The 57,256-nt window shown below is 33.8% G+C and overlaps 5 protein-coding genes and 1 pseudogene across 6 annotated transcripts; 4 read left to right on the forward strand and 2 right to left on the reverse strand.

Annotated features, from left to right (window-relative positions):
* Positions 1–2,409: 2,409 nt before the first annotated feature.
* LOC133292219 (NAC domain-containing protein 100) lies at positions 2,410–4,174 on the forward strand. The gene is made up of 3 exons (XM_061490602.1): positions 2,410–2,702; positions 2,832–3,109; positions 3,242–4,174. The coding sequence occupies exons 1-3, from the start codon at positions 2,513–2,515 to the stop codon at positions 3,854–3,856; spliced, it is 1,083 nt and encodes a 360-aa protein (XP_061346586.1). The 5' UTR covers positions 2,410–2,512; the 3' UTR covers positions 3,857–4,174.
* Positions 4,175–17,930: 13,756 nt separating this feature from the next.
* LOC133292284 (galactoside 2-alpha-L-fucosyltransferase-like) lies at positions 17,931–20,030 on the reverse strand (annotated as a pseudogene).
* A 5,919-nt stretch (positions 20,031–25,949) lies between these two features.
* LOC133292214 (ribulose-phosphate 3-epimerase, chloroplastic) lies at positions 25,950–31,233 on the forward strand. Its single transcript, XM_061490593.1, has 10 exons — positions 25,950–26,150; positions 27,014–27,128; positions 27,365–27,505; positions 27,586–27,699; positions 28,582–28,660; positions 29,581–29,690; positions 29,814–29,870; positions 30,244–30,313; positions 30,426–30,513; positions 30,831–31,233. Exons 1-9 carry the CDS (start codon positions 26,047–26,049, stop codon positions 30,473–30,475), a joined length of 840 nt encoding a protein of 279 aa, XP_061346577.1. The 5' UTR covers positions 25,950–26,046; the 3' UTR covers positions 30,476–30,513; positions 30,831–31,233.
* A 297-nt stretch (positions 31,234–31,530) lies between these two features.
* On the reverse strand, positions 31,531–35,937 carry LOC133292240 (NEP1-interacting protein-like 2). Of its 2 annotated transcripts, none has more exons than XM_061490632.1 (5): positions 35,523–35,937; positions 34,813–34,991; positions 34,483–34,566; positions 32,254–32,409; positions 31,531–31,917 (listed from the first exon to the last, which is right to left on the reverse strand). In XM_061490632.1, exons 1-5 carry the CDS (start codon positions 35,626–35,628, stop codon positions 31,795–31,797), a joined length of 648 nt encoding a protein of 215 aa, XP_061346616.1. In that variant the 5' UTR covers positions 35,629–35,937; the 3' UTR covers positions 31,531–31,794. The 2 variants fall into 2 exon arrangements, with proteins under 2 accessions (XP_061346616.1, XP_061346615.1); XM_061490631.1 differs by having other exon boundaries at positions 31,532–31,917; positions 32,254–32,418; positions 35,523–35,934.
* Positions 35,938–43,227: 7,290 nt separating this feature from the next.
* Positions 43,228–45,185, forward strand: LOC133292292 (pentatricopeptide repeat-containing protein At5g66520-like). The gene has a single exon (XM_061490693.1). The coding sequence runs from the start codon at positions 43,256–43,258 to the stop codon at positions 44,921–44,923; it is 1,668 nt and encodes a 555-aa protein (XP_061346677.1). The 5' UTR covers positions 43,228–43,255; the 3' UTR covers positions 44,924–45,185.
* Positions 45,186–51,859: 6,674 nt separating this feature from the next.
* LOC133292234 (protein NEN1-like) lies at positions 51,860–55,791 on the forward strand. Its single transcript, XM_061490625.1, has 6 exons — positions 51,860–52,277; positions 53,086–53,243; positions 53,402–53,448; positions 53,546–53,609; positions 54,342–55,063; positions 55,459–55,791. The coding sequence occupies exons 1-6, from the start codon at positions 51,995–51,997 to the stop codon at positions 55,694–55,696; spliced, it is 1,512 nt and encodes a 503-aa protein (XP_061346609.1). The 5' UTR covers positions 51,860–51,994; the 3' UTR covers positions 55,697–55,791.
* Positions 55,792–57,256: the final 1,465 nt, after the last annotated feature.

Consider the following 57,256-nt stretch of genomic DNA (forward strand, 5'->3'; position numbering starts at 1 on the left):
AACAAAAACCCCAAGATTTTCAAGATCAATTGCAAAAAATTCCAAACAAAATTTTATTATGAACTTTAGGTTCTATATGCAAATTTAGAATTATTTTTATAATTAAAAAAAATTGGGTCTTATAATCATATATGCATAACTTTGTTATCAAATGAAAAAGATAATTTTCTACCCATTAGATATGTGAAAAGATGTTGTTTAGTAATTTTGAATGTTTGTTAAAAATTATATTATGTTTTACTGATTGAAAAAATTATATTAGGTTTTACTTTTTTTTTTATTAATTTCATTGCATTTCTTTGTTATTTTTTTACGGGGAAGATTATACTTACAACCTATTTTTGTTTACAACTTTTTACAATCATATCTTAACCGTTGATTTCCGTCAATAAACAGTTATTATTTTCGCAAATCAAACTCATTAATTAATATTTAATTTGCAATGAATGATAACCGTTGATTGACGGAAATCAACGGTTAAGATATGATTGTAAAATGTTGTAAACAAAAATAAGTTGTAAGTATAATCTTTCCCTTTTTTATTGACTCTTGTAATTTTGAATGTTTGTTAAAAATTCATATGATTTTTTAAAATTTTATAAATCCATATTGTCTTTTCAAATCTTATAAATTCTATTAAAATCCAATTTTATGAAATCTTGATGGTAAAAAAAATCTTTTAAAAAAGTCTTTAAAGTCTCTCCAATTCTAAATAATCTTTTAAAATCTATAAGATTTTTTAGCTCAAAAAAGTCTTTTAAAATCTTAATCCAATACACCCCCCTTAGAAAATAGGTCATGGATTTTCTTTTACATGCCGGGCGTATAAGCCTACAGGCCAGCCTATATCATATTATTTATTTTAAATAAAATTAATAAATTTTTTATTTTTATAATTTTGAATAATAAAATAATATTATTTTAATTATTTTTTTAATTATTGAATGTTTAATAGGTTTAAATAGGTTAATAGGTTAAGACTTTTATTTTTTAAATATAAATCAGGCCAGACTTATAATTTAATCCTATATAAGACTAATAGATCAGGTTAAGCTTAAAATATGTACACAAAGTTAGACTATTTAAATCGAAAGCTAACCTAGCCTATTTAGATATAGAAGTTTCAATTCAATTGATCCAGGTATCCCAGTTAGAGCCCGTTTGGATGAGCTTTTTTTCTTCAAAAGCTGCTTTTTTAAAGAAAAAAAAGCACTTCTCGAAAAAAGTCTGTTTGGATGCCTGCTTTTAAAAAAAGCATAAGTCATAAAAAAAAGCCAAAAACTTACTTTTTTCGGAAACTAAAAATTTTAGCTTCTCAAAAAAGCAGAAGTCAAAAGTCAAATATTTTTTTAAAAATCTAAATAGCTGTAACTTTTATAAAAAATACTTTTAAAATAAAGAAGTGATAAAAAGGACTTTTAAAAAAAGTGAATACAAACGGGCCTTAATCAGTTCTATACTGGTTTAAGTGCTGAACCAATCAAATATTTGAATCAAATCGATTGAAGATTCGGTTTCAGGTCCGATCGAAAAGTCCGATTTATTTTTCATAACATTGGTTGATATGGCCTATATTAATCATTGAATAATTTACATGGAAAAAAAATTTAAGCTTCTCGAAACGATGTCCTTTTTTTTTCTAAATAAAAAAGAGTAGAAATTCTTTATTTTTTTGTGGAAGTTATAATTTCTTGGTTAAAAAAATATACATTATCAACGCCTATTGATGATTCTATTTTATTTTTGTTCTCTACTTATAAAATATTGCATGTTGAGTTGAGATGCACCAATTTGCATCACAAGTCTTGTTGGCCCCCGTACCACTTAAAAGATTCATATTGATAAATTTTTTTAAAAAAAAAACCCAGAACGCTTAAATTGGAATATGTATTGAATCAATTAAAAATAAAAATAAAACATTTGTTGGAGTTGAAATAGATATACAGGGTAGCAACAAGTGGGACCCACGTCTATAAAATTAACTACTTGGTGAGCGTATGCGGTGTAAGATAAACTGAATGGTAAGTTTAGAAAGTAATCATCATAATTACATGCATGGAATTTGGGCATGGTGTGTTGAGTGAGAACAAAATTAGCCTATGATCATAAAAAAAAGTTGAAGAAGTGGGCTTAGGCTATAAACAACCAACGAGGTTGCCTTACATTCCACGTTTCTTCCTCTCCCAAACACCAGTATTTAGAGCCTTCTTTTCCTCTCTCCCTTTTCTTCTCATATTCATTTCTCCCTATCCTCCTTAATTACTCACTTCCTTTCTCTTCATTCATTTTTATCCTTCTCTCGCTCACTCTCTATGGAATCTTTATTCTCTTTTAAACCTCAGTAACAGTTTCTGGATTCAGTTTCTGTGAGAGCCTTGAAGTGAGTCAAAGCTCTTTCATTAAGAAAAACACTTCCGAGGTTTTAAGGTTTTAGATATTGAAAACTGAGGTTGACCCTTGATCGAAGCTCCACCCCTCTGAATTCAGATAATTAATTTTAAGGTACCTTGAAATGGAAAACAACGTTTCAGTCCTATGTAAGCAAGAGAATCAGATGGATTTGCCACCTGGATTTCGGTTTCACCCAACTGATGAAGAGCTTATAAGCCATTACCTTTACAAGAAGGTCATTGATACCAACTTCTCTGCCAGGGCCATTGGAGAGGTAGACCTCAACAAGTCTGAGCCTTGGGATTTGCCATGTAAGTGAAATCAATCTGGTTTTTTTAGACCCACTTTTTTTTTGGATTTTCTGTTTTGATATATGTTTATTCGTTTTCCTTTTTGCTATTGATAAATTAGAACTTTGTGTGTGCAATTTTTGGGTGTAGGGAAAGCGAAAATGGGAGAAAAAGAGTGGTACTTTTTCTGCGTGAGAGACAGAAAATACCCAACTGGGTTGAGGACTAATAGAGCCACAGAAGCAGGATACTGGAAGGCCACAGGGAAAGACAAGGAGATTTTCAGAGGAAAATCGCTGGTTGGAATGAAGAAAACTCTGGTTTTTTATAAAGGAAGAGCACCCAAAGGTGAAAAAAGCAACTGGGTCATGCACGAATACAGACTCGATGGTAAATTCTCTGTTCAAAACCTCCCTAAAACTGCAAAGGTATCATCCTCCTGACCCTGCTTCCTTTGTTTTCAAGTTGGACTCTTTCTTCTTTTCTCTTCTCTTGTGCTTGTTATTCTGTTCTACAATACTTAATGCATACGGATTATGGATTTTGATCCTGTGTTGCAGAACGAGTGGGTTATTTGTAGGGTGTTTCAAAAGAGTTCAGCCGGTAAGAAAACTCATATTTCTGGGATAATGAAGTTGGACTCTTTTGGAAATGAATTGGGTTCTTCTGGTCTACCACCCCTCACAGATTCCTCACCTTCCATTGACAAGACCAAATCACTTTCGGGTTCAGTTTGCGTGCCCTGCTTCTCCAATCCAATTGATGTTCAAAGAAACCAAGGAGGGATCTTTGATTCATTCACAAACTCCATCTATGGGGTTTCTTCAAATCCATTAGACATTCTTCCAAGAATGCCACCTTCTGGCTCATTCTACTCTGCTCAAGGTGTTCAAGTCCCAGCTAATTTGCCATTCCCCGGATCTGTTTACAGTATGCAGGACCAGACAGTTTTGAGAGCCTTACATGAAAACAATGGATCAAACTTGATCAATGGTTTCAAGACAGATAGGGAAATTGTCAGTGTTTCACAGGAAACAGGTCTCACTACTGACATGAATGCCGAAACCTCTTCGGTGATATCGAATTTTGATATGGGCAGGAGGTCCTTTGACAATCAGCATCATCCATCAACTTCTGTTGCAGCAGTGGACCTTCATAGTTTATGGAATTACTGAATACAAATAAAGGAACATCTAGAAAGAAAAACAAACTTTTGAGCTGAAAAGAAGAGGAGTAAGAAGAGCCTCGGTAATAAGTTGTTGTCTGGGATTTGATGGTGTTATTTCTCTGTATAGATTTTATCTAAAAAAATGTACTGAAGTATATGTTATGTTGTGTAAGTGTAAGAAATCTTGTGAAATTAAGCTGTTTTTGTCCTTTGATATATTATAGGCTTGGGGGGTGGTATGAGCATGATTATTTGGTTTCAGCTTGGATTAAAAATCCTACAAGAATGGGACTTCATTAGGTACCTTAGCTTGTTGATCTTGCTTTTCTGGATTGTATCAGTATGGTCCAGCTAATACTAAGACCATGACCTTGATTCTGGTAATATTTGAATTGCATATATAATTTAAGAATGTGGGGATTGTACAGTTACCATTGAAAATCCCTCAATTCTCGCTCTCTCTCTCTCTCTCACTTTCTTGTATGTACACACGTGCACGCGCATACTTTGACATAGACAAATATTAACAAACTTATCTGCATTTACCTACTATGGAGCTCAGTGTCATGACTTGAAGTTCTTCTCTCCCCTTTCCCTTTCTGTATGCATGCGCGTGTGTAAATGATAAGACAGTATGGTTTATTGTCAAACATAAAAATTCAAACGTTTTCACCTAAAACATCTGACGACATCGCTCCTGTAGTGTTTGAGAATTCCATTCCATTCTCTGATCATTTATATCTTTCAAAGTGTTTTTGCGTTATTAATATGAAGGATGGGAACAACTTATATTCATCCTAATCTACTATCAAGCAGCTTCTCAAAATTATTATTATTATTATTTTACCAAGAAGAAAGAGTTTTAGAATAGTAAATGTGATGTATTTACCATTTAGCTTGTATTCAAGATACAAGTCAAGTGAGAACAAAGAATTTGTGCTAGTTCAATCCCCAACATATTGGTATTGAATATGACATTTAATAATTAAGATCCATGTAGGACCAGTTGCAAGATGACTCCAACAGCAAATCAGAGCATAAAGAAGTTGGGGGTCTTTTATGACCCTAGTGGATACCGGTGTCTAACCTCACTTAAACTTTTTGTTATCCAAAAAAAAAGAAAAAAAAAAGCATAAAGATAATAATAATATAAAAAAGGAGAGGGAGAACAAGAATATGGTCTAATTTATTACCCTTGGCCCTGATATACTTTGTTTACTTGATATACTTTGTTTATTTGATATACTTAAGATTTTTTTTAAGGCGAGCCTTCCGGCAGTGATAAGATTTTTTTTTTTATGATGGAAAGGTTAGAAATTTGAGTCTTGGAAATAGTTTTTTTTTTGTTTTTTGTTTTTTTTGCAAAATATAAATGGGTAAGGCTGTACAAAAGACTCTCACTCCTACCTTTTCAAGTAGGGGAATTTTATGCACTGTAATTTGTCATTTCTTAATATTTTTAATCTAATTTCTTCCCATAGAACCATATTCAAATAGCATTTTTGGACTGAATCTTTTATGAGATATATATGAGAAAAAAATAATGAAAATATCCCTTTTGTTTTGTGGGATTTCTTTTACTGAATCAGGAAATGCAGAGTGGTTTTGTTTGTCTGTACCTGTGATAATTTATTGTTTCATTCATTCATTCATTTGAATTTGTCAAATCATCCGTTTCCCATTTCTTGATGCATGCATTCCGTTTTGAAGCTGTAATGGCATGACATGAGAACATTGGTCTTCTTTTTCCTATGTTGTCCAAAAATACAATATACGTATCTCCTTTGTATCATGTGGTGTTTACATTTATGGCACATGATAAATCCTCTCAAAAGTCTACCAATTTGAGTCCTGCACGTCTTGATCCTTAACTACATGAAAAACACTGACAATTTGTCTTTTTACATTTTTTGGCTCAACCCATCTGGTTTGATGGCGAATAAATACATTAAAAAAACCCTCGCTGTTTATATTTCATTTTCTTCATGATATAACGGTACCAATCCAACGCCACCATCCTTTCTGAAAATTTTCAGGTCCCCTTCTACATGGGCCTATTGGGTGTTTAATTTTATTTAGGATATTTTACTGTGAGAATGAGATTGAAATGAAAAAAATTAACTTTCATGGATGTATTATAAGTTTTGTGACTCTATCCTTTGATTGGTGCAATTATGGTATAAGTTTAGAAACGCCAACTACCTTATTATCATCACATTAGCGAGCTAGGGGCATTCTGGATTTTTAAAATTGAAGTATAAAAATATAAAAAATTTCTCTAATGTAATAGAAACAAAATTACAAGTGAGACCCATATACAAGAGGAAGGAGAAAAAATAGAAATGAGACACATCTCTTTTTTGTGTGTGTAAAAAATTGACTTCTCTTATATAACATGGAATAAATAAAACCCATAAAAATATGTAGGTTGTTAACGGTAAAATCTTTCGCTTTCAACCAGAGTAATTTGATTAACATGAAAACTAAACAATTAGAGAAAAGTAATCGAGCCCGTAGTGCTTTTGTGTGCATGCGAGGCTCTTTGAAAGGGATACAGTGTCTTGAATGCAATATATATATATATATATAAAAGGTAAAATAAGCATATATATAAATATAAAAGGTAAGATATGCTTATTATCAAATATTTTTATTATTTATTTATTATCATTTTAATATAATTACGTATTTTGAGGAGTATATTAAAAATTATTTTTTTGCTCTCTTCAAAAATTATCGGCTAAAAAAATGAAATTTAACGTTAACAATGATTAGAGTAGCAGTAGAAATATTTGATAATAAAAATATTCTACCCCCATTAAAATATAGTAAAGAAAGAGTACATGTGAAATTCAACATTTTCTTTCGCCCTTTGTTTTTTTGGTGTGGTTCTTTCACCTTCTATAATGTTACTATTCATTGATTTCTAGTTGACCTTTATCATCTCCGTCACTTGCTAATCCACTTTATCATGAATATCAAAATTTTAAAAAATACAAAAAAAAAAAAAAAAAATTCTTCATTATTCAAACTCACACTATGATAGTATGTTAGAGGGAGAGAACCATGTAATCAACCAAGGAGGGCATAGAGTAATGAAGAAATTATCCAAACAAAAAAAACCAAGGAGGGCATAGAAATGCCAAATTCTTACAGAAAATCAGTCTAATAGTTATCCTCAATTGTTGCTTAAATAGGAAAGAAAATTTTCTAAAAAAAAGTATTGAATAATGCATTTGTCCATTTGACAGCCAAAAATATTACAAAAAGAATTTTAGTTCGAATACTGTTGCGTAAAAAAAACAAAAACAAATATATGTTGTGTTTTTGTTTTTCTCTTTAAGTAATGAAAGGGCTATTAAATTATTTTTTTCAGAAGAATTTAAAATTTTCTCATTTTAGTTAAATGAATTATTTGAGAGATTCATCCCTTTCAATGGTGTAAATAATAATACATATTAAAATAAAATAAAAAACTTTGCACTCATTAAAAAAAAATCCGTTTACCAAAAAAAAAAATTCCTTATGTATAGAAAAGAAATCTAAACTTCTGTTTTTCTTTTACTTTAACGTGATTTAATTTTACCTTTAGGATTTTATAATAAATGATTTAAGATTACTTGTTAAAGACTAACTTAAAGTATTAGATAAAACAAAATACTAATATATTGAAAATTTTACTTTATATTTAAATTTTTTTTATTTTTTCTTAATAAGTGCAACTAAGACATATATTAGAAAGTCTTACATTGATTACAAGCTGTCACTAAGATTAAAGTGCTAGAAATTTGAAGGGTGTCATTTGATGACATGAAATACACGTGTATTGGCTTCCCAGTTTCCATTGGTACCTGACCTTATAACAGCATTGGCAGAGTGTCCCACACTGTGTGATGTCAGTTTCAGGAGAAAGTTAGGCCCTCTTAACGGTCGACACCTAAATAGTCCGATCTGAGGACCCCACCGCTGATTCCACTGGCGCTTGTGCTTTTGCTGCTCTTCTCCATCACATATTCTTATATCATTTATATTAATTTAAGGGTCGGTTTTTCCTAAAGTCACTTATAAAATAGGAGGGAAAAAAATTTTTACCCAGGAGAGTGGAATGATAAAAATAGTTTAGCTATGTTTGGTAGGAGTAAAATAAAGAATTGAGTAGCAAAATTTTTTGGCTGAGAAACATGTTTTACACATGATCATCTCATTATATAATATTACCATCTAATGTATGGTAAAAAAATTTGCCTACGGCAAACACACATTTTCTTATCTTACCCGCAATAAATTTTGGCATACCAAACATTTTTTCTCATCTTACCCAACAATAAATTTTTCTACCATGTTCGCAACAAAAAATTTTTTCGGATGAAAAAAATATCTTTTCTACCAAACGCTCCCTATGGTGTTTAAAAACTTGACACGGTCATTGATTCAACTGAGGTTAGAGATCACGAGGTCACAGGTTCAACTGAAGGTTATAGGATCACTTTGTTGACTCGATTTTACATATTAAAAATATATAAATATATATCATATAGGAAAAATTCTAAAAAATCAAACTATCTATCTTCAAAGATTTAAAATATACTTAACATAATTCAATTAATTATATCCACAAGTCAATACTACACAAGCTAATCAAAGTATCAAACTATCAAAGTATAAAACATATATTCTACTGGAGTTAATGAAAAGTTATATCAGCAAACTCAGGCCCTCGTAGTCCTTCTTACGCACCTAAAACAACATGTGAAAGTAGATCTTTTACCCCAAGAAAGAATGGCGGAGAAGAGGTGGTGGTGCGACAAATCAACGATGAGGAAAGAAGAACCAACATGACAGAAGAGACAGAAAAAGAAGATCGAAGAGGATAGGAGGAACCACCACATCGGCGGAAGAGATCACCACATCAAGGAGACTGAGTCTGGGTCTAGGAGAAAAGATCGGAAGAGAAGAAGAAGAACAATTCAGATTTCATATCTAGTTTTAGATCTAGGCAGCATTGAGTTTTTTTTTTTTACACATCAAACGATGTCTTTTTGTGTGTAAGTTAAAAAAAAAGTGCAGTGATCCCATTTGACGCCTCTGACCCAGGGTTCAAGGTTGACCCAGGAGATTTCGGGGGTCAGAAGAGTCAATGTGCTTGCGGGGTCTAACTGCTGACTCCAACCCTCAGAGAGAGAGAGACAGTGACTCAAGGGGTCGACCTCAAGGCAGGGCGAAATTTTAAAACACTAGTCATTACAAATGATTTTTTTTTGCAGTGGACACAGAAAAAGTCAGGATCTATTCATGTATCATGCCTTTCCTATGTGTTGCTGCAGAAGTTTTTTTTTTTGCAGCAACAGCAGAGCTATATTTTTCTTAATTTAATGTAGTGAATAATTATTAATTATTAATAACAAGTATTTAAATGATAACTAAGTTGATCAGAAAGCATTTGTTGAGGGAGATATATAAAGTGGGAACTAGTCTTATACATATCAAAAGAATATAAAAGAAATATTTATATGATCCAAAACAAAACATGAGTTAAATTAAAAATTGCTAATATTGTACCCAAAAAAAATAAATTGTTAATAAAATTCAGATTGAATTTTAATCTTAAGGTAGTCAAGGATTTTCTTTTCTTTTAACGTACGGAGCGCTCAATGAATGCAAGTGTGACTTTCTGGTGCCCCACTTCTTGCCAAATGTCCCTAGTAATATTTTTTATGGTTCATACTTCAGATTTTATTTTATAATAATTTTAAATTCAATTGGACTTAATATATAAGTGAGTTTATTATTTGTCATGTACCATAAAGTTATATCATGTCACTATAAAATTATGTTATTTTGAGACTTAGAGGAATTAATAAAGAATGCTTTGATATTTTTGTTTGCTAATTTATTATATAAATTTTATCAAAATACTCTTCATTAATTTTCATAATTCCCAAAACGATATAGTTCTGGGATGACATAACTTTATGTTACGTGACAAAAGATAAAGCCTATATAGTTATGCTATGCACTAATATTTTAATGGGTAGTATTTGTCCCAAGTTACATGAGGGATATTTGATAGAGGATAAATTTTTTATGTACGAAAATCATGATTCCCAATAATATAGTGTGGAAGTCACTTTTTTGAGAATGTTACAAAAAAGCTGTTTAAAAAGTCAAAATATTACCGAAATTTTGTTCCATAAAAGTGTTAAAAAATTTTCAATACTTGGGATTCTAAGAATACTATCAAAGGAGTAGTATTCTTGAATGAGCATTTTGGAAGAAAAATTGTACACAAAATAAAATTCTGAAAAATCAGATTTTCGGATAAATTTTCAGAATTTTTATACCAAATGTGATTAAACATGATTACCACTATCACTTTCTCAAAAATCTCAAATTTTTCTCTCTATCAAACACCACTAGAAGAAAAAAAAAAATTCAGCACGCTCAGGGCCGTCGGAGAAAAGGAAAACAAATCAATTATCAATGTGAGTGCGAGAATTTTTTGTTCTCTTACTAGAAAAATATTACCCTATTTTAATAAATTGAATATAATTTCTTGCGTGTGCCAGCCCTCCCATTCCCAACGTCCAAAAAGGCCAAAATGCATTTCCATCATTGTGTTTCTGGCCTTCATGGCCCACTCCGCTCCCAATCATTGTTCTCTCCCTTGAGAACTCTTTTATTCTTCTAAGTCCCAACTCACAAACAAATATTCATTAGCCACATTTAATTAATATTTAGGCATTTTTCAGTTGAAAAAATGGTGCACCTAATAATAATATTTTTATATTTTAATTTTGCGCATATTCTTAATTGTGAAAAAAATACTCTTTATTATAATAATCAAATTCATGTTTGGATAGATGAATAAATAAAATAAGTAATTAAAAGAAGAAGGGAAAAAGTACAAGAATAAAAGGCCGTAGGAAACGACGTCTGTGACATATTTTTGCCACGTGTCCTTATCATGCTTGGCTAACCCCAATATTGAATTCTACTATGATCAGGCAAGGTCAATTATTTCACACTATTGAGACAGCTTAATCGGGTCTGTTATACGTGTACTTCCAAAATGGTATCCGTAAAAGGCAAGTGGAAAATAATAAATAAGAGAAAGATACAAACAATTTTACAGAAACTTGAGATATTGAAGGAGATTTTTTTGTGTAAAGTATAATCAAGCTTAATCCAAACCAAGAGTAGGAAAGGTCCATCTTATCCTCGTTTCTTTGTCCCATTGAGAGTGACCCCGCAAAATGATTGTGGCGTGGTGTAAGGGAGAGAGAGAGAGACATTTCGAAACAAATGTCCATTTTCCTACAATAAGCAATTGAATAGTTAGTTAATACATTCCTTTTAAAGCATAAATAAATTAAGGGTTTATCTTCTATTATTTAACATGATCATAAAAAGTTTCCTACACACACAATATCATTTTGTGGGACTCGCAGCAAAAACAAAAACAAAAATTTCGGCACGCAAAACAAATTTTTATAACATAACACAATCACTTTTCCTATAACATAACTCTTATAAAACCCATAAACTAATTGTATAATAGATCGTATTCAACAGAGTGATACGCATTCATCTTAGCCTAAGCACCTCATCATGTCGATGGCAATATGGAGGCATATCACTGGCTCTGAGGAAAAGTGAGGTTACCCTTATGTGAAAACTGAAACGGGTGAAGACAAATGTCTTGGAGAATGGCGTTTTGGTTTAGAAAAAGATGATGTAAGTTACAACCACACTCTTTTGTCCAATTAGGCTACTACGTTAATGTTGGATCTGGTGTCCTCTTCAAGGTATTTATGAGGGAGATACCCTTGAGTCAAGGGAGATCACTGTGCACAGAATACTATAACGGCGTTAGCCAATGGGGTGTGTGTGCACAGTAACAGCATAATAATAAGAGAGAGAATGTGTGTACCTTTAGGGTTTGCATTTGTATTTATAGAGGTTACCTGTAGGTAGTGTGGATGGGCCTTTGATTCCTACGGTGAGGATCCAGCCCTGATAGCTATGCTGTCACATTAAGATTAGTATCCTTGATTAGCATCAATCCATATCTTAGATTGCCCCTTGTTGGGCTTGCTACTTAATGGACCCATTATACGGGCCCATAACACACATCTTGGGCAAATCCAATTGGGGTTTGAATTGAACCACATTCGTTGTTGTTTTTTTTTTTTTTTTGTTTCGGAAGGGAATATGTCTATATGTGAACCATTTGGTTGTGATTATTCATCACAAAACTTCTAAACGCATCGGTGACAATTCTTTGATGGTCACTATTTCATGTGGTTAGATTTGTCCGCAGTTTGGTAAATTAATGTCCAACATAAATGAATTTCATATGTTGTGTCTATTTTTCCTTTTACAAATATTACAAATTTATCAAAAAAAAAGATATTTACAAATTTAAATATAAATAAAAAAATGGGAAAAGTATTTCTCCAGTGACTGAAGATAAAGTTATTTTCAATGAGCTCAAAATGATGTCGCTTTGGCATTATAAGATTAAAAAATTATAACGATAAAGACTAATATAACCTGTAATATATTAGAATTACAAAAATAAATTAATTTCCGTCCCAAAACAATATCGTTTTGAGCTCACCGAATATAACTTATCTCTTTACCCAAAAAAAAAAAAAAAATACATGACAAAATCATATAAAAGTTCAACACCCCGAAAGTTTTGTATGCCAATAGATGGTCGCATACAGGTGGGGTGGGGTGGTGGTGTTACTTTCAAAGCTAAAGTTTTGTTTTTTTGTTTTAGTAGGTCAAAGCTAAAGTTTTTATAATATGAAGTATGTAATTTTATTTTTTAAATAAACATTCTCATAAGGATAAAATAAACAGTCCCCTTTTAAATGTTTAACACCTAACTTAAATTTTTGTAAGGATAAATTACAATTTATCTCTTGTAGTTTAGTTCAAGGTTACTTTACTCTCCTTCAGTTTAACTGACACTTTGTTCTCTATAGTTTCTTTAGTTATTCTCCTTTCAATTTTAATTCAGCGAAAAATGTGTTAGATGTAGCACCTCAATTGCAGTCAGTGAGAAAGAATTAAATTTGTAAAAATAACTTCCTAGATAATTTATAAATATGTAAAGAGAACATCAAATATTCAATTAAAAAAAAAACAGAAAAATCCAACGTAAAAAAGAAATGAATAAATAAATTGAACATAATTTTCTCGGCAAAAAAATTAATTTAATGCTTTTTAATAAAAAAATTACGCATTTATTAAATTTTTTTCAAAAAATTACATATTTATTGCACAATGTCACGCTCCAACTGGGCGTCACATATGATGCCAAAAGCGGCGTCACGTCTTGGTGGGTCACGCCCAAACCAGGTGTGACATGTGACGCCCAAAAGGGGCGTCACCCACCAGCCCTGTAAAAGCCCCCATTTTTTCATTTTTACCATTTCACTCTCACTCTAATCTCTCTCTAACCAAATTGTGCTCTCAAGGCGACGGTGAAATTTTCGTAGCGAAGCTCTTGCAACTTAGGTAAGTTCCTAATACTTGCTATGTATATGTTTAAATGACAGTGCTACGTTACGAATATGTTAGTTTATCGTATATAAGAGACTTAGAAAATAATGATAGTGACTTAGGAATTTTTTACCATGCTATGAATGTTGTAATGACTTAGTAATTTTTTTGTTACGTAGCTATTCTTATTATTATTTCATTATGCATTAAGGTTTAGCGTATATTAGTGATTTACAAAATAGTGATAATGACTTCGTAATTTTTGTATGATGTTATGAATGCGGTAGTGTATTGAGAACTTTTTAGAGACTTAAGTGTTATTATTAGTATACAATTAATAAATTTTGAATGCTTCACAACACTGTCTAAACGTCCAAAATATGCGATGAAACACTTTTTTCCCAGGAATTAAGCCTTATTCCACATAAAAATCATTTGTTTGAATATGATAAAATGAACCTAGAGAAAAGCGAAGCATGTATTCACACCACCTTGGCAAAAAAGCATACGATTCCTCCCAATAACCGTACATAATTGTCATCGCTTTCTGCTTCGCATACTATGCCTTTCTGTACGATACTTTAAAGCCACATTTAGCGGTTATCCTTTCCTGAATCAAAGAAATTGAGACAGATGGTTCTTCCCTTATCATCCCTGCCAATGAAGAGGTTACAGTCACATTATGTAGAACGAATTTAATTACACATACAACTCTAACAGTTGATATCTCATCAAAACAAAATACGTACCTAGAACGAGGTCCGCAATGACATCAGCATCAAGCTGCCTATGACCCTGAGAAATGTGGTCATTCAAACAATTATGATCACCACCCCATCTCGTAATCTTCCAATTTTCACCAAACACTGGTTTAATCGCCCTAACGCGCCACGGGCAACCTTTATCGTACGCGCAACATTTCATGCTTAACTTTGTAGGCGTGCTCTCAATTACAATTGCTTCTTGATGCTCCCTAATGAGGTTGTGCTCCAGTGCCATTTGGACCTCTTTTTTTGTTGCAAATTCTTGGTTCACAAATAACTTGTCACCCAGTTGCCACGGACCTTGTATTGATCCCGATCCTGAAATCGTACCATCAGTGCATGATTCTTGTTCGCTCCGATAACTCCAATCAATATACGAATAATGCAGAATTCCTTCCCAAATGGAGCAATAGCATTGTCGCCTGCATATGTACCTTTAAAACATCTTAATACAAACCATCATCATCACATATATACAAATTATATAAATTACCAAGGTCATGATTACCTAATTGTGGGGATGCAACGTCATGCAGTTGCGGGATTTGCACGACCACTGGTTGATGGTATACTAGGATTTGTGACGCGCCCATATCACATGCTTCATCTCCTTCTGAAGCACTAGCATCCTCCGCCAGAAGACGTTCTTCCATTGCGATATTTTCATCATCATCGTCGTCGTCTTCATCATGCATTTCCCAAGTCGGATCATTTTCATCTCCCTCAGAAATGTTACCAACTGGAGAAGCATGAGCGGCAGACGTTGATGGAAGACGAGGAGAATTTAAAGCAACTGACCTCACCGGTACTTGAACATCCTCCGATGCGGCGATGTCGACATACAACTCCAGAAAATCTTTCCTTGACTGGTTGAAAAATTCTTCCATTATCATCTCCACGTCTTCATCGTCAACCGCTTGCAAACTAATGTATTGTTCGGATTGCCATAACCTTGTCGTGATCTGAGTTATACATTGGTTGCCTTGAAGACTTAACTTTTGTCGAATTCTCTGATGCAGTTCGTCAATGGTTGCGTTGCGTAGGATACATATCGGCCTTTTTTCACCTTCAAACATGACACCTCGTCGACCTTCTACCTTCCTTCCATTGTAATATAACACAACACAAACAGAATTAGAATGTGAACTCATTCTTAAATAAAATAAAAATACTAATTTTAAGATAACAATTGTGTTTGTAAGATGTAAGAATTGATGGTAGAGAAGAGATGTGAAGAATGCATAGAGTGGTAGGGAATTATATAGAATTTTTTAACACATTCACGCCCAAAAGGGGCATCAAGGCCGCATGTGTCACGCCCAAAGTGTGCATCACATGTGACGTCCCATTTAGACGTCACCCATTAGGGTGTCACGCCTAAATGGGGCGTCACATTTGACACCTACTTTGGACATGACATTGTGAAGCATATGTGTAATTTTTTAGAAAAGTATAATAAATGCGTAATTTTTTTTATTAAAAAGCATTAAATTAATTTTTTGGGCTAATTTTCTCATGATGTAAAATAACATTCCTTCACTTTTTTCACAAAACATACAGGATCGCAGTTGAGATTTATTTGGTAATAAGTTTATAAACTTTAATATGTGTCTTTAAAACTTTGATAGAAAAAACTACAAAGTGATTGTGTAACAAGGAGAAGGTAAAATAATTTCAAGTCGAACTACTTATATAATAAATTGTAATCTACATTTGGGCCTAGGGCCCTCTCAATTACCGAAAAATAATAATTGTAATCTACATCTTTTGAAGATGAATTAATTTTTTTTTAGAGAGGCTTATATTATTCTGTCATGTCATCCTCTGTATTTTAAAAATTTAGCTTCTCTCTTATTAGAGATTAATATGTACCGTTATCCAAAAAAGAGAGATTAATATGTACCACACTTTAATTCGTTTTAATGTGAACAAATCTTTTAATAGGATAGTTTTTCTTCATCTGTAACTTAGTGTTTTGAATTTTTACTATTGACTTTAAGACTCAGATAAGAAACTTAAATAAGAAGATCTTGGGTTAAGCCCTAATTCCTAAAGCCGGTAATATGGGTGTTCAAAACTTCATTTCATCATTTAAAGTCCCAAAATGGATAATAAGGTGTTCAAAATTAGTTTCAAGAGAGAGAAAAATTGCTTCTATGAACCTCATTTATAATTATTGATCACCGTTAAGAGGTTCGTTTACATTAAAACAGATTAATGTGTTCCACATTTTTATTTCTAAAGGAAAAGAAATGTAATTTATCAAAATAGATAGGGAGATAGTGTAATTTGATTATCTCATAGGAGAAGAGAGTGCAATTTATTATTTATTATTATTATTTATTTATTTCTCTACTGTACTAATGCAAATGCATTTGATTAAAAGTGTATTTGTATAAACTACATTAAGAATTTTTCATAAAGGCTCGTTGATTATGTAAGTTTTCTTTTTGCGTTACACAACTTTCTTTAGGAATGTATGAGATTTAAGTTTTTTACCGCATGCTTTTGTAAATTGTAACTAATAATAGTAGGGATATAATCAAAATCTTTATCACAAAACTAAACACTCATTGTCGAATAAAAATTGAACATAACCTCAACATTTTGTTAAAGGACACTTATGCAAATATTTATACTTACAAGGAAATATGCATTTTATTAATTTTAGCCGATCAAATTTTAATTCAATGAATCTATACAACAAAACCTACTTTTGAATACAAATGAAGAATTAAAACAACATTTACCAAAATATCTAAATATAACCAAAGAGTATAGAACCATTCATGTTATTTTCATAATTGATACACGTTTAAATAATCGTCAGTTGGAGATTAGTTTTAATGTGTGATTAGATTTTCTGTACAAGTACAGAAATATTCTCCAATATGTGGATGGTATGATATTTTCGTGCTTAAATGCGTTGATTAATTGGAATACAATACGAAAACACGCGTGAAAATATATACAATTGCTTACTTTCTTGGCAATTTCCAAAAGCTCCCCTTTAATCTCTTTGACTTGGATTGGAAATGATTCGAATTGGATGCGATTGAGATGTGCCTCCCAACTTTGTGTTTTCTCAACTTTTTGCAAACACGAGATTAAGATGTATTCCTTAGTGATGATGACCTTTTATGTTGAGTTTGATTCTCCATTACTCTCCCATTGTTGTATGTGGCAAGAATATGATGATCCTCTTCCAAATGATGGAAAAAGCTTTTTCTGCTCAAGTCCAGTGAAATGGGCAGTTTCCGGCCCATTCAATAGAATAATGGCCCATTTGGAAAGATCATCCTTATCAGGTCAAAGGTTGGGCTTAAACTGAAGCCCACAAAATAAACACTATCCTCTAGCATAGTACAAGACAAATCTTTAAGCAATTATGTGATGGGTTCATTTTTTGTCATATCACATGACAAGACCATTTTCCTGCACACACAAATCAAGTGTGGGTCCCACGCTTAAAAAAGAAAGTCAAATCAAAATTAGAATACGGCGCCGTATTCTCAAGATACGTTGCCGGATTCTTGTTGCAGAAATGAACAGTGTCATTCCTGCAACATGATTATTTCCCTTATGTGATATTCTCACTTTAGTTTTGTTGTTAAATAGAATAATCGAAATCGTTCCCAAAGATGCTAACTAACATATAAATATTCAACTAATACTATAGTTCTTTAGGAGAAAAAATATATATATAAAAGGAATTACTCATTCTACTTTACAACAAAATTTGCAACACTTAGCCAGAGTTTTGACAGTCATAATAATAGCATACATGGCATGGTTCATAGCTAGCTAACTATAACTGTCTACAAGCTTAAGGCCCCAACTCATATCCTCACAATGCCTTACATGTGGAACAAGTGCACCTGTGTCAGTTCCTCTCTTAGCCTTGCAGTCATAAAAGGGAGGAGCATGAAAACATGGTTCCATTGACATGGCACGTTGACAAGGAGTATCTGGGGCTGTTCGATTCTCAGGTTTATAGAGTATCCATGGTTTTAAACCTCCAAGACCCTGAGCCACGTATCCAAAAGTAGACCATGAACTAGTAACCAACACGTCAGTTAAGCTTAAGAGATACATTTCTGCCAAAGCTTTTTGGTTGTGCATCTGCTTCTGTGTTTGTTGATATTCTTCATGGCTTGGCTGGTAAATGCCAACTACTTCTCCTGTTACAGTAGGATATTCCCAATACATGTCTCTTACCTTCTCAAAATAACCAGAGCTTAAGGATGTCATTAATACCGCTTTGGACTTTGGCATTCTTGATGAACTAATAATATCCTGCTGGCGGTTAATGTCAGGTAAAAGATTCTCCCTCAAAGTACAAGCTAAGATCTGATCCAATACATGTTGAAATGGACCAGTTTCAGTGTCAAATACTCTGATTTGTATGCCTACTCTTTCATCAAATTTAGCTAAATAAGCATTATAGTATCTGACAACAAGTCCCCACACATTGTTTGTGGGGTGGAACAGATATCTACCCAAGAAATGGAAAACTGTATCCTTCTTTGGGAAGAGATCATTCAGTTCCTGCTTAAAAGATGGCATTAAGAATAGAGATGGGATAAAATAATTATCTGTTTTCATCATTAACCAAGGTACTTTCCGGAGAAATTGCTGTTCTTCATCACAGAAGAAAAGCTTATCATGATCATCATAATCATGTACTAGATGAAGGTAGACAAAAGATGGCACAGTTGAATTTGTAATCGATTTATTTTTCAGCATTTTCCCATGACACTGAGGAGATTTCTGACTGAAATCATGTAATTGACTGTCAAGAGGAAAATCCGGAGGGAGAAACCAGGAAGCATCTGGAAATGGTTCACAAAAGAGATCAATCATATCCACCCCAGGATCAACCAGTAGAACACGGTTTGTGAGGAGAGCATAAAGAAATGCAGAAGCTAGTGTTAATATCCTATTCCCTAACCCACTAAATGAAATCCATATTACATATTTACAAGCCGAGGAATCAGTAATATGACCAGACCTGAGTTCTTTCACTGTTTTGTTATAGGATTCAGTATAAGGTCCGCATTCTTTGTGTTGAGCTTCATATTTTTTTAATCTAGAAATGAGGTAAGAAGAAGGTTTTCCCGATAGTCCTTTGTGATACTTGACTGACTCGTACCTGCTGAGACAAGATCTCTCATCAAATCCAGCAGATAGAAGGCCACCAAGCAGGTTATCTTTTAGCAACTCAACAGAATTAGAGGCATCTTGGTCCAAACCTACAAGTTAGAGAAAATGAAATTCCATAACTTCACAATGGAGTTGCCAGGAAAAGCTAATATATCAAGAAAGGTCATTTTTTGGAAGAAAGTTTCCAAATTGGAAAATAGAAATCCCCGCCGAGGCAATTGTTACAGGGAAAAGTGTTTGTCATTTTAAATGACAGAAAGTTATGTCATTTTAAGATAGATACAGACACATAAAATAACTTATATCATTTAAAATGGCAAACACCAAACTCTTTTGTTATATGTATTTGCTCTCAGTTTTCACTTTTGTGTATAGTCGTTTAGTTACCTAACTTAAAAGCAACTAGCTTATGTGCATGATGCACTGCAAATATTCCATCAAGCAAGAGTAAGATAACCAACAAAAGCATAAATCAGAGCAACATACCTTGTAGGGTTTGTTTGACTTGAAAAACGGTGGTTGTTGTTGCTGGTGATGGGTCGCGCACGGCGGCATTTGAGGGAGGATCTCGAAGAACCACGGAGAGTGAGAAGAGTACAGAGAAGAGCATGAAAGAAACGACAAAGAACCCCATCAAACGCATCAAAGTGACAGTGATGGCACATTTCCTGTTAACGGTGTCTAAATCTGAGGGTGAGAGTGAGAGCTTCTTCTGAACATCACCACCACCTTCCCCATTCCTAATTGCGATGATCCTTTTCATCGTCACCACACACAACAATTGCCAGTGAGTGCAGTAGAGAGAGTGGTTCAACCATAAACAGTGAAAATGGTGTATGGCCACACTAAGATGCGGTTAGCATCTGATCTGATATACAGTCATACGGTCATTGTTTGATTATAATAACGTTGTACTCATATTAAAAATGTCATCTTAATGCTTTTCGAAAATGAACATTAATTGTTATCAAAAAAAAAAAAATGAACATTAATTTTAGTGCTTTTAACTCTGTCGGCGGCACTATTTTACTCCTTTACGTTACTTTCTTTCCACTTGCAAACGGCAATATGGCAAAGTCAACCTAATTTTCTTGAAAATTTGTATGATGTCACATATTTATATATTAGGATTCAGGGTAATTAAGTCTTGGAAATAAAATTACTAAAATGACCAAATCATAAGTTTGAAATATATAGATAGATTGAGAACCACTTATGATTGTTTTTTTTTTGTTTTTTTCTTTTTCTGTGTGTTAAATTGATATTCAAAATACATTCGTTGTTAGCTAGATTGAGGCAAGAGCATAGAAACCAGAACATTGAGAAATTTAACACGGCGGTGATGCCGGTAAGACGGTAGCTGCGGTGGATTAATTGAGATTGCAATTGTAATAAATTTAAATTTTGAGAAAAAAAAAAATTTAACTTTTAACTTTTATTTATTATAGAAACCAAAAAATTTAGCTTAAAAAAAACATTTTAACTCTTGTTTTTTTAAGATGTAAATCAAAGTGACAAATATTTTCTTTTAAATAATTTCTTGAGGGACAAAAATGCCATCCAAACGGTCCAAGTTGTTGTTTTCAACACATAAGCGGTTTCTGCAATAAAGTTTATGATTTCTGTAACTTTTTTCAACCTAATAGATAATTCTCCTGTTTCTCTAACCAGAAATAAACTTTTACTTTATCTTGTTTTATAGACTAAAATTACATGAAAAATCAAGTTAAATGAGTGAAAATTAGGGTTTATTGAAAAACATGAACTTTGTGAATTAGGAATTAAATAATTGATATTTGTTTATTTTAAAGGTAATTGATGATAAACGGAAGCAAATGTGACATTTGGAAGGATTGAGATCAAGAACCAACGATAAGAAGATCTCAACTGAAGAAAAATGAAGAAAACCAAGTTCTTGAAGAGGAGGCTTAAGCCCTCAAAAATTCCATTTATGAGCAAATAGCCATTGTCTGAGAGCGGTTAATCCCCCAAATTCAGGCTTAAGCGCGAACTAAGGAAAAAATCCTGATTCGAAGTGGCGCTTAAGCGCCCATCAACGCGCCACATAAAGTTTCATGCATAATCTTCAAGGCTTAAGCACCCAAATGGGGGCTTAAGCGCCCAAATGGGGGCTTAAGCGCCCCGAATGAACCAACTTAGGCCCACTTGAATTATCCATTTAGGGCACGAATTCTTTGCCCATAAAACATAATTTGGGGCAGAATTACACTTTTTCATATTCTTTGACAATTCTTGGCACTTGGAGGCAGAGGAAAAGTGGAGAAAACACCAGTTCATGTTCGTGAGAGGTGGAGACAGATCGGAATCAAGCTTGCACTGGAGATATTGAAGATTCACCATTCAACTATGGAGTTTGGATAAGCTTTTCTATTTTCTTTCTTTCTTGATTTCACCATGTCCGGCTAAGTTTTCATAGTAGTTAGGGTTAGATGGAACTCAATTATTCTGTTATGTTTTGAATAATTCTTAATGTTGATTTTCCTTTTTATCATGGATGAAATTGTCTTCTCTTAATGCTTTCTATGAGCTTGAATCTTGTAGATTGATTCTAGGTAATTGTATGACAATAGGAATGTTGGTGCATGTTTGCGCAATCTTATGATTCTTGAACTTAATGCTTATTTTCTTGGAGAATAACCGGGGAACTAGGGTTCTTACAAGATTATAAGGTTTAGGGTAACAAGAAATTGAACATTAATTAACTTAGAAAGAATCGATTGAATTGATATTAAGGACAATTAACTTAAAGAAGGAACTCAAACATAATAGAGAGGTTGAGGAAAATCGAAATCCTAGTACATTTATTTTCTATCAAGTAATCAAATCTTTAAATTTTTGTTTTGATTCTTGCTGTTAATTAGTTTTAATGTTTTAAATTTCAAATCAAATCTAGTTACAAATTCAAATTCGATTGTCCAACTTAACTTGAAATAGTGAATTAGTGATTGAATTATAATTCTCGTGGGAACGATTTCTTACTTAAACATTATATTACTTGTACGACTGGTGCACTTGTCGTGAGCGCAACAACCAGCAAAGCCAAATTAGTAGCACAATTGATGGTGACTTTCTGAAGTGTATATAAACTTTTTTGTTCGCAATATGTGCATAGTAAGAAAAAGATACTAAGTGCGTTTGGATGTTTTTATTCCTTCAATTTTTTTTTTTTCAAAGACAATATTATTCTCGTTACATATGAGTATTTATACATTTATTTTTTTTCAAAAAATAGAAGTCACAAAAAAGTTAAGAAAAAAATTTAAGTTAAAATTTTTTTCTTTTAAAAAATAAAAGTCAAAAGCTTTTTTTTTCTTCAAAATTTAAATTTACCGTAGGATATATGCTTGTTTTTTGTTATGTCAATTAGTGTAGGTATTAAACCTAGGATAGATGCCTTTTTTTTGTTATGTTTGTTAGTGTAGAGATTAAACCTTAAGATAGTTGACATATTAATTTTTTAATTAAATTAAAAATTATAAATAGCCTTATTATATAATTTAATTTTTCTTTTAAATAGGTTCATGGATTATCCTACCAGTTCACCAGATCATGAGGATAATGACTTCTCACCTTCTAGCTCCCTAGGGTTTCCACGGAGCATAATTAATCGGGTCCCATTGATCGCTCTTTCCTGACATTATAGGAGAAACACATATCCACATGCATGTGGAATGGCGTGGATGATCGCCTGATTAATGTCAGGCGCACAGTCACACATGATCATCTCAATATACTTGAGCAAATCCATCTTTATCTGAGGCAGACTGGTTTCTATCACGTTGCGCGAGGTCAGTGTACACATATTGTTTGTTTAGGATTATAGGGTTTAATTGTTATTATTTGATAACATCACTCACTTTATTGTTTCAGATTGACCATGTGCTTGCTTCCACGCTTGTGGAGCGTTGGCGCCTAGAGACACAGACCTTTCACATGCCGATGGGTGAGGTTACAATCACTATGGAAGATGTACTCTATCTGTAGGATTTGCCTACGGATGGTGAAGTTGTCTTCGGTCGGGCTGGATAACATGATTTGCATGCCCTGATTTTGCACATACTAGGACTTGTGCCATATACCCGTCAAGATTTTGTTGGGGGTGGGTTGAGGCTGAGGTTTTTGGGTTAAGCGTACAACGACTATGAGGTCATATAACAAATGAAATTAGAGTCCAGCTGCTTGTGATTTTCGAAAAGAGTTTGGTTAACACATGTATGTTTGTTAACCCATTTGCCGTTAACCCTTTTAGTGCCCCTTTTTTACTTGTGCCCTCACCCTCCACAGACAATCATCATGTGATTTTCACATACCATGATCAATCTTATGGTATCACTTTTTGCTACAATGATTGTGTGATAATTCTCCATACAAAATTGTTTTATTGTCATCTGCACATTTCTCTTGCACTTAAAGAACTGGTCCTTATACAACTATTTACCCATCAGCCAATTAGGTATTTGTGCCCCCTCTATTGCAGGCAACTCCTGATCAAGGTGTGCCCAATTAATATGCGAATAATAACTTGTCTGAGACCAAAATGAAACACTCTCATATCCTATATATGAAGGCATGTGCAGGAATAAATCAACTGAGTAGCCAACAATTATGATAATCTAGGGGGTCATGCATTCCAACAATGCTCGATGAAGGAATGAAATGACATTCTCGGTAGACGGAAATAAATCAAAATCACCCTCATCGTTGGTGTCCGATTAGTCACTATCCTGAACAACACCTTCATCCACCTCTTCCTCAGAGCCGTCCGTACGCCACATCGGATCATACTTATCTTAGGCAGGAACCATTTCAATTGACATTGGTGGGGGTGGGGGTGACATATACCTATCTTCAAGATTAAAATGCGGCTCCCTATTAATCTCAATAAGTGAATTGAAGCGAGGGAATGCTGACTGCTAGATTATCCACTAGAGTCTACTTTCACATACAATTTAATAAATGTGAAGTCTCAATCATTTTGAAATGCATCTACTACTAACGCGACATCTTCATCCTCAACAATCTAAACGGGAACCCAACACTCTTTACTCGAGGCACATCTAGCAGTCAACTAAGATAGAGATTGACCCGTTGAAATCTCAACTTCTTGTATATTATCTTCTTTAAATCATTATAAGTATACTGGGGGCTCATGCTGAACTTTTTTGTATCTCCTTAAAAAACCTGACCATTACGACCAAAATATTTCCTCCCATTTTAGTACACAATGACAAACATCTATCACTCATTTTGTAAAAATTAAAACCAAAAAATAATAGGAAGAAATAGTACTGACAAAAATATAGGGTTGTTACGAATTGGGAGAAATGAGAAGATTTTTTTTTTTACTGAATGCAGGGATGTATGATGGGGGGAAGTAGGGAGGGGGTTTATATAGCACTAAACTTGTTATGCCTACTACTGAGTTTCTTACACGTGGCACACAGACATAAACTCACTATCAATGCCAAGGAGTTCTTTTCTGACACGTCAAAATGTAGTCGCTTCCACTAACAGCGAGTTTATGTTTGTCTGCCACTTGTCCCTGTTGGTGGCCTAAGGAAATGTGCCGCGTGCAAACCATACTCGCTATAACTGTCAGCGAGTTTAGAGCCATGGCAATTTGATAAAAAATTTCAACCCCGTGATGTTCGGGTAAATAGTATTGGGAATCATGGCATAGTAGTCAAAGTCCCAATCTTATTATTGTAATATTGCTAGATACATTTAACTAATAATTGTTCGAGCTTTTACAAGTTATTTCATTGATATCGAATTTTACATAACTTCATTAAATTGTATGATTTCTAGTGTAAGTAACTACTTATATATTTTGTTTTGTAATACTTTGAACGTCTCCTGAAAAACCATAGAGCCATCAATCAGTAATCAAAGAGCTTTATCCCTTTCCTTTTATGAAATTCCATTTTTTATTACTCTAAAGGAAGATGTCAATACACACATTGTTAAGTGATAATACGAAGGATTATATAAATTTTATGTTGCAGAACACAATTCAACTTTCCTATAGAGACAATGGAGAGGAGACAGAAAATAAGATGAGAAAAGAGAAAAAAAACATGTTAGCCTCGTGTCTTTATTGTGTCTGCAGGAAAATCATTATTTTTCTTGCAACATAAGATTTCTATAGCTCTAATGTGAATTATGCAATGCACACAAAATATTTATTTTATAGTTTGTTTTGTTTGACTTAGAATGGCATTTCTCTTCTATATATAATGTTTAGACTAAGAAACTTTGACTATTAAAATCAAATTGAGAACCAATTAAGTGGCATGTAATTTTAGTCTTTATTATATGTCTGTCATGGTAAGAAAGAATTTATTTAAAAAATTGGTAGGTTCACGATCAAAAGGGAGTGGCAAAGCACTTGCAAAATAAAAAGGGTGGCGTGTGTAGTAGAGTCATTAGATTGGACAATTCTTAGAATTCAACTCCGACGTAGGACGTAGGCAAGAAACCCAAAATGCCCCTGGTTCTGTCTCTTGTCCTATGAGTTGTGTTCACAGGTCAGCAACAAATAACATGGTGCGGGAGAGGCAGAGCGCCAACCATTGCTGATAAGCACATACCCACCAAACAAAACACGTGTCATCCTATCTACATTTTGTTTCCCCTTTTTCATTATTCACAGTTCGCACCACACCATACACTTCTCAAGGAAGGATTGCACAGAGAGAGAGAGAGAGAGAAAAGGTCGAAACTTTGAAGCCAAAAGATGGCTGCAACTTCCTTGTGTTCATCAACCCTCCAATTCCAGATCAATGGACTCTACCTTCACAAAACGTCTCTTTTCCATCCCCGTTCCCTCACTTTCTCCAGGTATTCCTTCCTTCTGCGATTCATAGTTTGTAGAATTCTGTTTACTTTGGAAGCATATACTTTGTTTGGAAAATAGGCCCAAAACAGAAAATTTTAATGAATTTCACTCTAGAAGTCTTGTGTTTTGGATTGAAATTCAAATCCACACAATTCTGGAAGACTGGAACCCCTTAATGTTGATGGTGGAGATGACTTGTTCTGGGTAAGGACATTACCATTTATTCAAATTAAAAGGAAATGAATTTTTTTGGGTATATATACAAGAACAATTAAGTCTACCATTCATAATTCTAGGATTGTTCAACTTCCACCTATGGCTCTTTATTTATGTTCCGCAGGACAGAGGGGTGATGAGCTTGTTGTCAGCTAATTCAAAAGTTAAATGATTTACTTCATATCACCATGCATGCATTGTCACCTTCTTATCCTGGGGTTTGAGTACATGTTATCTTCATTTGAGAGGACAGTAGCGACTCTTTATACTGTTTTATGACCTCGATTGTTCTGTTTCTCTGCTTCTTTGCTGCCAGATTTGACATTGGCCATTGCCAAATGTTCATGAGTTTTGGGAATCTCATTCATAGGCGAAAAAATGTTAGGTTTAGATCTTCATTCTATTAGCCAACATTTCCATCTATTTGTTTGTGCCTTTATATTTATGTGGAATTCTGAAACTACGTCTCATAAGATCAATACATATTTATGCAGAATGAAGTGCATGTATAGGCTATAAAAGGCACTATCCAAATAATATTTCTTTCATTATTTCATATTTTTTTGTATTTAGATATGGCTTGTGGTATTTGAAAGATAATGTACTCTGCTTCAAATATCTTTTTGTGACTTGCTATTTGTGAATTCAGGAGGAAAATTTCAACCATGGTGAAGGCTTCATCCCGTGTTGACAAGTTTTCAAAAAGCGATATCATTGTTTCTCCATCTATTCTTTCTGCTAACTTTGCGAAATTGGGAGAACAGGTTCTATAATATTCTATACATTCTCTGATCAGTAACTCAGTATCCAATTTTTTGTTTTGCTACAACACAGGAAGGACACAGGTCCAAATTGTTTATAATGTATAATATATTCATTACTATTTTATCAAGTTTGCTAATTGCTAGTAAATCTGTCTTTTTGTTTTCAAAATGCTATTAGCATGTTTTCTGATTGTCAGCAATCATGATTGTTGGAGTTCATGTGTTATCTTGTCTAGGTGAAAGCAGTGGAGTTGGCTGGTTGTGATTGGATTCATGTTGATGTGATGGATGGTCGCTTTGTTCCAAATATTACAATTGGACCTCTTGTGGTTGATGCATTGCGCCCTGTGACAGATCTTCCTTTGGATGTACACCTGGTATTCATCTTTATACATATATTCAATTAAGCTGATATTGGATCATAATACTTTTATTGACTCTTGTTAAAGCACTGTAGATGATTGTAGAACCTGAAGAACGGGTGCCAGATTTTATCAAGGCAGGGGCTGACATAGTCAGCATTCATTGTGAACAATCTTCCACCATCCATTTACATCGTACAATTAATCAAGTAAGGTTTCCTCCTGAATTATCTAACTCCTGACCAATATCACTGCAACGGAAAGTTGATACCTGAAAACTAACTTGATCAAAACTTTTTGTAAATTTACAAGGGCCAAATATATATTTAAGCCATTGTATAATTATCACATACTATTGCAGAGTCTAGTTGTCAAGGACACAGTAATCATCATTGATGAGTGTGTTAACAAAAACAGTCTGAGGACTGGCTAAAGAAATAGGACACAGTAATCATCATAGTCTGAGCGTTAACTTGCCTGACTAAATTATTATATTAAAACTGGCAATCTTGAAGCGCTCTTTTTCATGAAGCTTTTGAGCTTGGAAAGTGTTTATAATCCATTGAAGAAGCATAAAGCCTTATGTCACATCTGGAAATTCTTAAACCAGGATTGACCCTAGAATGATATTGGCATTTTGTAAAACTTTTTACAAAGGAGGAGAAAATCTTTTGCTTTTACATGGTCTCACAATTTTATTCTCGAAATGAAATTATTTCACATCCATCTTTTTTATTCTTTACTTGGTTGGTTTGGGTTAGTAATATACTATTATTTAGGTTATGGTAAAATGAAGTAGAAGGCATTGGTCTCTTTATGTAGATGGCCAGATCTATGTGAAGTTGCCTACTTCTTATTCCTAATGAGGTATGCTTGCCTCTTCACCTTAGCATGGAATTTGAGGCCTTACTATTGAGTGTATCTGTTGCAGAGTTGGTTTCTTTCCTTCAGAACTATGGATTATTATATGCTGTGGGAAAAAATGTTCATCTAGGACCACTAGACACTAGAAATTATTCCTTGGAAACAAGTTTTTCATTTCAATTTTAGTTTTTCAATTTAATATATCTGTCTATGTTCTCTTGATTTAGGTGAAAAGCCTGGGAGCTAAAGCTGGAGTTGTCTTAAACCCTGGTACCCCACTCAGTGCAATAGAATATGTCCTTGATGGTGAGCCTTTGCTTTTTTTATTCCCTTTTTTCCATCTCCATTTCTTTACATTATGTGATGAGAACAGTAATGATGCTATTTATGACTTTGGTTACTAAGCTTTAGCCATGAACCAATACCAGCGTTCTATGGGCTTGGTTTAGAACAAAAAAGTTACCAATTTTTTTTTTTCTTTTTTTTTGTGTGGATAGAAGAGTATATTTTGAGCTATGGTAGGGACATAATAAGAAACTCTGTTTGTGTTCTGACAACATTTGTAAAAGGAAATGTTGTACTTTATAAACAGAAGTAAAAGGTTGTTAGCGATAATGGACATGTCAGTTCAATGATTAAGGTTGTTACAGACTTACAGTTTACTTTCAAATCTAGAACTCACACAAACCATTTTATTTTTCAGGTGATTTACACTTGACTTTTTGTGGTTGTTTAAAGCATGACACTTTGTTTTCATATTTTCAGATATGACTCCACTGTATATTCAATGAAAGTCAACAAAATTTGAAAGATTAGCATCTGATTATTCGTTAAATATTTTAAGTAGTTTAAACTTTTATTCTACTAGTAATGATATATTTCTACACTGTTTTCTAATTAGCTTACTACCAAATTTTGTGTATGTGATTTGAGGAATTTTTTTTACAAGGGGAAAGTTGATGAAAGTCATGGGGCTAATTTGTTGTTTTTAAACTTTGGTGCTAAAAATAATCAACAAAGTAGACGAGTGTAAAATTTAATTTTTTTTGCTCTTTATTTATTTTAACTACTCATGAAAAACACATGGACATGATTTTTTCCTCATTAAGGAAGTAAAAGAGAGCAAAAAACTTCTTTCACAATGTAATGAAGTCTATTGAATTACATGTTTTAAGTTGTTTTGGTAGTTAGAAAATAAAAGCTTATACTCTTTATGGTGTTGGCAGTGGTTGATTTGGTCTTAATTATGTCCGTAAATCCCGGCTTTGGTGGCCAAAGTTTTATTGAGAGTCAAGTAAAGAAAATTTCTGATTTGAGAAGATTATGTGTGGAGAAGGTATGTTGCAATTATTTGTGTGGATGTGTCTATTATTTTTTCCCCAACTTTTGTGTCTTGGTTAATCTCTAAACGTACTCTCTCTCTCTCTCTCTCTCTCACTTCCTCTCTCTCTCTCTTCAGGGAGTGAATCCATGGATTGAAGTGGATGGTGGAGTTGGTCCCAAAAATGCTTTCAAGGTGCCGTATACACAGCTATTTATAATTTAGAATGATCTGTAGCAAGTCTTCTGCATGCTGAACATAATCTGATTGTGCTCAATAATTGCCGTTTTTGAGAGGATGACTGCAACATAAAACGTTGGGAAACTAACTATTTGGCATGCGTATCTGGTCATGTCACTTCAACTTTATATCAAAGAGTTCTAATATACTACTGTATTTGGCTGAGTGCTCCATTTTTTTGGTTAGAACAAGGAATTACAAATAAATAATGAGGAGGAAGTACATACTTGTTTATTTACTGGATTAGAATGCTTTCTTCAAGGCATAGAAAGCCATAGGATCCATTTGAGTTGTAAGATCCAATTTTTAGTATAATCTTGTTTGGCAGGTGATTGAGGCTGGAGCCAACGCATTGGTTGCTGGTTCCGCTGTGTTTGGAGCTAAAGATTATGCTGAAGGTACTGAAAAAAAAAAAAATCCTTTGATTGTGTGATTTGTTATATATATGCTGAAGGAAATTCAAATTTCAATGTGATTTTGATAAGTGTCATGGCTTCAACTCCCTTGTAGCTATAAAAGGAATCAAAACCAGCAAAAGACCTGAACCAGTTGCTGTTTGAAATGCCTCCATGGTGTCCTATACATTTTACGCTCCAATGTAAGCTCTATTCTTTCCCCATAAAGGTTTCTCCATTAAATTTTGACATATCATCTTTCTGATTGGGTGGTTAATTCTTGAACATCAAATTGACTGCCAGTAATCCAGTATATGAATAATCAAGTAAAATAATGTTATACTCATCAGGACTCAATTATCGCATGTATCTGACTGATAAATACTCAATACTATTAGAAATTTCACTTTTGGTCATGTGAAAAATGCTTAGTTGGATACGCACAAAATATAAGGTATTGTCCTTAGCATGATCTCAATCTAATTCTAACTGCTGGTTTTATTGTGTTCGAACCTGGCAGACAATAGTCATGAATAAGCAGGCCTATTAGGCATTATTATGTTGCCTGGCTTGCTGTCACCACCGGTAATTGCTCCTCTCTGGAATTAACTTCAAGAGATCCGTCCAAGCCTCTGCTGCTGTGATCCGTAGTTTGTGTATAATCTTTTGGTGTATCAGAACAAGTTTAGTTCAGGATAAGCCATCTACTCTGTATCAGCTTGTAACTTCTCATTTGTGATCTCCCATATTGTAAAGCAATTATGCTTTCTACCAATACCAAGGTTTGAAGAAAACCAGCTAAAATCATTGTATGTTTTTTTTTCTCAAGGTTGATGCCATTTTGTTTCATCCTTTTTCAAACACTGTCAATAGGACATTCCTTGTCCTCTGCACTTCTATATGCTAATCGGGATTCAAATGTGTCTGTAAATGCATCGAGGAGGAAAGATGAAAAATGACCAATTTGCTTTAAAGTATTAGATAGTGCGTATATGTCTTTCACACCAAAACCAACTAGGCTTCTTGCAATAGTAGTTATCGCCGTGGAAACTGAAGGTCATTTGCTTCTCTCTCTCTCTCTCTCTCTCTTTTTAACAGTGGACGGGATATAAATGAACACAAAACTAAGAAAGAATAAGGTTTACCGAATGAGGAAGAATATACAGAGTTCCATCATGAACTCATTTAATGGACACACGGCAAACAGTGACACCATGTTAAGAGAAAATGATGGCTAACAATATGAGATATATAAAAATACAATAACCTAATACACCTATTATACTATTAATTAGGTCAAAGCACTAGCATTACTAACACAAGCTCATAACTAAAATCCTCTAACAAATTATATTACAGAATGACGTAACTGTACAAAGTGCCCCTCCCCACTTTATGGTAATCAGAGTTTGCAGATAAAGAAACAAATAATACAACATATACATCTGCCCATAAATATAATCTCAAAATGCCCAAGGAACAAACTACACATGCTGTCTGCAGACAGGACACGAATCATTCTTGACAAGCCATTTGTCCACACATATCAAGTGAAATGTATGGTGACACCGAGGTAAGCTTCTTGCAATTTCGCCCACTTCAATGTCCTGTAAATTTCACTTCTCAATGTTACCATCATTACAAGAACAGTCCCATCCAAACGGGGATAATGAAGAATTTCATGCCAAGTATTAGTGCAAGCAAATGCATCTTTGTGGTCAATAAATCTAATGAGTATCACAAGCAAAACAAGCAAAGGCTCCTTTAGTGAATTCGGCATATAATGTTGATAAGCACTGGGATTCAACATGTAATGGTTTGATCTTAGTATATCCAGTGCCTCCTCATTAATATTCTTTGTTCTTTGTAATTATTTCCGCACAGCAGTAAAAAAATAAATAAATGGATTAGGACATTCACGTATCCTCAAAAAGAATAATCACCTGCAAACATACTACACAGCAAGTATTCTCGGTCTTCATGTCCTTCAAGATCATATGGTAGGGTAACTTCTTCAATGAATCCCCTGACAATCCTCTGGATACTACTAAGCTATGAGCATCATGAATCTCATCATAGCCTGTATTAGCCGTGCCAACCTGCTCAAACTAAAACAAACGTTCATACGTTAAAAACCAGATATTCTCCTACAGACTATGAAGTAACGAAATCCCAGTACAGAATCTACAGATGACTTCTAAACGGTAAAAATCGGTAAGTAGTATACCATATATGAAAACAAAACAATCAACACAGCAAAGATTTATAAAAGTTCACTATAGTTACATATAAATAAATCTTACAAACCATGGCTCGATAAAAATCAAAATCAAAATGGTCTGCTTATGGGGTTACAAAAATCAACAATAGTGAAACAGAATAATCAGGATAGAAATACAAAAAGTCCAGAAAAGAGGCACACTAATCATTAACATACAAACGCAATTGTTAGTGGACATAAAATATATTGTTAAAAAAATTAAAAAGATTAAATATAATCCTGTGCACAAGAAACATAAGTGGCAGTGGTATTACCATAGTTTGGTTAGTGGGCTGAGCCATCTGACTAGTTAGTTACAGTCTTACAGATGCACCTGATAATAGTTAGTGAAGAGACAGTTCTATACCGCTATATAAGCCACATATGGCCTTTGTGTTAACAACTTTCACATATAAGTATTTATTTATTTATTTTTACATTACATTTCAGTAAATTTGACTTTCGTCTCTCATCATATGTAGTTGGCAAACACAACTCTGGTGCACTAGTACAACCTCAGATAGCAACGCATTAAAACAACATGTGTGTGTCCCTTATAAATTATCACTTGCATTTCGAGGTTGGCTTCCATTTTGTGACAATTATCAAGCCTTGATAAAAATATTGACCTGGAAAAAATAACCCAGCCTCACTCACTCAGGGGAACATTTCTATGGTCAAGGGATTCTGATAAGAGAAACTCACATGGTGAGGACAGCTTATGTATGAATGGAAAATTGTGAAGGAAGAGAGCAGAGAGAAAATCCGCAGTGATCTCTAGGTTGCCAAAGACAAACACCAGCCACTAGCCAAATTGATTCGATCTCCCACATAACAAAGGACTTACCTTGAACTCCTTCATTAGTTCTTTGCACTAAAACTTCTTAAATAATTAGGATCACATACCCAACCCTTATCTTCTGTAATAATAATAATCCTAAAAGCTTTCAAGTTTTCTAGGCTGCTTCAATCTCTAAAATTTCCTAAAACCAAGGGTTGGTCTTGACATTCAGTAGTTTCATTTTCTTATTCAAGAGTCTTCAAGAACTTGGATTGGTAATCATAGGATTTGTATTGACTAGCCAAGTAGACGTTGTCCAACTAATGACCAATAATCAAACAAGAACACAAATAATAAATTGATTGCAAATTTGGAATAAACAAATTTAATATCTCATAAAAAAATTGTTGATTGAGAAATTCCTAGCCCTAGTCTCCTCTCCCTCCTAACTTGAAGAAATTGAAACAAAATCTCTCAAAGGATGATACAATCAACTGTGGTACCATATCCTGATTTGATTAATATACCTTTACAAATTATTTCCTTACCCAAAACAAGCTCTGGGCTGTCAGATCTGTATGGTTGTTGCCTTACTATGTGCTATATTTGTTTGGATAAATACTCAATGCATTCTAAATATTTTTTGTTTTGTTTTACAAATTAAATAGTTAAAACTTCCCTTTCTTTAATTTCTGATTTCAAATATGATATAGGTTACATGAAAGTGTTGTTCAACCACCACAAGCTGATCAAGCTGAGAAAAATCAATTTGAGGTGAATTGAAATAAGAGGAGGCTAATTTCCAATTCAAACCACAGAAGATGGTCATAAAACTAGCCAAGAGGAAGAGAAACAGAAAGCTGACATTTTGCCGGTTTTCATAGTGAAAAGGAAAAATATATAAAACAAAGGCCTTACAAGCAAAGTTGGTAACGAGTTATAAGTCTGTGAGTTGCCCATCTCAAATTGGCCATACCCAACAGCTCTTGATATTGCCAACTCAGAGACTGCAACGGTGCACCTAGACTATTATATGCATCCCCGGACACATAGAGCCATTGCTTTTAAAAGGAAAATGAGTGTGTGGGGGAGAGAGAGAGAGAGAGAGAGAGAGAGAGAGGGGAAAATTACCTGCAAATTGTAGGCAGTTAAAATAGCAGGTGTAAGTGATTCCTCCACAAGCCTTCCGCGAAAAAGCTCCTCTATGAAATCTGCCTGGATTTAAATGTCAGAAAATCAGTTTAAAACTACGAATTAAGAATATCACTCAGAAAACACACTATTAAGATGCTACTTAATGAAAAGGCAAGCACAAACAAGTACAAGGCATAAATATCACCCATATAGAGCCATTTCAAACTAAAAGGTAACCAACCATGTTGTGCCTCATAACTTTGCAAGTTAAAAATCATTTTACTCATAAAGAGACCAAGGAAAATCAAGGACCAAATGACCACCAACCATAGATGAGGCGCCCCGTGAGCCAGTTTGCTCCATACACCAGTAGGCACGGGAAGCTTCCAACACCTCCACTGAGAGTATAGCCCCGGCAATGGCACCCAATGAAACTCCCCGGAGAAAACTACTCTTAGTAGCCTTAGCTGCTAAAGCACCAGCTATAGCCCCTGTTAGGGCCCCAGCTGCAATTGAAAAACACAAGACATGAGACCAATAAAAGCAAAGCTCACAGCATGCACAACACTAAAAGAAGTGGCTACTGACTAGTTGGAATATTCAACACCCCTAAAATTTCTCCAACTTTTATAAACAAAAGCATCCACGCCAACAATTATCAAACCAACCATACACTTCACTCCAATCAATTCAAGAAATAAAAAAATCTAATAGTTCAGAGTTAAAAACCAAGCATAAATTTGATTTGTGCAGACAGACAATTCATTCCACCTTCTAAAGCTTCAAAATTAAATCAAAAAAAAAAAAAAAAAAAAAAAGCAGATTCTTTTCCAAATTTTGTATCTACCTAACAGCAAGTCTCGTGAATTACACCGAAATCAAAAAGCAAATCTAATCATAAAAGTCTCTTAACTTTTGGGCAACCAAAGTCGTTAAGAGGCTGAAACCCCACAATTTATTTCTTTCCCACTAATCAAAACGATGAAGCATAGAAAAAGGTTTATCCATGAAATTGAATGAAAAAACATGTTAAATACCAATGGCAAAACATCCCGTGAGAGCTCCAGAAATGGCGCATAATACGAATTTCGAAACAGAGCGAAATCTCCCAGTTTCCATGATGCCCAAATACGGAATCTGCATGTCACAGTCTTGCAAACTGCAAGCTTTGTTTGGCCATAACAGCGTCCCTGACCCTTGTTCCTGTTCCTGTTCCTGTTCCTATTCCTTATAGCTTATGATTGAAAGGATAAGAAATAAAGAGCATAGATTTTATGGCAGGCCTGCGTTGTCAGCAATGGAAAATGAAAGCGAAGGAAGGGGTTGGTGGGTCGTTTGGGATAACAAAAAAGATCAAGACTTTTAGAGAAAAAGGAAGAGAGATGTTACAGGATGCTATGTCGTGTTGTTCATACTGGTGTTCGGTACCAAACCTTGTAAATATTAATTAATTAATAATGGATGCTAATCATGTCACGTTATACAACTAAGAATGAGTAGGATAAGAAAAGGTCTTTCTCAGAATTTAATTGTATGTTTGAACACGACACTACTAATTTTATAGGATATTCGACCTAGATTTTTTTATCAAATTCTCAAGAAAGAAAGATGATATCTTTTGTCTGCGCCTGCAACAACAAATTTTTTAAGCCCAGTTCATTACACACCTCATTAATTGAGCTATAACCTTTTTTTTTATTGGAGTGAATCTTCTCATTATTTGACCTAATTATATTATATGAGAGGATTTTAACCATATAATAATAAATTATTATTAATAATAATAATAAAGAGAATAATTATTATGATAGAAAGTTATAATATTTTCACTGTTAATTTGTTCATTTATGATTAAAATTAGTAATTTAAAACTCGGATCGGTTATCGACTCGGTCCAGGAATTGGATCACTGTGTCATTGATTTAATCGGATTCAACCTGATATACTATTCACATATTAAAAAAATATAAATATATATTACTTATAATAATACGAAGAAAGTGAATGATAATAAACGCTATAAGTAAAAGAAGAATGTTATCTCTATATGCAACAGAAAGTAATACATTATATTTTTTTTTATCTTAACAGTTTGCATAATATACAATTTTTTAATCAAATTCTCATAAAGGTAATTGAAATTTATAAAAATAAAAATAATATTAATTAAATTAGGTAAAATTCGCACATTCCATCATCTCTTCTAAGTCCATGTTAAAATTGGATCTCACGAATCAACGACCATAACAAACTGGTAAAAAAGTGAGACAAAATAAGATCATCATCTTCAAGATTTTATGCACTTTGAGACGATATAGAGCAAATGTCAGATAAAAATGTACTGCACTATGGATGTTTCTTTATAAATATAAGAGTAAATACATTTTTTTATCCTCAGCAAATTTTACGAAGCTCGTTTTAGTCCCTAGCAAATAAAAAGGCCCATCGTGGTCCTTAAGGAAATTCAAAATGGACCCATTTAGTTGAAATCGAGGTCCCTCACAAATTCAAAAAAGACCCATATTAGTCCTCAAAAGGACTAAAATGGGTCAATTTTGAATTTCTTAGGGACCACGATGAGCCTTTTTATTTGCTAGGGACTAAAACGGGCTTCATGAAATTTGATGAGGACCAAAAAGGGTATTTACTCTAAATATAAAAGCATAACCGATGAAAACAATATCGATTATCCAGATGCTTTCATGATAAGAAGAAAAGAATGTATTAATAGGAAGAGAAGAATCAATTATTGAATATATTAATGCGTTCATTCTTTCTACAGTCAATGTAGGTAAGTTACTTACATTGAACTCAAATCGACATCGTTTTGAGATGGAAATCAAGGTATTTTTGTAATAATAATTTATTTCAGGATTAAAGTAGTCTTTCTCATTATAATTTTTTAATTTTTCAACCAAAACAACGTCGTTTTGGATGTGAATGTAGATAACTTATCTACATTCACTATAGAAACATTAAGGGCATGTTTGGTGCATAGTATAGGATAAGGCCTGATAGTATAAGACCTGATTGTATAAGACTTGATTAAATTTTAATACTATCCAGCATTTGGTATGATATTGTATAAGATAATATCCTCTAATATTTTAAAAATTAATATATTAAAAAAATTATTTTAATATATAAATATTGAAATAATATATTAGTTCTTGGGAATTGTACTTGCAACCAATATTAATACATTAATCCCTTATCATGTCTAATCCACCACTCCTAGGCTGGATTAAGTTATACATCATTTTGATGTATAAAGGGGTCATGCTGTATAAGCTTATACTGTACGATGGTCACACCAAACAACTGAAAATGTCATAACGTATAGTATAAGCTTATACTATCAGGCCTTATACATCACGCCAAACAGGCTCTAAAGCCTATAAATTGTCGCATAATAATTACTTCTCATAGCATAATTTCCATCATGTCAAGTTCATAGGCAGAATGCATATAACATATAACGGAATGCGAATCCAAGGCACATGTGAGCAACACAATTCCATACACTAGCTAATAGTCACAATAGGTCTCACCACCAAACACTTACCTTGTGTGGCCAAATCGGTTTAGACATGGCAGAATTGTGAGAATAAAATTGATAAAAAAAACTACTCTTAACACGCGCTTGAAGGTTCGAGTTTTAGGCCAGAATTAAGGGCACATAATTTATATGTGCTTAAAGCCCCAGGTGTCTAGTTTAAGATTACATAAACTTTACAATGGAATTCTGAAAGCTCGATTTATTATGATTTTTGCAAGTCAGGTCGTTTTGGAACATTGCACTGATTGGTCTTGTACTTTGCGAGTTCAGTTTCGGGAGCTAGACACCTCCGAATGAAACAATTTTTATATGCACGTAAAGCCCCGGATGTCTATTTTCCTGTATCTAAAAATATGTTTTTAAGTTGTTGAACTCGAATTTATACGATCCTTACAAGGCAGCAAGGTTTTTCAAGAAAACCATTATTTCAGCAAGCCATGCATTCTGTAAAGTTGCACTCTGATTTCAGTAAACTCTCAGATTTCAAACTAATAGTTAATTAGTAACTCGAAAACGCAGTGCTGTATTTATTTAAAAATTCGTTACGACTCTAATCCGCTTAGCAGACAACTCCCTTGGGTGCACACAGGAGAGGGTGTCACACTAAATGGTATCATAGGAAGAATATAATGAATCCACTCTTGGGGAGGGATAAAAAGTTGGTTATTATACATAGTCCAACAAGAGTTTTGTTTTTCTTTTACATTTTTAAGTTGGAAAATAAAATTACTTTTAGGATCTTCCTTCAGTTTCCAACTCATGATACAAGTTCAGCTTGCTTAAGACTTCCTCCTTTTGTTTGAATAAGAAGTAAACTTAAAAAAAAGTCAATATTTAAAAAAAAATAAAAAAAAATGGATCAACCGGGTTTCGTTTAACCCACTGAGTCACCGAGACTCGGCAGGGTCAGCCGATCTAAACCGAGTCAAGTGCATGACCGATCGAAATAACCACTCGAACCGGTGTCCTTATCGGGTCACCAAGACCCTAATTTAAAATACCAGTTAAAATCCTCTTACATATCAAGTAATTCTTAAAAAAAAATTAAATTATTGGGTAAGGTTATGTGAATATTTTATTATATTTTTAATGGGTTTGTGTTTTCTAAAGTTACTTTAGATAACTTTATCTAATGTTCACCGAAACGACGTCGTTTTGGGGCGGAAATCATGGTGTTTTTGTAATTTTAGTTTATTTCAGGGTTATAATAGTCTTTATCATTCTAATTTTTAAATTTTTTAACCTTAAAACGACGTCGTTTTGATGAACATTAGATAAAGTTATCTAAAGTAACATTAGATATTTTTTTCCCATTTTTAATAGATTCACATCAATTTTATAGAAATAATTGAATAAGTGGAAATATATAGAATTATTGTGTTTGGAACGGTAATAAATTATCATGGTTCTTGCAATTACGTTTTCCCGTTGAAAGTGGCTACAGGGGAATAGATAGACCTTTCAAACTATTATGATGTATGTGGGTACTCTTGATTTTTCTTTTTTGACCTAATCAAGACGGCTCGAGACTAAAGTAAAAGAGTTTTTAGGAGAAAATAAATATTTTGTCACTTTTTTTATTTTAAATATGTGGGCACTTGTTATATGTACAACATGAAATTATATATTTCTTTTTCCCAAAGTATAATATATATAAGTAATAAAAAAAACTTAAGATTAAGTTTCTTAAATTCTTCTCATACATTAAAATTCAAAAGGCTTTTTAGTAAAAGAACAAATAAATTTAACACTTTTCTTATTCAAGAATTTTTAAAAATTGAAACATAGATAAATTTATTAATATTTCTGATAAAATTATATTATATTATAATACATTCCTCACATAATAATATACAAATCCACGTACCCCATATATTTATAATATATTAATATTATATCCAATACATTGTAACAATCATCTTGTTATACCGTATGTCTTGCTTTTATTGGCGTAAATATTAGACATAGCAACACTGGAAACCAATGATGTACGGACACGGACACGGACACGGACACGGGACACGACACGACACGACACCTCGACACGTTAATTCTAAAAAATGCTAAATTCTGAAACGTTGGGACACGTTTTGATATTAAATAATATTTTTAATATATATAATATAGTTTACATTTAATACATATAACAACTCATATACTAATCAAATATTCAAATTTCATAACATAATATAAAAAAAAAATAGAACATCCCAAGAGTGTAAAGTGTAGAAAAATAGAAAAATTATTTTACTTATGATTACACAGTTCAATTAATTTATTTATTTTTTGTATTAAGGAATTGAATTACTTTTAATTATTAAAGTTTTAGCGAAAATTCATGCATGTTCCCGCAACAAAATATTATTTGAATAATACGTTTAATGATCTTTATTAGCTGGGAGAAGGTAATATTTATAAATTTTTTATTATAAATATTATATCTATATATATTTATATTTATTAAAAATGCATTTTAAAAAAGTCCTTTTTTTTAGACAACTCCCTTGTTCTTTTTAAATTAAGCGTTATGCTCTCGGAAATAGTGCAGGATAATTATTGGGTTTTATAAGAGTTATGTTGTAGGAAAAGTGATTGTGTAATGTTATAGAGATTCATTTTGCGTGCCATAATTTTTTATTTATTTTTTTGTTTTAAAAAGTGTGGGTCCCACAAAATATTGTGAGAGTAGGAAAGTTTGTTGTGTTATGTTAAAGGATAAAATGAAAACCCATAATTATTTATCGTGCAACTAGTGAATATTTATATTTTAGCTGACCTTTGATTTCTAAAATAATAAAACCAAAACCAGATCTTTTCCTCTCTTCAACTTATTTATCGGTACCTTTCTCTCTCCAACTTCCCAAAACCAGATCCGAACACCACCACCTTTTCCTCTTCCATTTCCCTTTCATTTTCTCTCCATCTTCAACGTGAAGAAGCGTTCTTTTCTTTGCTGATGAGATCTTCCACAATGGCCAGATCCGACCCTTCTTCTCTGTTTTCCTTCATAATAGCGACGCCGTTTCACTTCTTCCACCGACGCTGAAGAAGATTCCGGCGAGAGCTGAACTCGCGAAGCAACCGCAGTGACAGCACCGGAGCCAGTACTGAGGTCCGACGACGAAGAGAAGAACAGTGTTCGAACTCGTCCTTATGTAGTTTTTAATTTTTATTAAATATTTTTTTTAATTGTAATTTTATTTTTATTTTACAAAAAAAAATCAAAACGTGTCCACATCGTTGACTGCGTGTCGGATTCGGTCAAATTCGCGTGTCCCACTAGTCAACGTGTGTCCCAAAAAGTTGACTGCGTGTCGGACGCGTGTCCGAGCGTATCCGAACATTTTGATCAAAAAAATAAAGCGTGTCCGAGCGTGACATTTACGTAAAATTTTTGTTCAAAAAAAACATTTTGATCATTGTTCCACGTCAATTTAAATCCTTGGGTCGGGATACTGCATGCCAAAACTATACCATAATCTTCGGTCATGCTTTGGAAATGGCGTTTCCCTTTCTGAACCAAATCTACTATGCAGCCGGAACTATGATCTTTCTCGTCCCTCCTTGCATTGTATCTGAGAAAAGTTGAAGAGCTTCTTATTCTTGCTCATGCCGTCGAGCAAATATATAAAGCTCTCGGACCAATGCACCCTCATAGAAAGAGAGGGAAGGAGAGAGGAGAGAGACAGGAAAAAGGAGAGCGGGACCAGAAAATTTATTTTTCATGCCGTGCGGCCGCATGATCTACGATGCTCAAGTTTTAACATCAATGTTTCTTAAGCAATCAAACAACCTCCTTGTAGTTATGATGTCCCTACGCTAAGCAATCACATCTTAACTATTTCTTTTAACAACTAATATAATACAATGTAATTATATAATGATGTTACAATATTATATCACAATTAAATTCTTAAAACTAATACATAAAACGTGACACAAATTGTTTTATTTTATTTTAACATTAAGTAATACCTGATAGTATAAACACTTTTTTAGAACTATAAATATTAATTATTGAACTGTTGTGGATTAAAAGCTAGATTTGCATATCTCAAGGAATTTAGTATGGCAATGTGAAGGTGTTCAAAGTAGCTTTGATATAGATCATAGCTTAAGGAGAGTAACGGGTGGTGCTTTTGCATAGATAGCAGCAAAGGGATGTTGTGCGTTTAGATTACGGTAACTCTAAAATTCAGCAAAGTAATTGCTCATGAAAATGAGGAAAATCATATGTCTCTTCTATCTAGGGAATATGAGTTTATATAGAGAGAATGAATATTCTCAAATGATGATGAAAAAGAAAATGTAAGCCAAAATCGTTAGTCATTACCTTTATTATTGCAATGTGGTGTTATGTTATCTCATCAACATGGGTATACTATGTTGATAAGCTGTGTTAGAAGAAGAGAAGTAAAGCTCATGTGATCACCACATGAGACATCTTATAGGGGCTTTTATTGGGCCTCTAGGTAATTAGCCCAATATATTGGGTCTGTAGAGAGCTGCTAGAACAATTATATTAATCTTTTAACACATTTTTTTTGTTGGTAAAAAGTCCTTTGGCCTTTAACACGTTAATTAAAAAAAACATGCAAAGTTCAAATATCCATTCTGAGATTTACTTTAAAATCACTTACATTTTTTTTTTTTTTTTTTTGAAAAAATGTTTATTTTTTAATTGACACAACTTAAATTATTTCACTCTCATAAAGAGGTGGAACCCACACCTTTATTTTTTTTTGTCAACTCTCTCTACCTTTATCTATCTCTTTCTCTCTCTTAGAATAACACAACTTTATATCCTTTAAAATGACACACATTTTACCCTTCTTTTTTTATCACTAGTCTTTCAATCAACATAAATACATAAAGGAAAAATGTTTATTCTTTTAAATGACACAACTTATATCATTTCACTCTCATGAAGAGGTGGGATCCACACCTTTATTTTTTTTTATCAACTCTCTCTTAATTAATACAACTTTACATCATTTAAAATGACACGTTGTTTCAAATACATAATACATGTTTTTGATTCTCAACAACCAAAAAGATAAAAAAAAAAAAAATTTACATTCTGGTACATGTTAAGCGCCAAAATTTCCGACACAGTTCTACACTTGGACTACAGGTTTATTATCCAGGTGAAAAACAAACGCATAAGAATACCCAAAAATAATAACAAATGTATAAGAATACCTCCGTTCGATGTTGATTGAAGGTTGGGTTCCTGCAAGCGGGAAAAGAAGTTTTCAACAGCACGTGTTCGCCCTATTGCAGAGTTGCAACAGCATAAAGAACCTCATTCAAATTCATAGCCAAGTAGTCCTCAATGGTCTCTCTCAGAAGAGTAACATTCTCGCCAAGCTTCTGTCTTTCTACGTAGCCTCTGGTCATCTCCAACATGCCCATAAACTTTTCTCAAATATCGATAACCCAAGTACCACCGTTTGGAACCACATGATCAGAGGCTATGCTAGGAGCCAAATGCATTGGAAATCGGTGGAATGTTATAATCAGATGGTTTCAGCTGAGGCTGAGCCTGATGGGTTCACATTCTCGTTTCTCTTGAGTGCCTGTGCCCGAGGTGGGTTGATTAGAGAAGGAGAACAGGTGCACGGGAAAGTTTTGGTAAAAGGGTATTGCTCCAATGTTTATGTGAACACAAATTTGATCAATTTCTATGCGAGGGTCGGTGGTGTTGTGCAGGCACGCCATGTGTTTGATGATATGAGCAAGAGAAGTGTTGTAAGCTGGAATTCTATACTCGCTGGGTATATTAGGTGCGGTGATTTTGATGGGGCAAGAAGGGTTTTTGATGAGATGCCCCATAGGAATGTTGTGTCTTGGACGACCATGATTGCTGGGTGTGCTCAGAATGGGAAGTCCAAACAAGCTTTGTTGTTGTTTGGTGAAATGAGGAGAGCTCGTGTGGAATTGGATCAGGTGTCATTGGTGGCAGCTTTATCAGCATGTGCTGAATTAGGGGATCTGAAGTTGGGAAGATGGATCCATAGGTATGTTCAACGGACGTTTGTTGCAAGGAACCAGCAGCAACCCTCTGTGCGCTTGGACAATGCACTCATACACATGTATGCCAGTTGTGGAATCATTGATGAAGCTTATCAAGTGTTTACCAAGATGCCTCAGAAAAGCACTGTGTCTTGGACTAGCATCATCATAGCTTTTGCAAAACAGGGCCTCGGGAAGGAAGCCCTTGATCTGTTTAAGACTATGATTAGTGATGGTGTGGGTGTAAATGAAGTAAGACCTGATGAAATAACCTTCATTGGAGTTCTTTGTGCTTGCAGCCATGCAGGATTTGTAGACGAAGGATGCCAAATTTTTGCATCCATGAACCATACTTGGGGAATCAGCCCGAGGATTGAACACTACGGATGCATAGTTGATCTCTTGAGCCGTGCTGGTTTCTTAGATGAAGCACGTGGACTTATTGAAACTATGCCTTTAAAGCCTAATGATGCATTATGGGGTGCCCTTCTTGGTGGTTGTCGAATACACAAGAATTCAGAGCTAGCATCACCAGTGGCAAAAGAGTTAGTAGCTGAGCTCAATGCTGATCAAGCTGCAGGCTATCTTGTGCTCTTGTCAAACATATATGCTTTTGCCAAAAGGTGGCAGGATGTCATTACTGTGAGACAGAAAATGATTGAGATGGGTGTGAAAAAGCCTCCAGGCCGAAGTTGGATCCAAATTAATGGAGTTGTCCATAATTTTGTGGCGGGTGACATGACTCATAAGCATTCACCTTTTATCTATGAAATCCTCTGTGAGATCACCAAGCAAGCCCATCTGGAAGGCTATGAACCAGACATAACAGAGGTTTACTTGGATGTTGAGGGATGGAAAGTATAAGAAGAATAACATAATTTTTGCCTCGTGCATTTTGGTTTTACAGTTACTTTTGGCTAGTATCTTTTCACATGGCAAGTGCCCAATTTCTATTTTTCCAAGCGGATGGTAGTAATTGCTTGTGACAGTACTACTTTCTTTGGGGCGCGTTTGGTTGAGGAATTTTTTTTTGAATACTAGGGAAATGTTATTGATAGGAAAATGGTTAGAAAGTGAGTTTGGTAGGAAAATGTAAAAAAAATTGTTTGGTTAGAAAAAAATTTACCGGGCAAATTAGGTAAGATTTATAAAGTCTATGTTTGGTTTGAGGTAAAATATAAATGGAGAAATAACTTCAAATTACAAAATAACCCTTGTAGCAAATACTATTGTCTAATAGAAGAGGGTATTTTTGGCATCCACATGTGTCCTCTTTCTCCCATTAGCCTAGGCAACTTGAAAATACCACCTTGGAAGAGGAATTTTCAACAGTATTTCCCCCCCCAATTTCTCATTAAGTTATATTATCTGTCTTTAGTAAATACCACAACTCGATGCAGATAATTATGAATACTATTGTGAGTTCTATGTACATTTTTATTTTAAACTTGTGTCTCTTACACCTACAAGGCTACAACTAATTGTTACTGCTGATAATTATGCCACTTCTCGTGAATTTTTGCTGTCGTTGATTGCTTAGTTGCATGCTTTACTGGGGAACCAAACATACCACTTACAAAGTGATATTTCTAAACAGTAGTTTTCAACATAATTTTCACACAATTAGCAAATCATGGGCAACTAATTTTAGTGGGCATATTTCTTTAAAACTTGTACCAAACATGGTATAATACAATACCCACTCTCGCTTCACCATCCATCTCAAAAAAATCTTCCTACCAAACACCACCTTGATGATTCTATACCATCAACCTGATTAAAAATGCTTGTATCACAAGTGTTCCTTCTCTCGTGCCATGTCTATGAAAATCAACATCAGCATCAACATCAACATCAACAATACCTTTATCCCAAATTAATTGGAATTGGTGGTAGATGAACCCAAATAAAAGATACGAAAGGGTTAAAATAAATAAATAAATAAATAAAATAGTAATATATATATATATATATATATATATATATATATATATATATATATATATAAGTGATAAAAGAAGGGGGAAAGAAGAAGAGATGGGAGATGAAGAGGAAAAAGAACTAAACAGAGATCGTCTGGAACATAGGAATAACAACGGGTCTAATCCTCCACCATGCTTATAGCTTTTCTCCATTTCGTTCTAAGGCACACCCTCCGTCAATCTATATTCCAATCCATTAAGTCTCGCTTTACTACCTTCTCCCAAGTAATTTTCAGTCTACCTCTACTTTTTTTTTTTTTTGTTGAGCTCTTGGTAACAAACTTTTGTTCTTACGGGAGCATCCAGGGGCCTTCTCATTACGTGCCAAAACTACCTCAATCTATGTTCTCTCGTCTTTTCAACTACTGGTAGTGCTCCTACCTTTCGTTGAATAACTTCATTTCTCATCTTATCTATCCTCATATAACCACGCATCCACCTTAACATCCTCATCTCTGCTACTCCTATTTTATGCTCATATTGCTTATATGCTGGCCAACATTCAGCTCCATATAGCATTGCATGCCTTATTACTGTTCTATAGAATTTTTCTTTTAACTTAAGGGAAATTTTGCGGTCACACAAAAACCCAGATGCATTACGTCATTTCATCCACTGATACTTTGATTTTATGCTCATGTTGCGTATGAAAATGATGCAGAATTTTTGCAGGCATTAGAGAATATTGACATTTTATTAGTATAGTACAAAAGTGAACATACCACATTTTTCCTTAAAATCTTGTAACATATAAACCGAAATAGTTATTATAATTAGTTCATTACTAATAGATGAGCCATTCTTTGTGCCGTCTGGTTTCTTTATTCAAAATCCCTATTCTCTTGTACTGGCTGTTAGGGTCTCTTCTTTGGTTTCTGTTTGAATTCTATTCTATATATAAGAGTTGAGATATCCAAGATTCGCCCTTTGTGAGTGGCTTCCTTTATGGTTCATGCTTTCTTTTGGGATGTCCTTCTGTGTGTTCCAAATGCATGTTGCAACTGTGAAGCATGCAATCAAAGAGCAAATTGATTAAATTGAAAAAAAATGATTAATAAATGGGTTTTATTAATCTCCTTCCACATAAGATAGTTATCTTATGTGGTAGAGAGAAAATGGGTGGGTCCCACCATTACAAGAAAAAGAAAAAGAAGAAAAAAGTGGGGTGCGAAAATCGAAGTGAGAGAAAATGAGATAAGTTACCTCATGTAAAAGGAGATTAATATTTCCCTTAATAAATACCATAAATCAAAGACCAAATTGAAAAAAAATGGTGAAGGGGGTGGGGGCGTCATTCAATTGAAAAAAATTGTGTGAATGTCGTTGTCCCCTGCAACACTGAATGACTCTCATTAATAAATGGGTTTGTGTTTTCTAGTGTTACTTTAGATAACTTTATCTAATGTTCACCGAAACGACGTCGTTTTAGGACGGAAATCATGGTGTTTTTGTAATTTTAATTTATTTCAGGGTTATAATAATTTTTATCATTCTAATTTTTTAATTTTTTAACCCCAAAACGATGTCATTTTGATGAACATTAGATAAAGTTATCTAAAGTAACATTAGATACTTTTTCCCTTAATAAATACCATAAATCAAAGAGCAAATTGATACATTAAAACCTCAAAAAACCTGGAAAAGTGACCAAAGCCTCACTCTTTGACAAATTTTTATCCAAATGCCACTCGAACAGTATTTTTTAGCAGACTGCCACGCGACGTAATTCGCTACGACTGGTAGCGAATTATGTTTGCCAATAATTTCGTGACACGTGGCCACATTGCGTACCAAATTCACTACCACCAGTAGCAAATTATGTCCAATTAGTTTTTTTCTACGAAAATGTGCCATATGTCACGAAATCGTTGGCGAAAGTAATTCGCTACCAATCGTAGCGAATTACGTCACATGACAGTCTAGTAAAAAGTACTTTTCGTGTTACATTTGGATAATTTTTTTTTCAAAGAGTGACACTTTGATGGATGTTCCAAAAAATCCCTTACATAAGGAGTCAAAAAATTCTTCAACAAAACCATAAACATTAAACCCTTACATAAATCATTTAAAATTTTTAGTTGTATCATGTTCTGTGAGATTCTTCATTGCAACTTCTCCACCGTTAACGGCCCCCTCCGCCGTCGGCCTTGTAAACAATGTTGACACAATCAAAACTCCTCCGCCGCTATCGCCGTCGCGGCTATCATCTACCCTCTACTCTTTTCTCTCTGCGGCGCAGCCACAGCGACTTGCCCTCACACTCACAAGACGACGTCGAATCGATCGTAACCCAAGTCGTAGAACTTCTCAAACCGCCGAAGAAACAATGGGACTATGATCAACTTCAACCCTTTCTCTTCAACACCTCACCTCTCTCATCTCACAATCTCCTTCAGATCACTCTCCGCTTAGGCTCCATTCCTAAAGCCCTTGACTTTCTCGAATACCTAAGGAAGAAAGCACAACCCCAACACCATCACCATTCTCTCTCTTCCATGTTCCAGGGCGCTCTCGAGCTCTCTTCTCGACACCCGAATCCTCAAACGGAGCCTCTGATGCTTCACAGTTTATGAAAATCGAACAACCGTAGCATCCCTCTCACAATTACATCAAAAGAAAAGTTTTAACGTAAAACAATTACGTCAAAATTTTTTATGGAAAATATTTCCATCAAAATTTTTCGCAAAAATTTTTGACGGAAAATATTTTCATCAAAATTTGTTATTAAAAACATTTTTATAAAAAAATTTGACGGAAAAATTGTTTTCTCAAAATTTTTTACGGAATTTAAATTCGTCAAAATATTTCACAAAAAAACATGTTCATCAAAAATTTCGACGAAACACATTTCCCTCAAAAAAATTTGATGGAATTTTTTTTTTTCGACGGAAACATTTTCGTTAAACTTTTTGACAAAAAAAAAATTTTCGTCAAAATTTTTAGCAAAACACATTTCCATAAATATTTTTCGACTAAATATTTTTGTCAAGTTTTTTGGTAAAAAATATTTCCATCAAAATTTTCAACGGAACACATTTCTGTCAAAATTTTTCGTAAAATATTTTGTCAAAAAATATTTCGATAAAAAATATTGACAAAAAATATTTTGTCAAAAATTCTTTAGAGAATCTAAATTTTTTCGAAAGTTTCTAATGAAACATTTTCCTCAAAACAATTTTCGTCGAAATTTCTGTCAGAACACATTTCCGTCGAAATTTTGAACGAAAAACATTCTGTCAAAATTTTTGACGAAATTCTTTTTTCGTTTAAAACATTTGATGGAGGAAGTCATTTTCGTCAAAAATTTTGACGGAAACTAAATTTCGATAGAAAATTTATTTTTATAAAAATTTTCATTAGAGAAAAAATTCCGTCGCTTTTCGACAAAAAATATTCCGACGAAAAAATAATCGCGACGAAATTTTCGTCGTTTGCAACGTAGAAATTTTGACGAAATTTTGTGACGAAACCAAGTCAAAACAGGTCAGTTCAGATTTGACCCACTTCAGAAACCAAGTCAGACCCATTTCAGAAAACAAGTCAGGTCAGATCCGACCCGATTCTGAACTAGTTCAAAAAATTCCAAACCAAACCAGACGGATCAAATTAAAACGGATCGGGTCAAAATATATGACCTATAAAAATCAAGTGGGGTCGAATTGGCACAAAAATCTGACCCGACCTGACCCATACACAGCCCTACTTACAAGCTCAATCCTTCCTTTACCTTGCCCGCTGTCCATTGTGATTTTTCTAGGTGGTTCTGTTTGGGTATCATTTAGGCTGGTTTATGATGTCCTAAAGGTTCAAGAAAAGTTATTAACGTACGACCCTATCTTCTTTTGACGTGGTTGATTTTTGGTTGGTTTTGGTCGAAGCTAATGAGTTGGGAAGGTGTGTTATTCGGTTCTGATCGGAGCTATATTTTGAGGCAATTGTACTTGAGCTTGATGTTGATTTGGTGCTGATTTGAAGGTCCTTAGGTGAATCTCAAGTGGATAAACTAGAAAGTTCACTAAGAAGTAGTTTGTATTGACTTTCGAAGAAAGTCTTTTTTATCACTTCCTTATTTTAAAAGTATTTTTTATAAAAGTTACTGCTATTTGGATTTAAAAAAAAAATTATTTTTTGAAAAAAATATTTGACTTTTGACTTTTGTTTTTTTAAAAGCTAAAATTTTTAGCTTTTGAAAAAAGTAAGTTTTTGACTTTTTTTATGACTTATGCTTTTTTTAAAAGCAGGCGTTCAAACAGAATTTTTTCGAGAAGTGTTTTTTTTTTTAAAAAAGTAGCTTCTGAAGAAAAAAAAGCCAATCCAAACGGGCTCTAAGACGAAAGAGGGACTTTTATTTATGGACTCCTGGGTCCGGAAATTTCAAATACAAAGAACTACTATGCACCCACACTTCAAAAAATATGACATGTAGTGTTGATATTTTTCAGCACTCTCCGACACTCCTCGACACTTCAACACGCATCGCAGAGATTCAGAAAAGGGTTCAAAAATTATGTTGCGTTGCGTTATGTTTTTAGTTCAAACTATTTGATTAGTTGGATTACAATTACAATTTTATTGAGTTTAATATAAATATTTGTAATATCTTATGTTTCTTTGCAAAATTAATTAGTATTATAAGTTTATCTTCATTTTTTTGTTAAATTATTGAATATTAAATGTAATATATGCTACATAAATTAAAAATATTATTTAATATTAAAACGTGTCATAACCTATTAAATTTAATATTTTTTAAAATTAATGTGTCGTATCCCGTATCAGTGCAATATAGCACATCATATATATGTTGACTCTTCAAATAAACCTATCAATAATCAATTGTTGTAGAAGTTGATTAGAAGCTTATGTACTTAAATTGTTTAATTGTACTGCAATCTGAATGTTTTATTTAAAAACATGGAATTAAAACTGTTTTATTTAAAATTGTTTTTAGTGAGGTTGGATATGTGTTCGATTCCTGCTGAATGCATTCTTGGGGAGGAGACTGAACCTTTAGCCATCACTGTTCCCCAGCACTCCGGATTAGTCCCATAGCCGGCTCAAAGAGTCGAAGCTCGTGGGATACCGGAGGGAGTCAACTCGTCTCAAAGAGATAATTAGGATTGAGTAACTCCAAAAAAAAATAAGGCTACTGAAATGTGTTTCTATTGCAAAACACTCTGATTGATGTTTATTTATGATGACTGCCATTAAATATTTTTATATGCAGTACTATTTAGTAGGTGAAAATTGATGCCAAGTCCGAATAAAAAAAATATAAGAACACGTAACAATACATGGGTGATTAAAAAAAAGGTAGTTCTAAAAATAACTACCAAGACTCATCACGTCTCACATCTCACATTTAACTTCTACAATATTTACGGATCTACTTTCGTGCAAATTCAGCAGTTTCTATCATCATTACTGTATCTCTGTTATCTCATGTGATGCCAAAGATCGTTCTGATGCTTTGTTTGATTGTGTTTCGTTCATGTTGATGATTACTTTCCTATCCATAAAGCACAAATGCAGACACAACTTGAGCCCAAACTGCTTCAAAAAGCAAAGTATATTAACTAATAACTAACTACCAATGACACCCTTTCATTGGAAACTGAAAACTTTCTTGGCTGGTTCAGGCATTGCTTCCCATTTTGGTTTGCATTGCATCAAAGCCAAAGGGATACCAAGATTGCACCTTTATTCAACCTCATGGGTGAGTTTGTAATAACTTGATAAACACGTCATGGGCCTGTTTGAGCCCAATCATGAAGCAAACCAAAAACAAGAACAAAAACAACATGAGAGTTCTTTTTATTATTATAAAAGGATCTATGAATGTTGGCGCGTTAAATGCTCAAGTAAAGACATTAACACCAATCAATAAATACTTGTTATTTCTGAATTCTCATTAACACTCTTCCGTTCCATTAACACTTGGTTTCAGTCCTCAATGGGTCGACCCGATGAAGATCGATCAGATATTGTGTTCTTCGACGTGGAGACAAGCGTCCCGACCCGACCCGGTCAGGGTTTTGCCATTCTGGAATTCGGAGCCATTTTGGTGTGCCCCAGGAAGCTGACGGAGCTCCGAAACTACTCCACCTTGGTCCGACCCGCTGAGATGTCTCTCATCTCCCCCTTGTCGGAGCGTTGCAACGGCATCACCGCCGACGCCGTTTCCTCCGCTCCTACCTTCGCCGACATCGCCCATGCCGTTTATGACCTTCTTCATGGTTTGTTCATCTTCTCTTTCTCACCCTTATCCACAAAAAATCTTGGGTTTTCATTCCTTTTTTGTCTTGCAAGGGAAATTCAGCATTTTTTTTGAAAAACCCCTTTACCCTCTGTACATGGATTTGGAATATGAAAAAGCTCCAAAGTTTGGTTTTTTATGTTGGTTAGTGCTTGAATTTTGTGTAGAACTGAAATTCAGCATTTTGAAAAACCCCTCTACTCTGCAGATGGGTTTCAAATATGAAAAGGCTCCAAAGTTTGTTTTTTGATGATAATGCTTGAATTTGGTGTAAGACGGAAATTCAGCATTTTAAAAAACTCTCTACCCTCTATGGCAGCATGGACCTATAACCCTACCTTGTAATTGCGAAATATTGATTAAATGAATCGAACATGTTGAAATTACAATTATGATCCAGAAATAACCTTGATGAATAAAAAGGCTCCAAAGTTTGGTTTTTGATATTGGTTAGTGCTTGAATTTTGTGTAGAACAGAAATTCAGTATTTTGGAAAACCCATCTACTCTGTATGTTGGCATGGTCCAATAAAGCTCGAGGGTATAGGGAAGGGTTAGACTCATCATTGGAGTCTGTAGTAGACTGCCTTACCTTGCAATTGCAAGATGTTGATTACATGAATTGAACCTGTGATTTCTTCTGGGTCACGTGGCAACAATAATAACGTTGTGCCAAGGCTCCCCTTCTCTGGGTTTGAAATTCCAATAATTATAAACTAATACCCATGATAATGAAAAAGGCTCAAAAGTAAGGTCTTTGATGTTGGTTACTGATTGAATTTTGTGTAGGACGGATTTGGGCGGGTCACAATATCATAAGATTTGACTGTGTTCGGATCAGAGATGCATTTGCTGAGATTAATCAGCCGCCACCTGAACCCAAGGGTACTATTGATTCTTTAGTTTTGTTAACTCAAAAGTTTGGAAGAAGAGCTGGTGACATGAAGGTACCATTCATAACATAACATGGCATAATTCTTTTATATGCACTTCTTTCATTAGGTATACCATTTAAATGCAAAACCACTGCAACTTTCAGTTATGTGATTGAAGGTTAGTTTATTTTTAAGTTTTGAGTTATAACACATACGTGTATTCACCACAGATGGCTACTCTTGCAACCTATTTCGGACTTGGACGACAGACACATAGGTAACTGTACCAATGCAAGGAATTGTATTTCATGCCTTCTTGTGACCTTGTTATAGTAAATTCCTTTTTGCTAATGTTTTCTGCAACGTATCTTCAGGAGCTTAGATGATGTTCGGATGAATCTTGAAGTCCTCAAATACTGTGCAACAGTTCTATTCTTGGTAATTTGTAATTAAGAAGTCTTCCTTAAGTTTTTTTTCTACAACTACTCAGCAATACAACACCACTTATTGCAGTTTTTGTTTTTTCAAATCATAAGTAAAAGTAGGAACCTAATTTTTTGTTAACTTGATGTCTGTTCATCAACGTTCTGATTAATTTCCTTTTTTTTAATTAATTATTTAGTTTTATTCATTTTCAACATTAATAGAGCGTATATCTCCCATTTGTACATTTTATGGTTAATAATCACTGTGCTATCTCTACATTAAATTCATATCCAGCAGAATACTCGTATTAATTATAATTCTGGTGCCATGTATGTTGGGGGAGAGGGCTAAGATTCTGTTGGCAGTCTGGCTGAAAATCAAGTTTTTCTAGATAGCTTCAGTGGATTGCTGACAAAATGTTGGATTGAGGAATCTCAATACTTGTCTGGCTGAAAATCAAGTTTCACTGTATAGCTTCAGTGCATTACTTATAAAATGTTTGATTGAGGAACCTCAATACTTGCACTACCTTCTGAATAATCCGAAAGCGGTTTTGGGAAACAATAACCCAGCACTTCTTGGTGTTTTTCATTAAATGTTTTTTCATTAAATGTTTTTTCTTAATCTGTATAATCTTTCACATATATGAATTTCAAAGGCGTTCCTCACTGATATTATCATGTATTTTACAGTGTTAGTTGAGAACTAGTCATAAAAATAATGATAATCTCTCTGTCCTTACAGGAGTCAAGTCTTCCAGATATATTCACTGCAAATAGTTGGGTTTCACCAAATGCTACTACAAGAAGTCGTAGTAATGGGAAATCTCCATCAGAAGGGAGCTTATTAAATATGAATAAGGATTCTATATTGTTATCATCTCCTGCAACTGAAAATCATCCAATACTTTCTCTTGCAATGATGAGCAGTACAAAAGGGGCTGCCCCAAATACTGGACATCCTAATATAGTTCAATCGGATCCTTATAACTTCAGTGCTCTTCGGGATGAAATAAAAAAAGAATCCATTCTGTCAGATGTTGCCATGGATGAAAAACCCATCCGAGAGTCACTTGATATATCTTCCTCATCTTCTGTGACTCAGGCTTGCAGCAGTTCTATTGTTGTTTTAGTACCTGACGACATATGCATCCCTTCTATTGATGCATCTCTTGTTCCATTATATCCCGGCAATCAAAGGATAGAATTACTGCATGAAGGTTTCCTCTTTCAGCTTCATTGTACTGGTCTGAAAGTACGGTTTGGAATAAGCACAAAGTTTGTTGATAATGCTGGCCGGCCACGGTTGAGTTTTGTGGTTGATCCATCACCAAGTTTATGTAATGTTCTTGATGCATGTGAAAGAGTTGCACATAAGTTATCCATGGATTCTGGTAGCAACTCTGATTGGAGGCCAGTTGTTATTAGAAGAGATGGCTTCATCAAGTATCCTACTATCAGATTGCAGTAAGTTCTTGACCTGTACACACACATGCATACATATATGTTATTTGATCAATGAAAATGAATGCTTCATTTCAGCATGTAAAATGAATGCATACATATATGTTATTTGTTCATTCTTCTGGTTTTATTGAATCATAAGAAATCACTGCATCACTTGTAAGGGTAAGGCTGCGATATTTTGTACTAGGGAGATGACATGTTGAGATATTTACTGGTTAAAATCATGAAGTAGGGATAACTTCTAGAATACAATTAACTGAATAGAGAAATTAATACAAAAATTTCTGCTTTGGTGATCCTAAATGGGAAAAAATTGAGCTATTTGCATGACATGCAGCCCTTTCAGATTTCTCTCAATGAGAATTTATCTGATATTTGTAACATTTACATTTCAGTATACCTACAGCAGTATGCGAAAGCAATACCATTTATGCAACGGAAATATATCAAAGAGAATCAGCATCTGGCGCTGTGCAAAGACTTCTCTTCAGTAAGTTTGATGCTGCAGAACTTGGATCCTTGTTCATGCCCGGCACATTTGTTGATGCATTCTTCTCCTTAGATGTGTATGATTATCAGCAGAATGCAGGGATTAAATTAGTTGCCAAAAAATTGATCATTCATTGCAATTAGAAGGAATATGAGATTTAACCATAGGATACATGCTACATGCATATTAAGTATCATCAATTTGATACAATCAGGATTGACAAGTTAAATATTGTTTGCGTTGTAAAGTTGGTTCCATTTCATAATTGTTTTTCAACTGATGTTCATACCTTTAAATTTTCTTGTTACTCACTGTGATGTCCTCAAACTCCTTCTCTGAACTACAAGGCTAAACTTCCTCTTACTGTGGCAAAGAATTAAATACAAAAAGAACGTGTGATTATTAATTTCAATGACCAACACCTATACATATTATTTATTAAGCCACCTAACAAGTACATGGATGAGAAATATTAGCAAGCTAGCCTGACCCTTTCTTTTCAACATACTCTCTGTTATTGGATGAAATTTCATATTTTGAAAGGAAAATGTGAAATGTCGCTAGCATTCCTTTTAGATAAGTACGCCCAAATTTTCATCATTTCTTCTTTTATAGTTATACTTACTCTCTCTCAAAATAATTAATGTTTAAAGTTTTGCACAATAATTAAAAAAAAAAAAAGTCTTTAAATACTCTTAATTTGAGAAAAAAATTAACCATATTTAAGTAAATTACCTTTGGTGACAAATATTTTATTAATTTAAACAAAGGTAAAATTAGAAAACAAAATTAATGTTTTCTCTATTTTTTTAAGTGACAAATATTTAAAACAAACTAAAACTTCAGAGTATTTTTTTTTTTAAAATAGAGGGAGTGGTAAGCGCACTTGCCTTGCATGACAATAATGCGGGTTTAACATTTATCCTTTCTATTGCTCATAAAATGCTGCTAATTTGACAAAGTAAAAATGGGAAAAAATCTATCATTCGTATTTAGCAAGCCGTGTGTTAAGATCATTAGGTTGGCTTCCTCCTTGCTTTTTACTACAAATGCAGGTGAATAGATTAAGGTACATACTGTTGAGATTGTCGGATTTTAGGTATAGAGAGATGAAAGGGAGAGAATAAAGAGAATAACATTATATATTGATGTGATATTTTATAATAAAAAATTTATTTTTTATTTATACTTAATAGGAGATTTCAAATAAGGAAATAAATTATTAAATATACAGATTTTAAATTATTTTAAGATATATTTTTTATATTATAAATATATTATATAATATATTTTTGATATTTTAACGATCGCTTATATTACATACAAAGGAAAGTATTGTAGATTTCTATTTCAGTACAGTTCGCTCAAAATGCTTGTTTGAGAAACTTCTTGTTATGTTCTTTTCGGATGTGCATGCATGATAAGGGTATGTACGATAATCCTTATGTTTTCAGGCATTCTTTCGGGAAAGAAGTTGAAGTGTTTGGCTTATCTCTGTTTTTTGTTGTTGTTGTTTTTTTTATTGGATAAAGTACATGAATGTAATTATGCATGAACTAAAACTCGATCTTAGAGACACGTGACGTAAGTATTTTAGGCATAACAGAGGAGATGGTGAAAGAGCACCATAATTCTATATTTTAATAGAGTAATAACTCATGAAAGTATTGTATTATATATGCAAGTGTTTGATAGCATAATTT

This window comes from Gastrolobium bilobum, unplaced genomic scaffold (genome assembly GCF_033153095.1).
Source record: "Gastrolobium bilobum isolate Gb01-03AN ecotype WA unplaced genomic scaffold, APGP_CSIRO_Gbil_v1 utg2182, whole genome shotgun sequence".
In the NCBI taxonomy this organism is placed as follows: domain Eukaryota; kingdom Viridiplantae; phylum Streptophyta; class Magnoliopsida; order Fabales; family Fabaceae; genus Gastrolobium; species Gastrolobium bilobum.

What these genes read in the sequence shown, in the direction of transcription:
- LOC133292219 (XM_061490602.1), top strand. Translation starts at nt 2,513, where the DNA reads ATGGAAAACAACGTTTCAGTCCTATGTAAGCAAGAGAATCAGATGGAT. An exon ending in TGAGCCTTGGGATTTGCCAT is followed by an intron (nt 2,703 to 2,831) that starts GTAAGTGAAATC and finishes TTTTGGGTGTAG; the next exon opens with GGAAAGCGAAAATGGGAGAA. An exon ending in ACCTCCCTAAAACTGCAAAG is followed by an intron (nt 3,110 to 3,241) that starts GTATCATCCTCC and finishes CCTGTGTTGCAG; the next exon opens with AACGAGTGGGTTATTTGTAG.
- LOC133292214 (XM_061490593.1), top strand. Translation starts at nt 26,047, where the DNA reads ATGGCTGCAACTTCCTTGTGTTCATCAACCCTCCAATTCCAGATCAAT. An exon ending in TACATCGTACAATTAATCAA is followed by an intron (nt 27,700 to 28,581) that starts GTAAGGTTTCCT and finishes CTCTTGATTTAG; the next exon opens with GTGAAAAGCCTGGGAGCTAA. An exon ending in AATAGAATATGTCCTTGATG is followed by an intron (nt 28,661 to 29,580) that starts GTGAGCCTTTGC and finishes TGGTGTTGGCAG; the next exon opens with TGGTTGATTTGGTCTTAATT.
- LOC133292240 (XM_061490631.1), bottom strand. Translation starts at nt 35,628, where the DNA reads ATGCAGATTCCGTATTTGGGCATCATGGAAACTGGGAGATTTCGCTCT. An exon ending in CACGGGGCGCCTCATCTATG is followed by an intron (nt 34,567 to 34,812) that starts GTTGGTGGTCAT and finishes ATTTAAATCCAG; the next exon opens with GCAGATTTCATAGAGGAGCT. An exon ending in GCTGTGTAGTATGTTTGCAG is followed by an intron (nt 31,918 to 32,253) that starts GTGATTATTCTT and finishes TGAAATTTACAG; the next exon opens with GACATTGAAGTGGGCGAAAT.
- LOC133292292 (XM_061490693.1), top strand. Translation starts at nt 43,256, where the DNA reads ATGTTGATTGAAGGTTGGGTTCCTGCAAGCGGGAAAAGAAGTTTTCAA.
- LOC133292234 (XM_061490625.1), top strand. Translation starts at nt 51,995, where the DNA reads ATGGGTCGACCCGATGAAGATCGATCAGATATTGTGTTCTTCGACGTG. An exon ending in CGTTTATGACCTTCTTCATG is followed by an intron (nt 52,278 to 53,085) that starts GTTTGTTCATCT and finishes AATTTTGTGTAG; the next exon opens with GACGGATTTGGGCGGGTCAC. An exon ending in TATCCTACTATCAGATTGCA is followed by an intron (nt 55,064 to 55,458) that starts GTAAGTTCTTGA and finishes TTTACATTTCAG; the next exon opens with TATACCTACAGCAGTATGCG.